This window comes from Dendrobates tinctorius, unplaced genomic scaffold (assembly GCF_039654945.1).
Source record: "Dendrobates tinctorius isolate UK_male_01 unplaced genomic scaffold, ASM3965494v1 ptg000048l, whole genome shotgun sequence".
NCBI lineage: Eukaryota > Metazoa > Chordata > Amphibia > Anura > Dendrobatidae > Dendrobates > Dendrobates tinctorius.
Genome location: NW_027361716.1, coordinates 2,692,781 through 2,764,869, shown reverse-complemented (window position 1 = coordinate 2,764,869; position 72,089 = coordinate 2,692,781). Strand labels below are relative to the sequence as shown.

Here is a 72,089-nt window from a genome sequence, read left to right as displayed (position 1 = left end):
GCCTGTGAACAGGTGCAACAGAATCTTCACCCTCTTCATGTATAGGAAGATGTGCTGCTAGTGGATTTTTGTGTTATTAACCGAGATAATAAAAGTTAGGTAAGAAGAGTCTGCTCACACTGCTGTCCATCCTATCTAATCTAACACTGGAGATACCAAGCTGCTGAGGTAAGAAGAGTCTGTTTACCTCTCCAGCATGTCTATTTGATCTAATACTGGGGATACCAGGGATGCTGAGGTAAGAAGAGGCTGTTCACACTGCTATCCATTCTATCTAATCTAACACTAGAGATACCAAGCTGTTTACCTGTCCAATATATCTATCTGATCTAATACTGGACATACCGTGTGTGTGGGGAAGAAGAGCTGAGGTAAGAAGAGGCTTCTCACACTGTTTTCCATCCTTTCTACCTAATATAATACTGGAGATACCAAGAATGCTGAAGTAGGAGGCTGTTCAACTGTCCACCATGTCTATCTAACCTTATACTGGAGATATAAGATGGTGCAGAGGTAAGAAGAGGCCACTCACATTGCTGTCTACCCTGTCTGTCTGATCTAGTGCTGTAAATAAAAGGGGAGCTGAGGTAAAAAGATGCCTTTCTGGTCTAAAACTGAAAATACTATGAGTGCCAAGGTAAGAAGTAGTTGCTCATACAGCTTTCCACCCTGTCTATCTGATCTACTGCTATAGATACCATGAATGCTGAGGTAAGAAGAGGCTGCTTACACTACTGTCCACCCTGTCTATCTAACCCAATACTGGAGATTCCAGAGATGCAGAGTAGGGATGAGCAAAAGTGCTCGATGATATCCGGTTATCACTCGAGTATCACTGTGCTTGGATGTGCTCATTCCTTGGCAAGTAATGGTTAGTGCTTGATGTAAAACTCGAATCCCCACCCGGCATCTTTGGCAAATGCTACACAGCCAATAAGCATGTGGGGATCACCTGTGAGTCGCTGTAATGCTGTATCCATCTTGGTTGTAGCATTACTGTGATTGGCTGGCCATATGACATCATCAGTTATTATAAAAGGACAGGTGCCACCTGGCTTGGCACACTGGCGCCATTGCACAGCTCTGTGACACTTCGTATTGGAGGAAGAAAGTGATTTTCAAGGCCTGTGTGCACAGTATAATAAATCAGAGGCCTGTAGTGTTGATACTGGTGCTGAAGTTAAGCAATCATACTAACAGCACTTCTAAGGGCTAATTGTTTGTAGCTCATACAATCTGCATTTAGCCTAAAATTGAATATTTTTTGATCCATCAAGTATTATGCGCTTTGAGGTCCTTTTTAGTGTTACATAACACACCCAAAAATTGTTAAAACATTTTCCTGGGCTACATTTCTCAACCATACACTATTCCGTAGTGTGAAGTAAATTTCTGTGATCTCTAAAAAAGCTAAAAAACTTATGTAGGCTTAAATTTCTTTGGGCCCCGTTAAATTTAGCGACGCACCAGCGATCCCGATAATGATACAACCCGGTCGGGATCGCTGGTGCATCGCTAAATGGTCACTAGTGAGCTGCCAAACAGGCAGATCTCACCAGCGATGCAATGATGCAGCAGCGGTCGTTACTTACCTGTCAGATGTGGCGATGATGAAGTCCTCCACCAGCGTCCACGCGTTGCTCATCGGTGCCAGCAGGAAGCCCAGCAGGAAGCCGCCACCGAGAAACGGCCCAGGACGTTCTTGCGCGATCAGCGATAGCTAGCGGGGGAGCCGGTTGGAGGTAAGTGTCACATGTAGCGATATCGCTAGCAATATCGCTGCTGCGTCACAAAATCGGTGACGCTTTAGCGATATTGCTAGCGATATCGCTATGTGTGAAGCACCCTTTAGACATACAAGGTCTGTGAACATTTGTTTGATCTCTAAAACTGAACAAAAGCTTCTAAAAGTCTTGTAGGCTTCCATTTATCAGACATACAGCTTCACATGGTCTGTAAACATTTCTGTAATCTGTAAAAAACTGCTAAAAAGCTTTAAAAAATTTTGTATGCTTCCATTTCTGAGACATATAGCGTTATGTTGTCTGTGAACATTTCCGTGATCTCTAAAAGTGAACAAATGCATTTAAAAATTTTGTATGATTCTATTTCTCAGACATACAATGTTATGCGGTCTATGAACTTTTCTGTATTCTGTAAAACTGCTAGTAAGCTTTTAAAAATGTAGCACGCTTCCATTTCTCAGACTTGCAGTGTTTTGTGGTCTCTGAATATTTCTGCAGTCTGTAAAATTGCTAAAAGCTTTTAAAATTTTTGTAGGCTTCCATTTCTCAGACGTATAGTGTTGCCTGGTGTGTGAACATTTCTGTGATGTCCAAAAGTGACCAAAAGCTTTTATAAATTTTGTAGGCTTCCGTTTCTCAGACACACAGTGTTACATGGTGTTTGAACACTTCTGTGATCTCTAAAAGTGACCAAAAGCTTTTAAAAATGTTGTAGGATTCTGTTTATTAGACATACAATGTTACGTGGTCTGTGAACATTTCTGTGATCTCTAAAAAATGAACAAAAGCTTCTAAAAATGTTCTCAGACATAGGGTTATGCTGTTTATGAACATTTCTGTGACATAAAGGGTATGTCGAGTTTGAATATTTCTGTAATCTGTAAAACTGATAAAAAACTTTTAAAAATGTTGTAGGCTTCCATACATACAGTATTATGTAGTATGTGAACATTTCTGTGATCTCTAAAAGTGAGCAAAGGCTTTTAAAAATTTTCTTGGCTGCCATTTATCAGACATGGTTTATGTGGTCTTTGAACATTTCTATGTTCTGTAAAACTGCTAGTAAGCCTTTATAAAATTTGTGTGCTTCCATTTCTCAGAGATAAAGTGTTACATAGTTACATAGGTGGAAAAAAGACCTAGGTCCATCAAGTTCAGCCTTTCTCCACCAATTGTTTTTTTTATCACTAAATTAACTATAACCCGCAATGTTATGTGGACTGATGAAATCAACCAGCTTTTTTATTAAAAGCTGTTATAGTGTCGGCCATTACTACCTCTTGTGGTAGGTTATTCAACATTCTAACTGCTCTAACTGTAAAGAACCCATTCCTATTTAGCCAGGGGCGGACACTGACAGCTTAGGGCCCCTGTGCAGGAAATGTCTGGGCCCCCCTCCTTTTAATGCGACAAAGCTACCTATACATATAGTATATATATATATATATATATATATACATACATATATGCGTTATTGTGTCTGTCTGTAGCCGAAATCGCGGGCCGCTGATTGGTCGCGGCCGCCAGGCCGCAACCAATCAGCGGCCAGCGCAGTCGGGGACAGCGCTCAATCAGCCGCAGGGATTATTCTGTTAAAAAGATTAAAAATAATTAGTATCACTGACGGCCTCCAATGTCCTTTCCACCCGCCTGGCCTCGCGGTCCCAGTAAGGCTTTGCGACTTAGACCCGCGATCACGTCACTCTCGCGAGAACGCGACGTTATCAGCTGTATAAGCCGCAAAGCATTACTGTGAACGCAGGGCCGGGAGCGAGGAAAGGACATCGGAGGCCGTTGGAAGGTGGCCATGGGTAACAAAAACAAAAACACAAACATACTCACCTTCCGGCGGCCCTCAGACTATTTTCCTTCTCTCTCCAACGCGCCCGGCATCGCGGTCCCAGTAATGCTTTGCGAAAATGGAAACGGTCTTAGGAGCGCAGGAAAGAGACTCAGGCAAGAGATGGGTTTAAACCACATCGCGTTTCGACGGAGGATCCGTCTTCATCAGGTGGAAGTTTATTAATGACATAGGGGATGGGGTATTTAAATGGGAGGCAGCCAATCACAACAGTCAAAACAGTCACATGTTATGATAGTCACATGTTACGACAAGATGACATCATATATTATAGAAAAAAAAAAGAAATAAAAACAACCTACATAAGACGTGAGATAAAACAGCATGAGGTAAACAAGTTTTAAATGTTAATAATTTTATTCATTTTATCTATATTATTTTATTGCTCCTTTTTGCACATTTTATACATTTAAAACTTGTTTACCTCATGTTGTTTTATTCACGTTTGATGTAGGTTGTTTTTATTTCTTTTTTTTTTATAATATATGATGTCATCTTGTCGTAACATGTGACTATCATAATATGTGACTGTTGAGAGAGAGAGAGAGAGAGAGAGAGAGAGATATTTTTTTTTGTCCGGCACCCAGAAAGAATTTCGGGTTAAATGAGTGTCTGGAGGATCCGCCAGAGAAAAAAACGTTGCAAGCTCCGTTTTGAAATCTTTGAGGATGGTGACGGACAGCAACTTTTGGCGGATCCGCAAAAAAAATGGATGCAACGGACGGCAATCCGTCACAATCCGCCAATAATGGAAGTCAATGGGGAAAAAAACGGATCCTCAAAAGAAAATTGCGGATCCGTTTTTTTCAAAACCTGGCGGATTGTGACTGATTGTAAAAAACTGAAGTGTGAAAGAGGCCTTATCACTGACTCTTATCCAGTAATGCTTTGCGGCTTATACCACTGATGATGTCCCCTCTCGCGAGAGTTACGTCATCTACGGTCTTTAGCGCTAAACATTACAGACACCGCGATGCCGGCCGCGTGGAGAGGAGAGCGGGGGGGCGCACCCGCATTGCTGATTGGTCACAGACAGAGGCCCGTGCCAGTGATTGGTCGCAGACACAGGGCCGCGATGCTCATTGGTGGCGGATACACGGCCGCGGCGATGATTGGTCAGAACGCTGACTGCCACTACTGGCTCATCGCAGGCGGCTAATCAGCCACGGCACTGATTGGTCCCGACGCTGAGTGTCACTAATGCTGCGTCACTCATTACACTGGCGCCAGATGCGGCGCATATTGGTCACGACGCTGAGTGTCGTTACTGCTGCGTCACTGATTAAACTGCCCAACATGACCGCATGCGCTAATTGCTCACGACGCTGAGTGCCATTACTGCTGCGTCAGAAGGCAGCAATGCTCATTGGTGGCGGCTACACGGCCGCGGCGATGATTGGTCACGACACTAAAGTAAGTGCCATTACTGCTGTCTCACTGATTAAACTGCCGCACACGGCCTCATGCGCTGATTGCTCACGACGCTAAGTGCCATTACTGCTGCGTCAGAGGGCAGCAACCCTCATTGGTGGTGGCTACATGGCTGCGGCACTGATTGGTCACGACAATGAGTGCCATTACTGCTGCATAACTCATTACAATGCCGCACACGGCCGCATCACTGAGTACCAAAGCACAGTCCTGCCTACAGCCGCTCAAGCCATCACTGCTGCCGCACTCATTAAACAGGTGTACACAGCTGCATCGCTTACTGCCGAGGTACAGCCACTCAAGCCATCACTGCTGCGTCATTCATTAAACAGACGCACACGGCCGCATTGCTTAGTGCCCAGAAACAGTACTGCTGCCAGCCGCTCAAAGCATCACTGCTGCGTCACTCATGAAACAAATGCACATGGCTGCATCGCTGAGTACAAAAGCACAGTCCAGTCTAGAGCCGCTCAAGCCATCACTGCTGCCGCACTCATTAACCCCTTTCTGCCATTAGGCGTACTATCCCGTCCATGTGCCCTGGAACTTAATTCCCAGGGACGGGATAGTACGTCATAGCGATCAGCGGCGCTCACTTTATTATCATACCACCGAACAAAAAGTGCAATAACGCGCGATCAAAAAGACGCATATAAATATCCATGGTACCGCTGAAAACGTCAGCTTGTCCCGCAAAAAATGAACTGCAATACAGCATCATCCGCAAAAAAATAAAAAAGTTATAGCTCGCAGAATCAAGTGATGCAAAAATAATTATTTTTTATATAAAATAGTTTTCATTGCATAAAACTGACAAAACATAAAAAAAGACATAAATGAGGTATCGCTGTAACCGTACTGACCCGAAGAATAAAACCGCTTTACCAATTTTACATGCGGAACGGTGTAAACGCACCCCCCAAAAGAAATTCATGAAACGCTGGTTTTTGTTCATTCTGCGTCCCAAAAATCGGAATAAAAAGCGATCAAAAAATGTCACGTGCCCGAAAATGGTACCAATAAAAACGGCAACTCGTCACGCAAAAAATAAGACCTCACATGACTCGGTGGGTCAAAATACGGAAAAATTATAGCTCTCAATATGTGGTGATGCAAAAACTATTTTTACAATAAAAAGCGTCTTTTAGCGTGTGACAGCTGCCAAACATAAAAACCGCCATAAATAGTAAATCAAACCCCCCATTATCACCCCCTTAGTTAGGGAAAAATAATAAAATAAAAAAATGTATTTATTTCCATTTTCCCATTAGGGTTAGGGTTAGGGCTAGGGTTAGGGTTAGGGCTAGGGTTTGGGTTAGGGCTAGGGCTAGGGTTAGGGTTAGGGCTAGGGCTAGGGTTAGGGCTGAGATTAGGGTTAGGGGTGTGTTGGTGTTAGGCTTGGAGTTATAATTGGGGGGTTTCCACTGTTTGGGCACATCAGGTGCTCTCCACATGCAACATGGCGTCTGATCTCAATTCCAGCCAATTCTGCGTTGAAAAAGTCAAATGGTGCTCCTTCCCTTCCAAGCTCTGCCATGCGCCCAAACAGTGTTTTACCCCCACATATAGGGTATCAGCATACTCAGGACAAATTGCAAAACAACTTTTGGGGTCCAATTTCTCCTGTTACCCTTAGGAAAATAAAAAATTGGGGGCAAAAATATAATTTTTGTGGAAAAAAAATGATTTTTTTATTTTCACGCCCAGGCGTTATAAACTTCTGTGAAGCACTTGGGGGATAAAAGTGCTCACCACACATCTAGATAAGTTACGTGGGGGGTCTAGTTTCCAAAATGGGGTCACTTGTGGGGAGTTTCAATAGTTTAGGTACATCAGGGGCTCTCCAAACGCACATGACACCCGCAGACCAATCCATGAAAGTCTGCATTCCAAAACGTCACTACTTTCCTTCCGAGCCCCGACGTGTGCCTATACAGTAGTTTTCTCCCACATATGAGGTATCAGCGTACTCAGGACAAATTGGACAACAACTTTTGGGGTCCAATTTCTCCTGTTACCCTTGGGAAAATAAAAAAATTGGAGACTAATTGATCATGTTTGTGGAAAAAATACAATTTTTTTATTTTCATGCCTGGGCATTATAAAATTCTGTGAAGCCCTTGGGGGTTCAAAGTGCTCACCACACATCTAGATAAGTTCCTTGGGGGGCCTATTTTCCAAAATGGGGTCATTTGTGGGGGGTTTCCACTGTTTAGGTACATTAGGAGCTCTCCAAAGGCAACATGACACCTGCAGACCATTCCATCAAAGTCTGCATTCCAAAACGACACTACTTCCCTTCCGAGCCCCAACGTGTGCCCATACAGTAGTTTTCTCCCACATATGTGTTGTCAGCGTACTCAGAACAAATTACACAACAACTTTTGGGGTCCAATTTCTCCTGTTGCCCTTGGGAAAATAAAAAAAATGGGGACTAAAAGATGATGTTTGTTGAAAAAATACGATATTTTTATTTTCACGCCCGGTCGTTATAAACTTCTGTGAAGCACTGGGGGGTTCAAAGTGCTCACCACACATCTAGATAAGTTCCTTAGGGGATCTAGTTTCCAAAATGGGGTCACTTGTGGGGGGTTTCCACTGTTTAGGTACATCAGGGGCTCTCCAAAAGCAACATGACACCCGCAGACCATTCCATCAAAGTCTGCATTCCAAAACGTCACTACTTCCCTTCCGAGCCCCGACATGTGCCCATACAGTAGTTTTCTCCCACATATGGGGTATCAGCGTACTCAGGACAAATTGGGCAACAACTTTTGGGGTCCAATTTCTCCTGTTACCCTTGGGAAAATAAAAAAATTGGTGACTAAATGATCATGTTTGTGGAAAAAATACGATTTTTTTTATTTTCACGCCCGGGCGTTATAAACTTCTGTGAAGCACTGGGGGGTTCAAAGTGCTCACCACACATCTAGATAAGTTCCTTGAGGGGTCAAGTGTCCAAAATGGTGTCATTTGTGGGGGGTTTCCACTGTTTTGGTACATCAGGGGTTTTCCAATCGCGACATGGTGTCCGATCTCAATTCCAGCCAAAAACGTCAAATGACGCTGCTTCCCTTCCGAGCTCTGCCATGCACCCAAATAGTCATTTACACCCACATATGGGGTATCAGCGTACTCAGGACAAATTGCTCAATAACTTTTAGGGTCCTGTTACCCTTGGAAAAATAAAAATTGGGGGTGAAAAGATCATTTTTGTGGAAAAAATATGATTTTTTAATTGTACCGCTGTACGTTATAAACTTCTGTGAAGCCCTTGTGGGTTCAAAGTTCTCACCACATATCTAGATAAGTTCCTTGGAGGGTCTAGTTTCCAAAATGGGGTCACTTGTGGGGGGTTTCCACTGTTTAGGTACATCAGGGGCTCTCCAAAAGCGACATGGCGTCCGATCTGAATTCTTGCCAATTTTACATTGAAAAAGTCAAACGGCGCTCCTTCCCCTCTGAGGTCTGCCATGCGCCGAAACAGTGGTTCCCCCCCACATATCAGGTATCAGCGTACTCAGGACAAATTGCACAATAACTTTTGCAGTCCAATTTCTCCTGCTACCCTTGGTAAAATAAAAAAAAATTGAACATGAAGTATTTTTTTTGTGAAAAAAATTTAAATGTTAATTTTTTTTAAAATATTCAAAAAGTTCCTGTGACGCACCTAAAGGGTTAATAAACTTCTTGAATGTGGTTTTGAGCACCTTAAGAGGTGCAGTTTTTAGAATGGTGTCACTTTTGAGTATTTTCTATCATATAGACCCCTCAAAGTGGCTTCAAATGTGATGTGGTCCGTAAAAATAAAATGGCGTTGCAAAAATGAGAAATCGCTGGTCAATTTTTAACCCTTATAACTTCCTAACACAAAAAAATTTGGGTTCCAAAATTATGCTGATGTAAAGTAAACATGTGGGAAATGTTATTTATTAAGTTTTTTGTGTGCCGTATCTCTGTGATTAAAGGACATAAAAATTCAAAGTTGGAAAATTGCGAAATTTTCAAAATTTTCGCCAAGTTTCCATTTTTTTCACAAATAAGCGCAAGTTATATGAATGAAATTTTACCACTAACATGAAGTACAATATGTCATGAGAAAACATTGTCAGAATCACCGGGATCCATGGAAGTGTTTCAGAGTTATAACCTCATAAAGGGACAGTGGTCAGAATTGTAAAAATTGGCCCGGTCATGAACGTGCAAACCACCCTTAGGGTTTAAGGGGTTAAATAGGCGCACACGGCCGCATCGCTTAGTGCCCAGGAACAGTACTGCTGCCAGCCACTCAAGGCATCACTGCTGCGTCACTCATTAAACAGACACACATGGCCGCATTGCTTAGTGCCCAGGATCAGTACTGCTGCCAGCCGCTCAAGGCATCACTGCTGTGTCACTCATTAAACAGAGGCACACGGCCACATTACTGAGTACAAAAGCAGAGTCCAGCCTACAGCCGCTCAAGCCATCACTGCTGCCGCACTCATTAAACAGGCGCACATGGCCGCATTGCGTAGTGCCCAGGAACAGTACTGCTGCGAGCCGCTCAAGGCATCATTGCTGCATCACTCATTAAACAGATGCAAACGGCCACATCGCTTAGTGCCCAGGAATAGTACTGCTGCCAGCCGCTGAAGGCATCACTGCTACGTCACTCATTAAACAGGTGCACACGGCCGCATTGCTGAGTACAAAAGCACAGTCCAGCCTACAGCCGCTCAAGATATCACTGCTGCCGCACTCATTAAACAGGCGCACACAGCCGCATCGCTTAGTGCCCAGGAACAGTACTGCTGCCAGCCGCTGAAGGCATCATTACTGCGTCACTCATTAAACAGACGCACACGGCCGCATCGCTTAGTGCCCAGTAACAGTACTGCTGCCAGCCGCTCAAGGCATCACTGCTGCGTCACTCATTAAACAGGTGCACACGGCCGCATCACTGAGTACAAAAGCACAGTCCAGCCTACAGCCGCTCAAGCCATCACTGCTGCCGCACTCATTAAACAGGCGCACACGTCTGCATCACTCATTAAACAGACGCAAACGGCTGCATCGCTTAGTGCCCAGGAAGAGTACTGCTGCCAGCCGCTCAAGGCATCACTGCTGCGTCACTCATTAAACAGGCGCACATGGCCGCATCGCTTACTGCCCAGGCACAGACCTGTCGACAGCCGCTAAAGCCATCAGTGTTGCGTCGCTCAAGGCATCACTGCTACGTCACTCATTAAATAGGTGCACACAGCCGCATCGCTTACTGCACAATCACAGTCCAGCCGACAGCTGCTCAATGCATCACTGCTGCGTCACTCATTAAACAGTCGCACACGGCCGCATTGCTTAGTGCCCAGGCACAGACCAGCTGACAGCTGCTCAAAGCATCACTGCTGCGTCACTCCTTAAACAGGCGCACACAGCTGCATCGCTTACTGCCCAGGCACAGTCCAGCTGCCAGCCGCTCAAGGCATCACTGCTGCATTGATCATTACACAGGCACAGTCCAGCAGACAGCCGCATCGCTGATTCGTCGCACAGCTGATTGCTCACTTATTTTTCGCCTCAACACGGCTACATTGCTTATTTCACAGTGAACGTTATGTCAGTCACAGTGCATTGAAGAAATAATTCTTTACTAAACACTATCACGATTTACGCTTACTGTCTTCCAATGGGTTGTAAGTGAAAATACGCCAATGACGATGACAAAAAAGCTGCAGGAGCAGCAAGGCAGCGACAACGTCGACACCAAGCGACACTTCAACAAACTGTCGCTAGACTAAACCAGGATGCCGAATATCACAGACAACATCGGGAACAGGAAACAACACAACAAACTGCTGCTAGACAAGTCCAGGATGCACAATCTCACACACAATGTCAAGTTAATGAATCTTCACAATCCAAAGCAGGCAGACAACAGAACAATCGACAAATGTATAAAAAACGAATACTCTACCAACTAACGCAAGCGCAGCAAAATATTCAACAACTTGCACGTTATGTAACACACAGCGAAACTACAATTATTCAACACTACTGTGGGAATATGAATGCTGTTTGCTCTAAATGCAACTCTCTGAATTTCATTAATGAAAAACCATCTGACAACCAGTTTACTCAATGCTGCCAAAAAGGAAAAGGTATGCTACCAAGACCTCAGTACTCAGATCTCTTTGAGCAATTGTTGAAAGGAATGCACCACCCCCTGGATTTGTACCGTATTGTTTTAAAATTCATGGCCAGATCTACCACCGCACTGGAACACTTCACCCAGAAATAGGACAACCACCAAAATTTGCACAATTATACATCCTTGATACTAATGAGGCTACAGAACAAAGGCTAAACGTGAAAGAAAATGAAAAGTGTCATGCTGAACTAATGAACCAAATTGCCGCACATTTACAAAAAATAAGCCCATTTGCTGCTGCATATCGCATGCTTAAAGACGTCGAAGCTGAGGAGGAACAGAGGGCTATACAAAATGGAGCTAAAATGCCTTCTATTGTCATGGCCATTAAACAAGAATGTAATCAGGATCCCCGACTTTACAACAAACCACGTGTAAGTGAGGTCGAAGTTGTTTTTAAAAACGATGACGGAGAGCCTCCTTTTCAAAGAGATATAATAGTCCATCTTAAGCCACAACAAAACAACCCTTTGGTTCCTAAAACACAACGAATTATCATTTTACACAGCAACCTTGATGCTCTTCTGTATCCATTATTCTTTCCAAGAGATGATGAAGGGTGACATGAAAACCTACACCAGCAAGGAACTCCAAGAAGAATTACACAACTGCAGTACTACAGTTTTCTTTTGTCTGTCCGAAATTACTTCAATCCTATTTTAAATGGTGGGAAACTAACACAACAGTATATAGTCGACGCATACGTTAACATTGAAGCAAATCGTCTAAATTACATACGTAAAAACCAAAAACAATTTAAAGTTGAAGACTACTGCGTTGTTCAAGAACATTTGCATAAACAATCCATTCAAAAGGGAATTCCAATTGGAAAAACAGTAATTCTTCCGTCGTCATTTGAAGGTAGCCCCCGCAACATGCAACTGCGTTATCAAGATGCAATGGCAATTGCACCAAAGTATGGAAGGCCTGACATTTTTGTGACAATTACCTGTAATCCTAAAGGGCCTGAAATTACAGAAAATCTAGAACCCTGACAACAAATTCAACACAGGCCAGACTTAGTCGCACGTGTATTTCGACTAAAACTCAGCAGCCTTTTCAAAGACATCAAAAATGGCCTTTTTGGAATTGTCGTAGCAATGGTACATGTAATAGAGTTTCAGTAAAGAGGTCTCCCACATGCGCATATACTAATTATTTTAGATGCACATTACAAGTTTCGCACGGAAGAAGAAATAGACAACATAGTGTGGGCTGAAATTCCTAACCAACAACAGTATCCAGAACTATATAATATTGTAGTCTGTCATATGGTTCATGGCCCGTGTGGTGTATCAAATCCTAAAAGTCCATGCATGGAAAACAGAAAGTGTACAAAAGGGTTTCCAAAGGAGTTGAAACAGCACAATGTTAAAGACTTAGATGGCTATCCATCCTACCGTCGACAACACATTGAGAACATTGTTCACAACAAAAAACTTATAAATAACTCATGGATAGTACCATACAACCCATACTTTTTAAAACGCTACAACTGTTATATCAACGTAGAAATATGTGCTTCAATAAAAAGCGTAAAATATCTTTTTAAGTACATCTACAAGGGACATGACAAAGCTAACGTTGAAATACAACAGACAACAGTCAATCACAATGAATGATCAACTTTTGTGGACTCCAAGATATGTAAGTGCTCCAGAAGCTGCTTGGAGAATATTTGCATTTCCAATGCATTCACAGTCCCATGCCATTATACGTTTAGCTATTCATTTACCAAACCAGCAGCAGCTTTATTTCTTTGAAGATGCTCAAGTTGAAGATATCTCCAAAACTTTAAGCACGACATCAACATTAATAGAATGGTTTTTCCTAAACCAACGTGATGAAAACTCAAGGCAGTATTTGTATCGAGAGATTCCAGAGCATTACGTTTGGAATAAAACTTGGATTCCAAGACAACGAGGACTTAGTAGAATAATTGGACGCATGTATACTGTTAGTGTGAAAGATCAAGAAAGATGTTGTCTTTGGCTGTTATTACTTCATGTCAAAGGAGCGACAAGTTATGACGATCTGAAAACAGTTAACGGAGTGTTGCATGATACATTTAAAGCTGCAGCTTTAGCTTTAGAACTTTTATTAGATGACTAGATAAAGGCACGATGCTATCGCATCGAGAGGATAGTGACACACCTCTTGCCATGATAACCCTCAATACACACACACCTCCTCAACATACACTCCTCTCACCTTTCACCATCTCCACTCACATCCACTCACTCTTTCACTCCACATACGACCCTTTCTCTCACTCCGTCTCTCATACTCACACTGTCATCGTCGCTGCTCCATGATCCCCGACATCTTCTTCCGCCGGCGCCATCCTGGATCCCGACGTTGTCCACGCCGGCGACATGTTCTTGCGGCCATGCCATCTTGAGTATTCTGAAATCCTGCGAGTGGACATTAGTGGAGATAGTGAAAGGTGAGAGGAGTGTGTGTTGAGGAGTGGTGTGTTGAGGGTTAACATGGCAAGAGGTGTGCTGTGACGTCATCAGTTACAACTGGACGGAAGTTGTTACAACCCAGAAGCTGCTTAGCGCATTTATTATAGTAGATTAAGGCCCGATGCTATCGCATCGAAAGGATAGTGACACACCTCTTGCCATGTTAACCCTCAATACACACACCTCCTCAACATACCACACCGCCTCAACACACACTCCTCTCACCTTTCACCATCTCCACTCACGTCCACTCACTCTTTCACTCCACATACGACCCTTTCTCTCACTCCGTCTCTCATACTCACACCGTCATCGTCGCTGCTCCACGATCCCCGACATCTTCTTCCGCCGGCGCCATCCTGGATCCCGACATTGTCCACGCCGGCGACATGTTCTTGCGGCCATGCCATCTTGAGTATTCTGAAATCCTGCGAGTGGACATTAGTGGAGATAGTGAAAGGTGAGAGGAGTGTGTGTTGAGGAGTTGTGTGTTGAGGGTTAACATGGCAAGAGGTGTGCTGTGACGTCACCGGTTACAACTGGACGGAAGTTGTTACAACCCGGAAGCTGCTTAGCGCATTTATTATAGTAGATTAAGGCCCGATGCTATCGCATCAGGAGGATAGTGACACACCTCTTGCCATGTGAACCCTCAACACACAGTCCTCCTCAACACACCACACCGCCTCAACACACACTCCTCTCACCTTTCACCATCTCCACTCACGTCCACTCACTCTTTCACTCCACATACGACCCTTTCTCTCACTCCGTCTCTCATACTCACACCGTCATCGTCGCTGCTCCACGATCCCCGACATCTTCCGCCGGCGCCATCCTGGATCCCGACATTGTCCACGCCGGCGACATGTTCTTGCGGCCATGCCATCTTGAGTATTCTGAAATCCTGCGAGTGGACATTAGTGGAGATAGTGAAAGGTGAGAGGAGTGTGTGTTGAGGAGTGGTGTGTTGAGGGTTAACATGGCAAGAGGTGTGCTGTGACGTCACCAGTTACAACTGGACGGAAGTTGTTACAACCCGGAAGCTGCTTAGCCCATTTATTATAGTAGATTAAGGCCCGATGCTATCGCATCGAGACGATAGTGACACACCTCTTGCCATGTTAACCCTCAATACACACACACCTCCTCAACACACCACACAGCCTCAACACACACTCCTCTCACCTTTCACCATCTCCACTCACTCTTTCACTCCACATACGACCCTTTCTCTCACTCCGTCTCTCATACTCACACCGTCATCATCGCTGCTCCACGATCCCCGACATCTTCTTCCACCGGCGCCATCCTAAATCCCGACGTTGTCCACACCGGCGACATGTTCTTGCGGCCACGCCATCTTGAGTATTCTAAAATCCTGCGACTGGACGTTAGTGGAGATAGTGAAAGGTGACAGGAGTGTGTGTTGAGGAGGAGTGGTGTGTTGAGGGTTAACATGGCAAGAGGTGTGCTGTGACATCACCAGTTACAACTGGACGGAAGTTGTTACAACCCGGAAGCTGCTTAGCGCATTTATTATAGTAGATAGATGTATCACACCTATGTTTTTATGTGGATAAGATATTTACATAGTGAGCCTCAAGAAGGACAGTATTTATGATGTATGTAAAGTGCTATTGAAATAATAGTACTCTATTAATAAATAAAAAAATAATTATTATTACCTAAGTTATGTAGGTATGTGTTAGGTATGTAGTTGAAATCTATGTATGTTTGCCTAAATTTTTTTTGTTTTTGCCTTTTTTTTTAATCTATATATACCTATACCTATGTATATTTTTATGGATTTAAATATGTCTATGACATATATGTGAAAGAGATAATTAGTGTAAGATATATCTATCTGCTTAAATTATTTATATATATAACATATATCAAGCTATGTATAGAAGTCTTAGAAGTCTATTATCTATATCTATTTAGAATGTAACTATTATTTATATATCTATATATCTATCAATTCCAGGACCAACTTAAATAGTTTAAAGTAAGACATTTTTGTAAACGACATTTCTAGTGAAGATTTTTGGGCTATTAGGTAGCAATTGTCCTTGAAGTGGTGTATCCACCACTTTGACCCTAACGTTGCTGCGTTGCTTTACTCGGGAGAATGCAACATACAATTGTCCATGGGCAAATACAGGTTCGGGCAAAAAAATTCCAACTCGATTGAGGGTCTGTCCTTGGGATTTGTTAATGGTCATAGCAAAAGCAGGTTTTAGAGGAAACTGTCGACGTTTTAATTTAAAAGGTAACCCAGTTTCTGAAGGACACAAATTGATGCGTGGAATAAACACAATGTCTCCTTCAGCTGAGCCAGTAATCACTTTAGCCTGTATGATGTTGCGGAGTAAGGCAATGACAATGAGGCGAGTGCCATTGCAGAGACCTTTCTTGGTGTTTAGGTTTCTTAATAGCATCACAATGGTGCCAATTTTAAGTTTTAAGAGATGTGATGGCATTCCTGATGGTGTCAGAGAGTTTAAAAATTCAACTGGGTAGTTTTCACATTCCTCTGCCTCATCAGCATCGACAGAATCATCACTTGTATATACAGTATAATCACCACTAATGCGATCCATTACTTTACAGTTCAGAAAATCGACGTCATCATTTTTCGGACATAGTATAGCATGTGATGCAGCAGTGTCGAGGCTTTGTTGGTCATTAACATCAATGCAAATATGGTCTCCAAAGATCTCGGTTACTATAGAGCCAGTGCAAAGCATGTCTGGAGGAATTTCAATGACATCCTCTCCAAGGTTATGTTCATTAGACAGCTCACCATTTCCAAGTTTAAGCAACCAAGTGCTGTATTCAGGATCAGTGGCGCGCATGTTGTTAATTAGCGGTAGTCTGGTAAAATGTTGCCAATGTTCTGAATATTTAATGCAGGAATCTACAATGTCTATTCTTGTTCCATGAGCGATGTCAGGAAGACATTGTCTGAAGTCTCCTCCAAGAACAATAACTTTACCTCCAAATGGTGTTTTATTTTTTTCAGCAACATTTGTTGTCATGATGTCACGTAGAAGTCTATCTATCACATTCAATGCATGTTTTTGGACCATAGTGCACTCATCAATAATAAAAAGTTTTGTACTCTGTAAATGTTTTCCTGCATTTGTATCGTTTTTAATCCTGGAAACAGATGTTTCGTTGATCGGAATAGGTATGCCATATAGAGAGTGGATTGTTCGGCCTCCTTGTATCAAGTTAGATGCTATTCCTGTAGTTGCTGCAGGTGACACAATTTCTCCTTGTCCTCTTAAATGATGTGTAAGTAGATGGTATAGGTAGGTCTTTCCACTGCCACCAGGTCCATCGAGAAAAAAGCACTTTGGTATTAAACTGCTATTTTGTAAAGCTTCAGTAATGACATCATAGGCAAAAAGTTGCTCCTGATTAAGAGTTTCTTTCATCTCTGCAGCTTTTTTTAACTCATAATCCTTATCATATTGTTTAAGGAGTTGTTTAATATTTTTTGCTGGGCGTGGTAAATTATAATCAGCAAAAGTTTTTCCATGGACTATGAGGACATCTTGGACATCTTTCATAGCATATCCTTCACAATCGATACACTCTTCAGTGTTGCTGTGGTATGTATGACAATAGTCTTGTAAAAAATGGTCCTTAAATTCATTCCACAATTCAAGTGGATTACTGGGGGGGCCAAAAATACAGATATAAGCAAACATGTCTCTAAGTTGGGAAGGCATGTTAAGAATGCAAGCATCTGTTAAAGTATGTCTCCAGATGCTATCATCGAATAATAATCCAAGTGCTAACGCAGCATCCTTAAAGGTTTCATGCATAACTCCATTGACGGTTTTAATGCTGTCAAAACTGGTAGCAGCTTTTACATGCAGTAACAACAAACGTAAATAATAGCGTTCTTGGTCTTTCACACTAACAGTATACATTCTTCCAATAACTGTGAGACCCCCACGTTTTCTTTGTTCCCATGTGCCTTGTTTCCAAACGTAGTGTTCTGGAATTTCGCGGTAGAAATAGTTATGTGCATTGTGGTCGATCTTATTAAGGTTGAAATACGCCATAAGTGTAGAATTGGAATTGAGCTTTTGATGGATGTTGTCTGCAGAGTCATTCTCATGAAAATAGAGTGGTTGAGAATTAGGCAGATGTACGGCTAGGCGAATGATGGCATGAGATTGTTTATGCATAGGAAAAGCAAATATCCGCCATGCAGCCTCAGGTGCACTAACATATCTGGTATCCGTAAATTGGTGTGTTTCATCATGTTGGATGTTATTTTGGGAAATTTCAAGGTTGGCTTTGTCATGTCCTTTGTAAACGTATTTAAATAAATATTTTACACTTTGAATGGAAGCACATATTTCTACATTAATATGGCACTTGTATTTGGTGAGTAAAAATGGGTTATATGGAACTACCCATGAATTGTCAATCGTCTTAGAATGGTGTTCATATGTTTTGCCAATGGGTCTGCGGTAAGTGGGATAGCCATCCTTTTCTTTGATGGTATATGGTTGGTTTTGTTTTGGGAAACCTTTGCTACACTTTCCAAGATCCATACAGGGAGAATTAGGATTGTGTTCTCCACAGGGACCATGAATCATGTGTTGAAGAACAATGTTATGGAGCTGAGGGTAGATTGTTTCATCAGGTATTTCAGCCCAGACTATATTGTCTATGTCCGCCTCAGTCCGTAATTTAGACAGGCTGTCAAGAATAATTAAAATATGAGCGTGTGGGAGACCACGCTTCTGAAATTCAATGACATGGACCATTGCAGTGACGTTTCCAAATAATCCACTGCTAATGTCTTTTAAGAGGGATTCCAGTTTAATTTTAAAGACACGTGCAACCAAGTCTGGTCTGTGTTCAACACGCTGCCACGGTTCTAAATGTGTAGTAATCTCATTCCACTTAGGATTACATGTCATGGTGATAAATAGATCTGGTCGACCATACTTTGTAACAATAGCCATAGCATCCTGGTAGCGCTGCTGCATGTTTCTTGGACTGCCTTCAAAAGAAGATGGTAAAATGACGGTTTTCCCAATAGGGATGCCCTTTTGAACCGATTTTTTGAGTAGATGTTCTTGAAGGAGGCAGTAATCCTCCACTTTTAAATCTTTTTGGTGTTTGCGGATGTAATGTAGGCGATTAGCTTCGATTTTGACATAAGCATCTACTAAATATTGCTGTGTTAGCTTACCACCATTGAGGAGTGGATTAAAGTAATTTCTGACAGATAACATATAGCAATAGTATTGGAGTTGAGTGATCCTCCTCGAACTTTTGCCTTGTTGTTTGAGTCCATCATGCCATCCTTGGTCTCCATAAGGGAAAAATATTGGATAGAGGAGGGCATCCAAATTGCTATGGAGAATACTAATTTGTTGTGTTTTTGGAGCTAAAGGGTTATGGGGATCAGGTTTTAAATGAATTAATATGTCTCTATTGAAAGGTGGCTCACCAATGTCATTTTGAAACACGACTGCTACTTCACTGACCGTGGGATTATTGTAGCGTCGAGGGTCTTGAGTACGATCTTGTTTAATAGCCATAGTGATGTTTGGCATGACAGTTCAGTTTTGTAGAGATTTAATTTTTTCTTGTTCTTCCACATCACGTAACATTTGATAAGCTTCCACAAAAGGATTAATAGTTTGGATTTGAAGGGCAATAATGTTCATCAATGTAGGATGACATTTTTGTTTTTCTTTACATCGTAAGCGTTGTTCGTTTGCAGTAGTGGTATCGAGAATGTAAAGTTGGGCAAATGCGCGTTGCTGGTCATCTGAGGGATGTAGTGTTCCAGTTCTATGATAGATCTGGCCATGTATGCGGAAACAGTATGGGCCATATCCAGGAGGTGGTGAAATATTTGCACCCATGGAGGCAAAAGCAAAGGAACTGTTAATACTTCGAATATTATCCATGAAATTTTTGCTAAATTCACTTTGCCCTTTCAGCAAACGTGTAAAGACATCAGGATATTGTAGTATGGGTACATGGACTTTACCCTTCTGACAGCAGAGCGTAAAGTTGTTATCAGAAGGTATCTCTGCTACAAAATGCAAAGCTTCGCAATGCTCACATACATGGGTCATGTCACCACAGCTGTGTTCGGTAATACTATTTTCATCATTAGTGAAAATGTGAGGTTGTAGTAGAAGTGCATGTCCAACCGATGGGGTGCGCCTAGTTTTGAGGCCAACGTATATTTGTCTTGGTTGCACTTTCTGCGGGCTAACTGCAGCTTGTATGTAAAGAAACTGTGCGTTGGTATTGAATGGTGGTATTGATAGGGCAGAAACAGATTGCTGATTAGTCATGTCAGTGAACGGCATATAGGATGAAGTGTGGTAGTAACTTGTTCCACATGCTGATGTGGAAGCATCCTGTTGTGAGTCTACTAATAATGATGAGGAAGAAGCGGTCTGTTGTTGGCGGTGATGGCGTGTAGAGGCTTCTTCAGCCAATATAATAGATTTAGAGTTAGGGGATTCGTGTGTGAGACGACGGCGTTTATAAGCCTTAATCTTGTCAAGTCGATGCTGTTTTTCCTCAGGAGTCTCATTAGCATGGCGGTGTTTTTGTCGTAGTGCTAAAGCTGCTTTCCTTTCACTGGCATTGGCATACTGTGCATCGGTATTGAATGGTGGTATTGATAGGGCAGAAACAGATTGCTGATTAGTTATGTCAGTGAACGGTATATGGGATGAAGTGTAGCAGTAAATTGTTCCACATGCTGATGTGGAAGCATCCTGTTGTGAGTCTAATAATAATGATGAGGAAGAGGCCGTCTGTTGTCGGCGGTGACGGCGTGCAGAGGCTTCTTCAGCCAATCTTATGGATTTAGAGTTAGGGGATTCGTGTGTGAGGCGACGGCGTTTATAAGCCTTAATCTTCTCAAGGCGATGGTGTTTTTCCTCAGGAGTCTCATTAGCACGGCGTTGTTTTTGTCGTAGTGCTAAAGCTGCTTTCCTTTCACTGGCATTGGCATACTTTTTGTTATGACTCATGTTGGCACAGGTAAAGGAGTCTATTTGGCAGTTATCTGGCAGTGAAGAAGGCGTCCTGGAGTATTGTAGCGTAAACAGATACTAATTGACCCTGTAATTGCCCAGCAGTAGTTATGAAGTGGTAGTGGCAAATTGGCCCTGTAGTTAGACACCGGCAGAGGAGCAAGGCAGCAGTAGTTATGGCGGTAGAGGCAAATTGGCCCTGTAATTAGACACCGGCAGAGGAGCAAGGCAGCAGTAGTTATGGCGGTAGAGGCAAATTGGCCCTGTAATTAGACACCGGCAGAGGAGCAAGGCAGCAGTAGTTATGGCGGTAGAGGCAAATTGGCCCTGTAATTAGACACCGGCAGAGGAGCAAGGCAGCAGTAGTTATGGCGGTAGAGGCAAATTGGCCCTGTAATTAGACACAGGCAGTGAACAGTCAGAGGAGCAAGGCAGCAGTACTTATGGCGGTATTGGCAAATTGGCCCTGTAATTAGACACCGGCAGAGGAGCAAGGCAGCAGTAGTTATGGCGGTATTGGCAAATTGGCCCTGTAATTAGACACCAGCAGAGGAGCAATGCAGCAGTAGTTATGGCGGTAGTGGCAAATTGGCCCTGTAATTAGACACCGGCAGAGGAGCAAGGCAGCAGTAGTTATGGCGGTAGAGGCAAATTGGCCCTGTAATTAGACACCGGCAGAGGAGCAAGGTAGCAGTAGTTATGGCGGTAGAGGCAAATTAGCCCTGTAATTAGACAATTAGACACCGGCAGAGGAACAAGGCAGCAGTAGTTATGGCGGTAGAGGCAAATTAGCCCTGTAATTAGACACCGGCAGAGGAGCAAGGCAGCAGTAGTTATGGCGGTAGAGGCAAATTGGCCTTGTAATTAGACACCGGCAGTAAACAGGCAGATGACCAAAGCAGCAGTAGTTATGGCGATAGAGGCAAATTGGCCCTGTAATTAGACACTGGCAGAGGACAAAGGCAGCAGTAGTTATGGCAGTATAGGCAAATTGGCCCTGTAATTAGACACCGGCAGAGGACAAAGGCAGTAGTTATGGCGGTATAGGCAAATTGGTCCTGTAATTAGACACCGGCAGAGGAGCAAGGCAGCAGTAGTTAAGGCGGTACAGGCAAATTGGTCCAGTAATTAGACACCGGCAGTAAACAGGCATAGGACCAAGGCAGCAGTAGTTATGGTGGTACAGGCAATGCCAAGCGTCCGCACAGCAAGTCGGCGTGAGGTAAATGACGCAATTTCACGAATGCAAGATGGCGTCGGCGAAATCTCGCGAGATTTCGCTGACGTCGTTAACACCTCTTGCCATGTTAACCCTCAACACACCACACCGCCTCAACACACACTCCTCTCACCTTTCACCTCCACTCATGTCCACTCACTCTTTCACTCCACATACGTTCCTTTCTCTCACTCCGTTTCTCATACTCACACCGTCATCGTCGCTGCCCCGACATCTTCCTCCGCCGCCGCGATCCAGGATCCAGACGTTCTCCAGGCCGCCGACATGTTCTTGCGGGACGCCATCTTGGATTTCGTGAAATCCCGCGATATTCAAGATAGCGTCGCCGCAACAACATGTCGCTGGCGTGGACGACTTCGGGATCCAAAAAGATGGCGTCGGCGAAATCTCGCGAGATTACGCCGACGCCATTTTGGATCCCGATGTCGCCCACGCCAGCGACATATTCTTGCGGGACGCCATCTTGGATGTCGTGAAGTCCCGCGATATTCAAGATGGTGTCGCCGCAACAACATGTCGCTGGCATGGGCGACATCGGGATCCAAAATGGCGTCGGCGTAATCTCGCGAGATTTCGCCGACGCCATCTTTTTGGATCCCGATGTCGTCCACGCCAGCGACATATTGTTGCGGCGACGCCATCTTGAATCTCGCGGGACTTCACGACATCCAAGATGGCGTCCCGCAAGAACATGTCGGCGGCCTGGAGAACGTCTGGATCCTGGATCGCGGCGGCGGAGGAAGATGTCGGGGCAGCGACGATGACGGTGTGAGTATGAGAAACAGAGTGAGAGAAAGGAACGTATGTGGAGTGAAAGAGTGAGTGGACATGAGTGGAGGTGAAAGGTGAGAGGAGTGTGTGTTGAGGCGGTGTGGTGTGTTGAGGGTTAACATGTGCGTGTGTGTGTGGTGACGTCACCGGTTACAACTGGACGGAAGTTGTTACAACCGGAAGCTGGTTAGGGCATTTATTATTATAGATACTGTGTGGACACTAACTTTAGAAGACGCAGTTACCCTACATATGCCTAAGCAACGTCGTGAATTGTTTGCCTACAGCTGCGCATTTGGGCCACCTACAAATCCGGCTCAACTTTGGACACATTTCAAAGAACATATAATCCAAGATTATTGCTTACAGCTTCATAACAAAAGTGGAAATTGTCAAAATTGTGAATCTTATGCCATGTAAGATGTCCAAAATATCTTACTACTGCATGGTAAAACGTTTTCAGATTTTAATTTGCCCCAGCCTGAAATTCAAGTTACACAAGTTCCAGAGTATGACGAAGGTTCCGAATTATTGTTGGCAACACAGAAAAGAAACTCATTAAATGCACAACAACGCATTGCATATGACACTATTGTAAGTGCTATAGAAAACAAAGCAGATCTAAGGCCTAAATGTTTCTTTATTGATGGTCCAGGAGGAAGCAGTAAAACATACCTCTATGAAGTTTTAATGCATCACGTTAGAAGTTTGGGAAAAGTGGTATTGCCATCGGCTACAACAGGTATTGCAGCAAACCTTTTACAAGGAGGTCGTACTATGCATTCATTCTTTGGGATACCAGTACCAGTGAATGAAATCTCTGTTTCCCGAATAAAACAAGACACATTTGCAGGAAAAATGTTATACAATGCAAATCTTTTGATACTTGACGAATGCACCATGGCTCCAAAATACGCTTTGACCTTAATTGACAGACTTCTGTGTGAAGCAATGACTACAAATGTTACAGAAAAATATAAAATTCCGTTTGGAGGTAAAGTTTTTGTTATTGGCGGAGATTTTAGACAATGCCTTCCAGTCATCCCAAATGGAACAAGAGCAGACGTTATAGAGTCCAGCTTAAAAATGGCCGATCTTTGGAAACAGTTTACTAAACTCCAACTAATGAACAACATGCCATCTTCTGACCCAGACTCCAGCAACTGGCTTATTAAACTTCGTAATGGTGAACTTAGTAATCCGTACAACCTTGGCGAAGACATTATTGAAATCCCAGAAGACATGTTGTGCACTGACTGCATCGTAAGTGATGTTTTTTGGACAACATGTTGAAATTGATGTGGATGATCAAAGCAGTGTTGAGAGGGCCTCTTCCTATGCAATTCTGTGTACTAAGAACGATGATGTGGCTATGCTAAATGACCGTGTAATGGACAGAATGCCTGGACTTGTACAAAAGTGATGATTCGGTGGATGTAGACAATGAATATGAACGAGAGCATTATCCTGTTGAATTTTTAAATAGTCTTACGCCATCAGGAATGCCATCCCACAGACTACAACTTAAAGTTGGAACAATCGTAATGTTACTGCACAGCTTAAATTCCAAAAATGGTCTATGTAATGGAACTCGCCTTATTGTTACTGCACTCCATTCCCACCTAATTCAAGCAATCACTCCGTCTCTCATACTCACACTGTCATCGTCGCTGCTCCATGATCCCCGACATCTTCTTCCGCCGGCGCCATCCTGGATCCCGACGTTGTCCACGCCGGCGACATGTTCTTGCGGCCATGCCATCTTGAGTATTCTGAAATCCTGCGAGTGGACATTAGTGGAGATAGTGAAAGGTGAGAGGAGTGTGTGTTGAGGAGTGGTGTGTTGAGGGTTAACATGGCAAGAGGTGTGCTGTGACGTCATCAGTTACAACTGGACGGAAGTTGTTACAACCCAGAAGCTGCTTAGCGCATTTATTATAGTAGATTAAGGCCCGATGCTATCGCATCGAGAGGATAGTGACACACCTCTTGCCATGTTAACCCTCAATACACACACCTCCTCAACACACCACACCGCCTCAACACACACTCCTCTCACCTTTCACCATCTCCACTCACGTCCACTCACTCTTTCACTCCACATACGACCCTTTCTCTCACTCCGTCTCTCATACTCACACCGTCATCGTCGCTGCTCCACGATCCCCGACATCTTCTTCCGCCGGCGCCATCCTGGATCCCGACATTGTCCACGCCGGCGACATGTTCTTGCGGCCATGCCATCTTGAGTATTCTGAAATCCTGCGAGTGGACATTAGTGGAGATAGTGAAAGGTGAGAGGAGTGTGTGTTGAGGAGTTGTGTGTTGAGGGTTAACATGGCAAGAGGTGTGCTGTGACGTCACCGGTTACAACTGGACGGAAGTTGTTACAACCCGGAAGCTGCTTAGCGCATTTATTATAGTAGATTAAGGCCCGATGCTATCGCATCAGGAGGATAGTGACACACCTCTTGCCATGTGAACCCTCAACACACAGTCCTCCTCAACACACCACACCGCCTCAACACACACTCCTCTCACCTTTCACCATCTCCACTCACGTCCACTCACTCTTTCACTCCACATACGACCCTTTCTCTCACTCCGTCTCTCATACTCACACCGTCATCGTCGCTGCTCCACGATCCCCGACATCTTCCGCCGGCGCCATCCTGGATCCCGACATTGTCCACGCCGGCGACATGTTCTTGCGGCCATGCCATCTTGAGTATTCTGAAATCCTGCGAGTGGACATTAGTGGAGATAGTGAAAGGTGAGAGGAGTGTGTGTTGAGGAGTGGTGTGTTGAGGGTTAACATGGCAAGAGGTGTGCTGTGACGTCACCAGTTACAACTGGACGGAAGTTGTTACAACCCGGAAGCTGCTTAGCCCATTTATTATAGTAGATTAAGGCCCGATGCTATCGCATCGAGACGATAGTGACACACCTCTTGCCATGTTAACCCTCAATACACACACACCTCCTCAACACACCACACAGCCTCAACACACACTCCTCTCACCTTTCACCATCTCCACTCACTCTTTCACTCCACATACGACCCTTTCTCTCACTCCGTCTCTCATACTCACACCGTCATCATCGCTGCTCCACGATCCCCGACATCTTCTTCCACCGGCGCCATCCTAAATCCCGACGTTGTCCACACCGGCGACATGTTCTTGCGGCCACGCCATCTTGAGTATTCTAAAATCCTGCGACTGGACGTTAGTGGAGATAGTGAAAGGTGACAGGAGTGTGTGTTGAGGAGGAGTGGTGTGTTGAGGGTTAACATGGCAAGAGGTGTGCTGTGACATCACCAGTTACAACTGGACGGAAGTTGTTACAACCCGGAAGCTGCTTAGCGCATTTATTATAGTAGATAGATGTATCACACCTATGTTTTTATGTGGATAAGATATTTACATAGTGAGCCTCAAGAAGGACAGTATTACTGATGTATGTAAAGTGCTATTGAAATAATAGTACTCTATTAATAAATAAAAAAATAATTATTATTACCTAAGTTATGTAGGTATGTGTTAGGTATGTAGTTGAAATCTATGTATGTTTGCCTAAATTTTTTTTGTTTTTGCCTTTTTTTTTAATCTATATATACCTATACCTATGTATATTTTTATGGATTTAAATATGTCTATGACATATATGTGAAAGAGATAATTAGTGTAAGATATATCTATCTGCTTAAAATATTTATATATATAACATATATCAAGCTATGTATAGAAGTCTTAGAAGTCTATTATCTATATCTATTTAGAATGTAACTATTATTTATATATCTATATATCTATCAATTCCAGGACCAACTTAAATAGTTTAAAGTAAGACATTTTTGTAAACGACATTTCTAGTGAAGATTTTTGGGCTATTAAGTAGCAATTGTCCTTGAAGTGGTGTATCCACCACTTTGACCCTAACGTTGCTGCGTTGCTTTACTCGGGAGAATGCAACATACAATTGTCCATGGGCAAATACAGGTTCGGGCAAAAAAATTCCAACTCGATTGAGGGTCTGTCCTTGGGATTTGTTAATGGTCATAGCAAAAGCAGGTTTTAGAGGAAACTGTCGACGTTTTAATTTAAAAGGTAACCCAGTTTCTGAAGGACACAAATCGATGCGTGGAATAAACACAATGTCTCCTTCAGCTGAGCCAGTAATCACTTTAGCCTGTATGATGTTGCGGAGTAAGGCAATGACAATGAGGCGAGTGCCATTGCAGAGACCTTTCTTGGTGTTTAGGTTTCTTAATAGCATCACAATGGTGCCAATTTTAAGTTTTAAGAGATTTGATTTCATTCCTGATGGTGTCAGAGAGTTTAAAAATTCAACTGGGTAGTTTTCACATTCCTCTGCCTCATCAGCATCGACAGAATCATCACTTGTATATACAGTATAATCACCACTAATGCGATCCATTACTTTACAGTTCAGAAAATCGACGTCATCATTTTTCGGACATAGTATAGCATGTGATGCAGCAGTGTCGAGGCTTTGTTGGTCATTAACATCAATGCAAATATGGTCTCCAAAGATCTCGGTTACTATAGAGCCAGTGCAAAGCATGTCTGGAGGAATTTCAATGACATCCTCTCCAAGGTTATGTTCATTAGACAGCTCACCATTTCCAAGTTTAAGCAACCAAGTGCTGTATTCAGGATCAGTGGAGCGCATGTTGTTAATTAGCGGTAGTCTGGTAAAATGTTGCCAATGTTCTGAATATTTAATGCAGGAATCTACAATGTCTATTCTTGTTCCATGAGCGATGACGGGAAGACATTGTCTGAAGTCTCCTCCAAGAACAATAACTTTACCTCCAAATGGTGTTTTATTTTTTCCAGCAACATTTATTGTCATGATGTCACGTAGAAGTCTGTCTATCACATTCAATGCATGTTTTTGGACCATAGTGCACTCATCAATAATAAAAAGTTTTGTACTCTGTAAATGTTTTCCTGCATTTGTATCGTTTTTAATCCTGGAAACAGATGTTTCGTTGATCGGAATAGGTATGCCATATAGAGAGTGGATTGTTCGGCCTCCTTGTATCAAGTTAGATGCTATTCCTGTAGTTGCTGCAGGTGACACAATTTCTCCTTGTCCTCTTAAATGATGTGTAAGTAGATGGTATAGGTAGGTCTTTCCACTGCCACCAGGTCCGTCGAGAAAAAAGCACTTTGGTGTTAAACTGCTATTTTGTAAAGCTTCAGTAATGACATCATAGGCAAAAAGTTGCTCCTGATTAAGAGTTTCTTTCATCTCTGCAGCTTTTTTTAACTCATAATCCTTATCATATTGTTTAAGGAGTTGTTTAATATTTTTTGCTGGGCGTGGTAAATTATAATTAGCAAAAGTTTTTCCATGGACTATGAGGACATCTTGGACATCTTTCATAGCATATCCTTCACAATCGATACACTCTTCAGTGTTGCTGTGGTATGTATGACAATAGTCTTGTAAAAAATGGTCCTTAAATTCATTCCACAATTCAAGTGGATTACTGGGGGGGCCAAAAATACAGATATAAGCAAACATGTCTCTAAGTTGGGAAGGCATGTTAAGAATGCAAGCATCTGTTAAAGTATGTCTCCAGATGCTATCATCGAATAATAATCCAAGTGCTAACGCAGCATCCTTAAAGGTTTCATGCATAACTCCATTGACGGTTTTAATGCTGTCAAAACTGGTAGCAGCTTTTACATGCAGTAACAACAAACGTAAATAATAGTGTTCTTGGTCTTTCATACTAACAGTATACATTCTTCCAATAACTGTGAGACCCCCACGTTTTCTTTGTTCCCATGTGCCTTGTTTCCAAACGTAGTGTTCTGGAATTTCGCGGTAGAAATAGTTATGTGCATTGTGGTCGATCTTATTAAGGTTGAAATACGCCATAAGTGTAGAATTGGAATTGAGCTTTTGATGGATGTTGTCTGCAGAGTCATTCTCATGAAAATAGAGTGGTTGAGAATTAGGCAGATGTACGGCTAGGCGAATGATGGCATGAGATTGTTTATGCATAGGAAAAGCAAATATCCGCCATGCAGCCTCAGGTGCACTAACATATCTGGTATCCGTAAATTGGTGTGTTTCATCATGTTGGATGTTATTTTGGGAAATTTCAAGGTTGGCTTTGTCATGTCCTTTGTAAACGTATTTAAATAAATATTTTACACTTTGAATGGAAGCACATATTTCTACATTAATATGGCACTTGTATTTGGTGAGTAAAAATGGGTTATATGGAACTACCCATGAATTGTCAATCGTCTTAGAATGGTGTTCATATGTTTTGCCAATGGGTCTGCGGTAAGTGGGATAGCCATCCTTTTCTTTGATGGTATATGGTTGGTTTTGTTTTGGGAAACCTTTGCTACACTTTCCAAGATCCATACAGGGAGAATTAGGATTGTGTTCTCCACAGGGACCATGAATCATGTGTTGAAGAACAATGTTATGGAGCTGAGGGTAGATTGTTTCATCAGGTATTTCAGCCCAGACTATATTGTCTATGTCCGCCTCAGTCCGTAATTTAGACAGGCTGTCAAGAATAATTAAAATATGAGCGTGTGGGAGACCACGCTTCTGAAATTCAATGACATGGACCATTGCAGTGACGTTTCCAAATAATCCACTGCTAATGTCTTTTAAGAGGGATTCCAGTTTAATTTTAAAGACACGTGCAACCAAGTCTGGTCTGTGTTCAACACGCTGCCACGGTTCTAAATGTGTAGTAATCTCATTCCACTTAGGATTACATGTCATGGTGATAAATAGATCTGGTCGACCATACTTTGTAACAATAGCCATAGCATCCTGGTAGCGCTGCTGCATGTTTCTTGGACTGCCTTCAAAAGAAGATGGTAAAATGACGGTTTTCCCAATAGGGATGCCCTTTTGAACCGATTTTTTGAGTAGATGTTCTTGAAGGAGGCAGTAATCCTCCACTTTTAAATCTTTTTGGTGTTTGCGGATGTAATGTAGGCGATTAGCTTCGATTTTGACATAAGCATCTACTAAATATTGCTGTGTTAGCTTACCACCATTGAGGAGTGGATTAAAGTAATTTCTGACAGATAACATATAGCAATGGTATTGGAGTTGAGTGATCCTCCTCGAACTTTTGCCTTGTTGTTTGAGTCCATCATGCCATCCTTGGTCTCCATAAGGGAAAAATATTGGATAGAGGAGGGCATCCAAATTGCTATGGAGAATACTAATTTGTTGTGTTTTTGGAGCTAAAGGGTTATGGGGATCAGGTTTTAAATGAATTAATATGTCTCTATTGAAAGGTGGCTCACCATTGTCATTTTGAAACACGACTGCTACTTCACTGACCGTGGGATTATTGTAGCGTCGAGGGTCTTGAGTACGATCTTGTTTAATAGCCATAGTGATGTTTGGCATGACAGTTCAGTTTTGTAGAGATTTAATTTTTTCTTGTTCTTCCACATCACGTAACATTTGATAAGCTTCCACAAAAGGATTAATAGTTTGGATTTGAAGGGCAATAATGTTCATCAATGTAGGATGACATTTTTGTTTTTCTTTACATCGTAAGCGTTGTTCGTTTGCAGTAGTGGTATCGAGAATGTAAAGTTGGGCAAATGCGCGTTGCTGGTCATCTGAGGGATGTAGTGTTCCAGTTCTATGATAGATCTGGCCATGTATGCGGAAACAGTATGGGCCATATCCAGGAGGTGGTGAAATATTTGCACCCATGGAGGCAAAAGCAAAGGAACTGTTAATACTTCGAATATTATCCATGAAATTTTTGCTAAATTCACTTTGCCCTTTCAGCAAACGTGTAAAGACATCAGGATATTGTAGTATGGGTACATGGACTTTACCCTTCTGACAGCAGAGCGTAAAGTTGTTATCAGAAGGTATCTCTGCTACAAAATGCAAAGCTTCGCAATGCTCACATACATGGGTCATGTCACCACAGCTGTGTTCGGTAATACTATTTTCATCATTAGTGAAAATGTGAGGTTGTAGTAGAAGTGCATGTCCAACCGATGGGGTGCGCCTAGTTTTGAGACCAACGTATATTTGTCTTGGTTGCACTTTCTGCGGGCTAACTGCAGCTTGTATGTGAAGAAACTGTGCGTTGGTATTGAATGGTGGTATTGATAGGGCAGAAACAGATTGCTGATTAGTCATGTCAGTGAACGGCATATAGGATGAAGTGTGGTAGTAACTTGTTCCACATGCTGATGTGGAAGCATCCTGTTGTGAGTCTACTAATAATGATGAGGAAGAAGCGGTCTGTTGTTGGCGGTGATGGCGTGTAGAGGCTTCTTCAGCCAATATAATAGATTTAGAGTTAGGGGATTCGTGTGTGAGACGACGGCGTTTATAAGCCTTAATCTTGTCAAGTCGATGCTGTTTTTCCTCAGGAGTCTCATTAGCATGGCGGTGTTTTTGTCGTAGTGCTAAAGCTGCTTTCCTTTCACTGGCATTGGCATACTGTGCATCGGTATTGAATGGTGGTATTGATAGGGCAGAAACAGATTGCTGATTAGTTATGTCAGTGAACGGCATATGGGATGAAGTGTAGCAGTAAATTGTTCCACATGCTGATGTGGAAGCATCCTGTTGTGAGTCTAATAATAATGATGAGGAAGAGGCCGTCTGTTGTCGGCGGTGACGGCGTGCAGAGGCTTCTTCAGCCAATCTTATGGATTTAGAGTTAGGGGATTCGTGTGTGAGGCGACGGCGTTTATAAGCCTTAATCTTCTCAAGGCGATGGTGTTTTTCCTCAGGAGTCTCATTAGCACGGCGTTGTTTTTGTCGTAGTGCTAAAGCTGCTTTCCTTTCACTGGCATTGGCATACTTTTTGTTATGACTCATGTTGGCACAGGTAAAGGAGTCTATTTGGCAGTTATCTGGCAGTGAAGAAGGCGTCCTGGAGTATTGTAGCGTAAACAGATACTAATTGACCCTGTAATTGCCCAGCAGTAGTTATGAAGTGGTAGTGGCAAATTGGCCCTGTAGTTAGACACCGGCAGAGGAGCAAGGCAGCAGTAGTTATGGCGGTAGAGGCAAATTGGCCCTGTAATTAGACACCGGCAGAGGAGCAAGGCAGCAGTAGTTATGGCGGTAGAGGCAAATTGGCCCTGTAATTAGACACCGGCAGAGGAGCAAGGCAGCAGTAGTTATGGCGGTAGAGGCAAATTGGCCCTGTAATTAGACACCGGCAGAGGAGCAAGGCAGCAGTAGTTATGGCGGTAGAGGCAAATTGGCCCTGTAATTAGACACAGGCAGTGAACAGTCAGAGGAGCAAGGCAGCAGTACTTATGGCGGTATTGGCAAATTGGCCCTGTAATTAGACACCGGCAGAGGAGCAAGGCAGCAGTAGTTATGGCGGTATTGGCAAATTGGCCCTGTAATTAGACACCAGCAGAGGAGCAATGCAGCAGTAGTTATGGCGGTAGTGGCAAATTGGCCCTGTAATTAGACACCGGCAGAGGAGCAAGGCAGCAGTAGTTATGGCGGTAGAGGCAAATTGGCCCTGTAATTAGACACCGGCAGAGGATCAAGGTAGCAGTAGTTATGGCGGTAGAGGCAAATTAGCCCTGTAATTAGACAATTAGACACCGGCAGAGGAACAAGGCAGCAGTAGTTATGGCGGTAGAGGCAAATTAGCCCTGTAATTAGACACCGGCAGAGGAGCAAGGCAGCAGTAGTTATGGCGGTAGAGGCAAATTGGCCTTGTAATTAGACACCGGCAGTAAACAGGCAGATGACCAAAGCAGCAGTAGTTATGGCGATAGAGGCAAATTGGCCCTGTAATTAGACACTGGCAGAGGACAAAGGCAGCAGTAGTTATGGCAGTATAGGCAAATTGGCCCTGTAATTAGACACCGGCAGAGGACAAAGGCAGTAGTTATGGCGGTATAGGCAAATTGGTCCTGTAATTAGACACAGGCAGAGGAGCAAGGCAGCAGTAGTTAAGGCGGTACAGGCAAATTGGTCCAGTAATTAGACACCGGCAGTAAACAGGCATAGGACCAAGGCAGCAGTAGTTATGGTGGTACAGGCAATGCCAAGCGTCCGCACAGCAAGTCGGCGTGAGGTAAATGACGCAATTTCACGAATGCAAGATGGCGTCGGCGAAATGCGAGATTTCGCTGACGTCGTTAACACCTCTTGCCATGTTAACCCTCAACACACCACACCGCCTCAACACACACTCCTCTCACCTTTCACCTCCACTCATGTCCACTCACTCTTTCACTCCACATACGTTCCTTTCTCTCACTCCGTTTCTCATACTCACACCGTCATCGTCGCTGCCCCGACATCTTCCTCCGCCGCAGCGATCCAGGATCCAGACGTTCTCCAGGCCGCCAACATGTTCTTGCGGGACGCCATCTTGGATTTCGTGAAATCCCGCGATATTCAAGATAGCGTCGCCGCAACAACATGTCGCTGGCGTGGACGACTTCGGGATCCAAAAAGATGGCGTCGGCGAAATCTCGCGAGATTACGCCGACGCCATTTTGGATCCCGATGTCTCCCACGCCAGCGACATATTCTTGCGGGACGCCATCTTGGATGTCGTGAAGTCCCGCGATATTCAAGATGGTGTCGCCGCAACAACATGTCGCTGGCATGGGCGACATCGGGATCCAAAATGGCGTCGGCGTAATCTCGCGAGATTTCGCCGACGCCATCTTTTTGGATCCCGATGTCGTCCACGCCAGCGACATATTGTTGCGGCGACGCCATCTTGAATCTCGCGGGACTTCACGACATCCAAGATGGCGTCCCGCAAGAACATGTCGGCGGCCTGGAGAACGTCTGGATCCTGGATCGCAGCGGCGGAGGAAGATGTCGGGGCAGCGACGATGACGGTGTGAGTATGAGAAACAGAGTGAGAGAAAGGAACGTATGTGGAGTGAAAGAGTGAGTGGACATGAGTGGAGGTGAAAGGTGAGAGGAGTGTGTGTTGAGGCGGTGTGGTGTGTTGAGGGTTAACATGTGCGTGTGTGTGTGGTGACGTCACCGGTTACAACTGGACGGAAGTTGTTACAACCGGAAGCTGGTTAGGGCATTTATTATTATAGATACTGTGTGGACACTAACTTTAGAAGACGCAGTTACCCTACATATGCCTAAGCAACGTCGTGAATTGTTTGCCTACAGCTGCGCATTTGGGCCACCTACAAATCCGGCTCAACTTTGGACACATTTCAAAGAACATATAATCCAAGATTATTGCTTACAGCTTTATAACAAAAGTGGAAATTGTCAAAATTGTGAATCTTATGCCATGTAAGATGTCCAAAATATCTTACTACTGCATGGTAAAACGTTTTCAGATTTTAATTTGCCCCAGCCTGAAATTCAAGTTACACAAGTTCCAGAGTATGACGAAGGTTCCGAATTATTGTTGGCAACACAGAAAAGAAACTCATTAAATGCACAACAACGCATTGCATATGACACTATTGTAAGTGCTATAGAAAACAAAGCAGATCTAAGGCCTAAATGTTTCTTTATTGATGGTCCAGGAGGAAGCAGTAAAACATACCTCTATGAAGTTTTAATGCATCACGTTAGAAGTTTGGGAAAAGTGGTATTGCCATCGGCTACAACAGGTATTGCAGCAAACCTTTTACAAGGAGGTCGTACTATGCATTCATTCTTTGGGATACCAGTACCAGTGAATGAAATCTCTGTTTCCCGAATAAAACAAGACACATTTGCAGGAAAAATGTTATACAATGCAAATCTTTTGATACTTGACGAATGCACCATGGCTCCAAAATACGCTTTGACCTTAATTGACAGACTTCTGTGTGAAGCAATGACTACAAATGTTACAGAAAAATATAAAATTCCGTTTGGAGGTAAAGTTTTTGTTATTGGCGGAGATTTTAGACAATGCCTTCCAGTCATCCCAAATGGAACAAGAGCAGACGTTATAGAGTCCAGCTTAAAAATGGCCGATCTTTGGAAACAGTTTACTAAACTCCAACTAATGAACAACATGCCATCTTCTGACCCAGACTCCAGCAACTGGCTTATTAAACTTCGTAATGGTGAACTTAGTAATCCATACAACCTTGGCGAAGACATTATTGAAATCCCAGAAGACATGTTGTGCACTGACTGCATCGTAAGTGATGTTTTTTGGACAACATGTTGAAATTGATGTGGATGATCAAAGCAGTGTTGAGAGGGCCTCTTCCTATGCAATTCTGTGTACTAAGAACGATGATGTGGCTATGCTAAATGACCGTGTAATGGACAGAATGCCTGGACTTGTACAAAAGTGATGATTCGGTGGATGTAGACAATGAATATGAACGAGAGCATTATCCTGTTGAATTTTTAAATAGTCTTACGCCATCAGGAATGCCATCCCACAGACTACAACTTAAAGTTGGAACAATCGTAATGTTACTGCACAGCTTAAATTCCAAAAATGGTCTATGTAATGGAACTCGCCTTATTGTTACTGCACTCCATTCCCACCTAATTCAAGCAAAAGTTATCACTGGAGACGACGTGTTCATTCCACTCATTTATATATGTCCTTCGGACACCGGTCTTCCATTTAGGCTTCGGCATCGACAGTTTCCAATCAAACCAGCATTTGCCATGACAATCAATAACTCACAAGGTCAAACTCTACACCGTGTTGGCATATATCTACCAGAGCCCGTTTTTGGCCATGTACAACTCTACGTTGCATTTTCCAGAGTTAAAATGAGATCCAACGTCAAGGTGCAGGTTCTTGATACTCCTTTACAAGGAAAGTTACTTGGACATAGTCAAAAAGTATTCACAAAAAATGTAGTGTACAAAAATATTTTAGGTTGATATTGTGAACACATCTATTATAGTGTCCATGTACTTCTTTTGTCTGACAATTTCGTTACATACAGTTACATAGTCATGTAATGGATTATCTATTTTAATAATTTGTTTAATAATTTTACTCAGTTATATTAAGTTCTATGAGCAATATCATTTAATAATAATATATATATTTTACATAGAAAACCCTGTGTCATTGCCTTATTCTCACATCTTCATACATAAACTACATACATATTCTAGAATACCCGATGTGTTAGAATCGGGCCACCATCTTGTAAATATATATATATATATATATATATATATGGTGGCCCGATTCTAATGCATCGGGTATTCTAGAATATGTATGTAGTTTATTTATGAAGCTTTAATAATAATGCAATAATGCACACCCAATCCTGATATGCAGGGTCCTCTCACCACCCAATCCTGATATCTAGAGAACATCTCTAGAATCTTCCCTTTTCTCACTATGAAAACAACAAAAACCCTCACTGCTGCATTGATCCACTTCTGCCTGGATTACTGCAATGCTCTATTAATTGGCCTCCCTGTCACTCGACTATCCCCTCTCCAGTCCATACTTAATGCAGTGGCCAGGATCGTCCATCTGGCTAATCGGTACTCGGACGCATCCACTCTTCGCCAGTCCTTACATTGGCTGCCCATTCATTATAGGATCCAATTCAAAGTACTTGTTCTCACCCACAAAGCTCTCCACAGTGCGGCACCCCCTTACATCTCTTCCATCATTTCTGTCTATCGGCCTAGCCGATTGTTGCGCTCTGCAAACGACTTTTGACTAACCTCTGCACTAATCCGTACCTCCCACTCCCGACTCCAAGACTTCTCCCGTGCTGCTCCTATCCTCTGGAATGCTCTACCCCAAGAAATCAGGACTATCCACAATTTGCATAGTTTTAGGCGCTCCCTCAAAACACACTTGTTCAGAGCGGCCTATCACGTTCACTAATCAAAGTCATTCTATGTGCATGTGTGCGTGTGTAGCCCATTCACTATCTCAATCCATCCTTCACTCCCTCAAGATGGCTTGACCATCATTGTAAAAGCATCATTGTAAATACACACCTGTACTTTGTATCTCCCTCATCTCATTGTAGATTGTAAGCTCTCACGAGCAGGGTCGTCTTATTTCGTCTTATTTTGCTTTAATTATTGTATTGTTAACGTTGTTACTTATGACTTGTGTTTTGAAACTGTTAAACTGTAAAGCGCTGCGGAATATGTTGGCGCTATAGAAATAAAGATTATTATTATTATTATATGCATGGTACCCTTCCCCCCTATCCTGGTATGCATGGTCCCCTCACCCCCCAATCCTGATATGCATGGTCCCCTCACCCCCCAATCATGATATGCATGGTCCTCTCACCCCCCAATCCTGGTATGCATGGTCCTCTCACCCCTCTTTCCTGGTAAGCATGGTCCTTTCACCCCCCTTTACTGGTATGCATGGTCCCCCTCACCCCACTTTCCTGGTATGCATGGTCCCGTCACCCCCCTTTCCTGGTATGCATGGTCCCCTCACCCGCCAATCCTGATATGTATGGTCCCCTCACCCCCCAATCCTGATATGCATGGTACCCCTCACCCCTCAATCCTGGTAAGCATGGTCCCCGCACCCTCCAATCCTGGAATGCATGGTCCACTTATCCCCCAATCCTGGTATGCATTGTACTCTCACCCCTCTTTCCTGGTAAGCATGGTCCCCTCATCCCCCTTTCCTGGTATGCATGGTCCCCCTCCCCCCCTTTCCTGGTATGCATGGTCCCGTCGCCCCCCTTTCCTGGTATGCATGGTCACCTCACCTCCCTTTCCTGGTATGCATGGTCACCCTCACCCCCCTTTCCTGATATGCATGGTCCCCTCACCCCCCTTTGCTGGTATGTATGGTCACCCTCACCCCCCTTTCCTGGTATGCATGGTCCCCTCACCTCCCTTTCCTGGTATGCATGGTACCCCTCCCCCCTTTGCTGGTATGCATGGTCCCCCTCCCCCTTAGCTGGTATGCATGTGTAGAAGGAGGAGTCCCCGCTGTGTAACCGGGCCGGAACCAAGGGGGCCATCACCAAGGTTCCTAGAGAGACTGTTTCCGGGGGACACAATTGGGGGTCGGACCGCAGAGACTTCTAGAAAGTTTGGGGGAGGAGATACTATAAAAGGGGCTGAGGACGCCAGCAGGAGTCAGTCAATGCAGCAGGAGAGGAGAAGCGAGGAAGCTAGAGGGCGCCAGAGAGCCAGAGCGAGAGCCAGAACCAGAGCAAGAAGAGCAGAGAAGCGATGGGCGAGGCTGAAGGGAGACTCACCGCTAACTGAATGGAGATGGCACCGAACCGTCCAACGGAGAGACACCGCCGGCTTCGCCCTGAGAGTGTGGCCTGTCCACCACCGCCTGACTCCACCCCACGGGTGCGGCCCGCCCGCGGCAGCCGACGACCGACTCCACCCGTGGGTGCGGCCCGTCCACTGCCGACCGCATCCACCGCTCCGATCCAGCCCGCAGTTGTGGCCTGTCTGCTGCCGCCTGCGGCCCCCACAGCTCGGCTCCGGCCCACGGCTGCGGCCTACGCCGTCCAGACCCCAGGCAACGCCGTTCCACCTCCACCGGGAGGTGCGATGCAGTGGAACTCTTCAGGGGCCTGCTGTGCCCCCACTTCGCTGGGGCATAGGAACGCCCGAATTCTCCGCCAAATCCTTGTCAGCTGGGCGCAGAGGCTGATACGCCGAAGCATCATCGACCATCTCTCTGCCGGATGTCAGAGAGGATAAGTAACACGTTGTAGTTAACATTCTGGACCCATAGTCGGCCATACCGCGGCCCTATAGTGACCGATCTTTGCTGGGTTAGTCGTGTTTGTGTCACCAGTGTATTCTTGTTTTGATCCCTGTGAGGATAACTGCTGCTAGCTTGTTTGGTTGCTCGAGAGAGCCCCCATAGGCATCTATATTTATATAAAAGTTACATCTTAAAGTTCATCCCGTCTCCCGTCTCGTCACTGCATCCCACGTACCTGCGATTACTACATTTGGTGTAGTCGGCAGGATGAAGTCTCCGAGCACGAGCGGAGATGGTGTGGCCCAGGGGGGAAATGGTGGGCCCCGGCCCAGCCTATCCTTGGGGGTTATGCTGAGCAATCTACCCAGGATCTCCGGCAGCAATACTATGCTGTGGAACTGGACAGAGCGAATGCGAGGGCTATTTAGGATGCATCCGCTGACCCCTGACCTAGAGGCAGAAGTGGCCCTAATGGTGTTGGACGGGGAGGCCCGGGATTCCGTAATGTTGAGGCCCCCGGGGCAGCAAAATACCTTCATCAGGGTGTTACAGATCTTAGAGGAGACCCATGGGGACCCGACTGATGTGGGAGAACTGAGAACCCAGATGTTTAGTCGCATGCAGAAGTACGGGTTGAAGGTAAAGCCCCAGAAATGCCACCTGTTCCTTACACAGATCAAATACCTGGGACATACCGTCTCTGCCGAAGGAGTTAGACCATCCATGGAAAAGGTCGCCGCGATCCAAGGGTGGCCTACTCTCGAGACGGTAAAAGATGTACGAGCCTTCCTGGGGTTGGCTGGATATTACCGTCGCTTTGTAAAGAACTTTGCACATCGAGCATGAGCCCTGCAAGACCTGCTGAAGGGGGCCCCTGCTGGAGAGAATGGATGGAAGATTCAGTGGCGAGAACCATAGGAAGAGGCCTTCCGAGATCTCAAAGCTGCACTCTTGGAAGCCCCGGTGTTAGCTTATGCGGATTTCTCGAAGCCATTCATACTGCACACTGATGGGAGCCTACCTGGGCTAGGAGCTGTATTGTCGCAAGTCCAAGATTGCTGGGAAAGAGTGATCGCTTACGGCAGTCGATCACTCCACGACTCCGAATGTAATCCTGACAATTACAGCTCCTTTAAGCTTGAGCTCCTCGCAGTAATGTGGGCCATGACGGAGCGGTTCGCAGAGTACCTGTCGGGCTCCGAGGTGGTGGTACGAACCGACAACAATCCACTGGCCCACCTCGAAAATGACAAATTATGGGCCATGGAGCAACATTGGGTGGCCCGGATGGCCAAGTTCAAGTACAAGATCATCTATAAAAGGGGAGCAGAGAATGTAAATGCTGATGCCCTCTCCAGGATTCGACGTACAACCCCAGGGCACAGTCGAGACGATGAACTGGAAGGAGAAGAGATGCCGTTCACTCTGACCCCCGCCGGAGTCACTGCCACAACCCGAGAACAATCCCACATAGGACTCACTAGAGGCATGCTAGAACAATCCCAGGACAAGTGGCTTCAGCAGCAACAAAAAGATGGAGAGATTGGGGCCCTGTGCCAATGGGTGGCCACTGACAAAATACCTAACAACACTCAGAGACATACTTTGACTCAGGACTCTTTGTTAATGCTACGCCAATGGGAGAAATTGATAATCAAAGGAGGACTATTGTACCGCAAGGTGGTATCGCGGACAACATCAGCAATAGCTTGGCAAGTAGTCGTACCAGGAGCACAACTTAATGAGCTAGCTCTAGAGGCCCATGAAAAAGGGGCTCATTTTGGGGCTCAAAAGTCTTTTCAGTGGTTACAAAAAATAGCTTACCATCCTTGCTTGCAGACCGCAGTGGAAAAACCTTGCCCTGTGTGCCGCCTATGCGAGTTAACTAAACCACCCCCACAACGGGCCCCAGTGCAGACCATAGAAACAGCACCCCTCAAATTCTTGATGATTGACTATTTGCCCATTGGCCTCACACACCAGGGGTATGAACATTGTCTCGTCATGTTGGACCATTTCACCAATTTCGCCGTGGTAACTCCTACTCGAGATCAAACTGCGGAGTCGACCGCCTACGCGATTTGTAAATACTTTATCCAAGTGTACGGCTGCCCCCAACGGATACATTCAGATCAGGGTGCGTGCTTCCTGGGAAAAGTTATGGAAGAACTACACCGTCTGTATGGTATCGGTAAATCCCAGACCACTTCCTACCACCCACAAGGGAATGGGGCCTGCAAACGATTTAATCAGATGCTAATCCAAATGTTACGCACCCTGGAGAGCGACCGGAAGGCCCGCTGGCCTGAGTACATCCCTGAACTGGTGTGGGTTTATAACAACCGGGTACATCGAGTCACCGGTTACACCTCTTACTCGCTGCTATTTGGCCAGGAAGGCAAGGGGATCACGGAGGTGGAATTAAATCTGGAAGAGCAACAACCGTGGACAGGGGTCTCATCGTGGTTCCGGAACCACCGGCATCGGCTACAAACCCTGCATTGAATCGTCCACACAAAACTCCAGGACCTGGAACATCCATCTGCCTCAACCCATCGACCTCCGGGCCGGGGATCGGGTACTCGTACGAGATCAGCGCCCTTAGAACAAGCTGGAACCCCGCTGGGAAGAGAGTCCATATCGAGTGTTGCGGCGAGTAAGCCCTGACAGGCCAGTGTACGAAAAACAACCTGAGAAATATGGGAATCTCCCTACCCATACCGTGCACCATAATATGTTATGGCCCTGTACTTCCACCGACCCCTTACGACCCGAGACCGCGCCTCAGGTCTCAGAACCTCTGTAAGCAGTATGGGAGGAGGACGACGAAGAAGACCTCCCAGTAGCACAAACGAACAATTCAAAGAGTAATATCCCAGTGGACCTAGGCGGTGGAAGGCCCGACCGACCAGCCACCTTCCACCACCCCAGAAGACTCCACCACAGTCGAACCAAGACGCTCCGAGCCGCCAACAGCTGGCAAACCCCTCGAACGCTACGAGCAGGATCAGTTCATATGGCAAAGGAAACTTTCATCTCCAGACAACAACCCAGGCCTCCCCAAGCCCTCGCCCGAGGACTGGCGAGCATACAGGATGGGGGAGTGTAGGAGGAGGAGTCCCTGCTGTGTATCCGGGCTGGAACCAAGGGGTCAATCACCAAGATTCCTAGGGAGACTGTTTCCGGCGGACACAATTGGGGGAAGGGCCGCAGAGACTTCTAGAAAGGTTGGGGGAGGAGCTACTATAAAAGGGGCTGAGGACGCCAGCAGGAGTCAGTCGACGCAGCAGGAAAGGAGAAGCGAGGAAGCTAGAGGGCGCCAGAGAGCCAGAGTGAGAGCCAGAACCAGAGCAAGGAGAGCAGAGCAGCAACAGGCAAGACTGAAGGGAGAGTCACCGCTAACAGAAGGGAGGCGGCATCGAGCCGTCCAATAGAGAGACACCACCCGGCTCCGCCCCATGGGTGTGGCCTTCCACTGCAGCCCGCGGCTGCCACCGCCCGACCACCCCGCGGGTGCGGCCAGACCGCTCCCGCCCATGGCAGCTGACGACCAACTCCACCCCAGGGTGTGGCCTGACCGCTCCCACCCGCGGCAGTCGATGCCCGACAACACCCCGCGGGTGCGGCCCATCCGCTGCTGCCTGCGGCTGTTGCCGCTCCACTCCAGCCCGCAGTTGCGGCCTGTCTGCTGCCGCCTGTGGCCCCTGCAGCTTGGCTCCGGCCCGCGGCTGCGGCCTACACCGTCAGGACCCCGGGCAATGCCGTCCCACCTCCACCGGGAGGTGCGATGCAGAGGAACTCTTCAGGGGCCTGCTGTGCCCCCACTTCTCCAGGGCGTAGGAACGCCCCAAGTCTCCGCCAAATCCTCGTCGACAGGGCCCAGCGGCTGATACGCCGAAGCATCATCGACCATCTCTCTGCCGGACATCGGAGAGGATAAGTGACACGTTGTAGTTAACATTCTGGACCCGTAGTTGGCCATACCGTGGCCCTATAGTGACCAGTCTTTGCTGGGTTAGTCGTGTTGTCACCAGTGTATTCTTGTTTTGATCCCTGTGAGGATAACTGCTGCTAGCTTGTTTGGTTGCTCGAGAGAGCCCCCATAGGCATCTATATTTATATAAAAGTTACATCTTAAAGTTCATCCCGTCTCCCGTCTCGTCACTGCATCCCACGTACCTGCGATTACTACATTTGGTGTAGTCGGCAGGATGAAGTCTCCGAGCACGAGCGGAGATGGTGTGGCCCAGGGGGGAAATGGTGGGCCCCGGCCCAGCCTATCCTTGGGGGCTATGCTGAGCAATCTACCCAGGTCCCCCTCACCCCCGTTTCCTGGTATGCATGGTCACCCTTAGCCCCTTTCCTGGTATGCATAAAAAGTGACTACACTATATACTGAGGGATGGCACTATACATAATAAGCGAGTACACTATATAGTGCACTTTATACTAAGGGTATAAAGGGTATACTATAAAGGGTGTACTATGAGTACACTTTATACTAAGGAACTGTGTTAGACATAAAAAGCGATAATAATGTCATCCTCTACCTTCCCTGTTCCTAAATCCATTATAAACCCCCCTTCCTCCCATCCCAATCAACCACACCCCTCATTGTCATCCTCCCCCCCGCATCCCACTATTGTCCTCTCCACCACCCCATGATTGCCCTCTTCACCACCTCCATCATTGCTTTCTCCCCACCACCCCATTATTTCCCATTCCACCACCTCCATCATTGCCTCCTCCCCACCATCCCATCATTGTCCTTTCCACTATCTTTTGCCTGCTCCCCCACCACCCCATAATAACCCATTCCACCACCTTCATCATTTCCTCCTCCCCCACCACCCCATCATTGTCCTTTCCACCACCATCATCATTTTCTTCTCCCCACCACCCCCATCATTGCCCATTCCACGACCTCCATCATTTCTTACTCCCCCACCGTCCCCATCATTGCCCTTTCCACCACCATTATATTTTCCCCACCACCCCATCATTGTCCATTACACTGCCTCCATCATTTCCTCCTCCCTCACCACCCCCATTATTGCTCATTCCATCACCTCCATCATTTCCTCCTTCCCCACGACCTTCATTATTGCCCTTTCCACCACCCCATCATTACTTTCTTCCCCACCACCCCTATCATTGCCCTCACCATCAACCCAATCATTGCATTCTGCTTCATCACCCCCATCATTGCCCTCTCCATCAACCCAATCATTGCCTTCTGTCCCATCACCCCCATCATTGCCTTCTGCCCCATCACCCCCATCATTGCCCTCTCCTCCACCTACACACACACCAGCACCACTCACCTATCTTCATCCACACACCCACTTGCCCTGTCCTCCACCTACACACACAGACACACACAGCACCATTCACCTCGCTGCAAACATACACACACAACACACACACCTCACCGCTGCTCACGGTATCTTGCAGCCAGAGCATTGCCAGCAGCTTCCTTCGTGTCTCACACAGCTGCGGCACTGAATGATGATGTCATTCAGCCACTGCTGTGTGAGACAGGAAGCACGGGCAGGAAGCAGAACGGATAACTGCAGCTCCACTCCGCTGCCATTTTCTCTTGCAGGCAGTGGAGGGCAGCAGATCTGCAGAGATCTCGGGGCCGGATACACAGGCCAGATTGCACTCATTATTAGCCTCCTTCAGGGCCCCCCCTCTACCTCAAGGCCCCGATGCAACCGCACTGGTTGAACCGGCGGTATGTCCGCCCCTGTATTTAGGTGTCTTATACCCATAATGAGTGCCCCCTGGTCCTTAGTATGGTACTTGGAAGGAATAAGTCATGCTAAGTCCTTTGTACAGACCACACATATACATACAAACATACATATAAATGAGATCCCCTCTGAGGCCTCTTTTTTCCAAGCTAAGCAAGCCCAAATTTTTGATCCTCTCATCATATGAGAGGCCTTTCGTCCCTTGTAATAATCTAGTGATCTAGTAGGTCGCCTTTGAACTGACTCTAAGTTCTGAATGTTTATTTTTAAATGTAGGGCCCAAAGTTGGATCCCATATTTTAGATGTGGCCTCACAAGTGATTTATAAAAGGGTAACAATACGTTGGGATCGCAGGATTTTATCTCTCTTTTTATACACAGTAAAATCTTGTTTGCTTTTGCATCTGCTGCTTGACCTTGAGTACTGCTGCTCAGCTTACTTGTAACCAGAATTCCCAAGTCCTTCTCCTGTTCTGTAATCTTAATTATGGTCCCATTTAATGTTTATGCAGCAATAAGATTACTCTGTGACAGGTGCATTACTTTACATTTATCTACATTAATCTGGGCAGCATGGTAGCTCAGTGGTTATCTACTCTGTCCCCTTTTTAGCACCCTGCCCCAGATCCTAGTTTAAAAGCTCCTCCATCCATCTGAATTTTTTTCCCCTAAGCACAGATGCACCCTCACCATTTAGTTGCAACCCATCCCTACCGTAGACCCTGTAGCCGACAGAGAAGATGGCAGAGTTCTCCATGAACCCAAACCCTTCCTTCCTGCACCAATTTCTAAGCCACTTATTTATCTCCCTAAGCTCTTGCTGTCTTTCTAGAGATGCTTGTGGCATCGGCAGTATTTCTGAAAACACCACCTTGGAGGTTCTGGCCTTCAGCTTCTCTCCTAGTTCCCTGTAATCGTTTTTAAGGACCTTACATCTCACTCTAACTTTGTCATTGGTACCGATCCGTACCGTGAGTGCTGGGTTTTTCTCAGCCCCACCCAGCAATCTATCTATCCAATCCACAGTATGCCAAACCTAAGCACCCTGCAGACAACACACTGTCCGGCATTCACAATGACTCTGTTGGCCTAATTATAGAGTCGGCTACCATCAACACCTGTCTGTCCTTTGCTGTAATCCTATGTCCCTTATTCCTACAGCAGTTTTTTCCTGCTGTAGTGATTACTGTGACCTGTAAAATTGCTAAAAAGCTTTAAATTTTTTTTGTGTGCATTAATTTTTCAGACATACAGTGTTACGTAGTCTGGTCTGTGAACAAGGCATTACTGGGAACGCTTAGGCCGGGAATGCAGCGCAGGACGTCGGAAGGTAAATATACCCCGATTTTTCATTTTTTATTCTTTTTTTACAGGGGTATGGTACCCAGGGCCTGGAGGACAGTCTCCTCTCTTCCACAACGTGGGTACAAACCGCACATGAGACGCTTAACTTCCCACATGGTGGGCATAGCCACATGCGGGAAGTAAGCAATTCTCATGCATTCCTATGGGTGTGGAAACATGGCAATTCTTTGCGATTCCGCACAAAAGAATGATCATGCTGTGATTTTTTCCACGATGCGTTTCCGCCGCGGAAAAAAGCGCAGCATTAGCACAGCATGTGCGGAATGCCATAGGAATGCATGGGGGGGCGTTCTGTACACGATTTTTAAACGTTTTCGCGCCGAAAATCGCTGCAAAAACGCTTAAAAATCGCATCGTGGGCACACAGCCTAAAAACTTTGTAAGCTTCCATTTCTCAGACATACAGTGTTACGTGGTGTCTGAACATTTCTGTGATCTCTAAAAGCGACCAAAAGCTTTTAAAAACTTTTTAGGCTTCCATTTCTCAGACTTGGAGTTACATGGTCTGTGAAGATTTCTGTAATCTGTAAAACTGCTAAAAAGCTTTAAAAATCTTGTAGACTTTCATTTCACAGACACACAGTCAGAAGTGGTGTTTGAACATTTCTGTGATATCTTAAAGTGAATAAAAGCTTTTAAATATGTTGTAGACTTTCATTTCTCAGACATACAGTGTTATGTGGTCTGTGAACATTTCGGTAACCTGTAAAAGAGATAGAAAGCTTTTAAAAACTTTTTAGGCTTCCATTTCTCAGTCGTACAGTGTTATGTGGTGTTTGAACATTTCTGTGATCTCTAAAAGTGACAAAAAGCTTTAAAAAACTTTTTAGGCTTCCATTTCTCAGATGTAGTGTTACGTGATCTGTGCACATTTCTGTAATCTGTAAAACTGCTAAAAAGCTTCTAAAAATATTGTAGGCTTTGATTTCTCCGGCTTACAGCCTTATGTGGTGTTTGAACATTTCTGTGATCTGTAAAATTGCTAAAAAGCTTTTGAAAATGTTGTAGGCTTCCATTTCTCAGACAGTGTTACATTTTTTTTTAACATTTCTGTGATCTCTAAAAGTGAACAAAAGCTTTTAAAAATGTTGTAGGCTTCCATTCACCATACATACAGTGATATGTAGTCTATGAACATTTCTGTGATCTCTAAAAGTGAACAAAAGCTTTTAAAAAATGTTTATACTTCCATTGCTCAGACATACAGTGTTACATGGTCTGTGAACATTTCTGTGGTCTGTAAAACCACTAAGCTTGTAAAAATTTTGTAGGCTTCAATTTCTCAGCCATACAGTCTGAAAAAAGTATTGAGACATTTTCCTGGATTGAATTTGATTGTCATCCATACACTTTTCGTTCAGTTACATTATGGTGTAGAAAACTCACAAAAACTGCTTTGGTTGCTGCTGGTGCCCATTTTTTTCTTTTATTAAAAATAAACTTGGTTTCAAAAGATCTAGCAATTTAAAAAATGTGTAAGGCGTGCATTAATGGATGTGGAAGTGAAAGTGTTGATGATGGTGCACACAGATGCTGAGGACATGGGTCAGGTGTGACTACTACTGTTCCTGGAGCACAAAAAACACACCCATCCATGACACATAGGTTCCTGTCCCACTTTGCACGGAGGCACGGTACACCACTTCTGAAGCCAGAGCAGTGCAAACAGGTAATTGTTTGGATAGCATATTATGCTTCCAGCAGGCTTGGTGGCACCACACAGTCTTCCACATGGTCCAGTCTCACCAGCCTAAAGTCTTAATTTCATAATGCTCACAGTGATCCTTCCTCACACCATGTTGAATCCCAGGAGACTAGTGATCCCACACTAGGACACTCTGAAGAGCTTTTTACAACATAATTTCTTGATTGCTTACTCTCAACCTGCATACTCCAAGACTCCTTGCACATTCTGACTTACCATCATCAGGCACGTTCAAATCTTTGTCCTAGCCCAGCGTTCAGTTGCCATCCATCCATAGGCCCAAATGCTAAACGGATAAATTTCCAGGCTGATTGTTGTAGAAGTATTGCCATTTAGGCTGGTAGACACAGAGAATTCTCGTCGACTCATGGTGGCCGCTGTCCCTCTGTATTTGGCCCCCTGCCTCCACTTTTTCTCCCACTGTGGCTTCTCCACCTTGTACCAGCACATGTCCAGGAACATCACCCATGCCCTTAGCTACACACTTTTTGGCATTGTTCACTTAACAATTGCACTTGTATCTCAGAGCACGTCGTCCACATTAGCCAGAAAATGGAAGCTCTGCAGCACTACCTCAGTGGAGCGGCAACAGGCTGTGCTTAAGCTAATTTGTCTAGGAGACAAGTCCCACACCACAGCAGAGTTACTTAAAGGAATAACAGACCAGACAGATCTCTGTTTTTTGCGGCGGAACCTCCAACCAGGCATTGTCATGTGTGATAATGGGCGTAACCCGGTGAAGCTTGACAAGCTCACATACGTACCATGCTTTGCTCATGTGCTCAACTTGGCAGCTCTGTGATTTCTGAAAACATACCCAGATTTTTCAGAGCTTCTGGTTAAGGTACACCACAGTAGTGCAAATTTCTGCAAGGTGGCTACAGCTGCTGCTGCACTGGTAGTGCTGCAGCAGCTTGAGTCACTTGAAAATGTGTTGGAATTTCACATTGCACATGCTGGCAATGCTTTGTGAGCAGAAGAGACCATGCCTGTTGGTATTCTGGTCAGCCTCCACACATAACAACTGAAGATTGGGCATGGATGTCTGAGATGTGTTTGATTCTCCAAGACTTTGAGGACTTCGCAAAGATGGTGTGAAAAATGAGGATGAATGAACTCATGGAGATTAACATCCAACACTGCGGAGACACCATCACATGTTTCTCAACGCAGTGATTCTAGAGCAATCATTCAAAGAATATATAAGCCAGCTCACCGACTTCCATAGGAGCACGGATCACCATCCCACAATGGTAGATGCAACGAAGAAAGGAAAAAATTATCCAGCTCCACACGATATTCAATTTAACGATTTATTCCAATGAAGATAGAATACGAGTCAGCTCCAGGGTTGCATAGCTCACACAGGAGCGGCATTTAGCGACGCGTTTCGATCGCTGAGTGCGATCTTTATCAAAGCTACTACATCAAAATCACGCACAGGTTAAAAAGGAGCAGAGACCAATCCAAAATCCAATACAGATCACATGATTGGAAGGTCCTGTTCCATTGAAACAATACAAGCAAACAACGAATTTGTGAAATATATCTCAAAAATACATATAAAATATGCAAAGAAAACATTGTATGAATGTAAAGAACACCCATAATGGAAAAAATTCACAATTTTATCAAAGACAATAAAACTATATGTTTAAATTTGTGGATCATGTGACCACAAAAGCTGATCTGATCAGCGCAAAACTCAATTAGCGGTATCACATGTATTTATCACGAAACATGAAAAATATCATACACAAAATATATACATACAAAATAAAACACACTATGATATAAACATGCTCTGAAATATTAATAATGAAACATGATTTCATTCTTTTTGTTTAATCCATCAGGAAATCTCGTCCCCAGGTTAAAAATCCAGAAAGCCTCCCGGGTGAGCAGAGTTCTTCTAATGTCACCACCCCTAGAAGATTTCCTGATTTTTTCGATACCTGTCACCTGCAGGGAAGCAACATTGCGAGAATGGAAGTTAATAAAATGTCTGGCTGCAGAAGAAATATTGCGGACTCCACTTGTGACATTGATTATATCGTATAAATGTTCAGCTATCCTAGTCTTTAATTTTCTAGATGTACAACCTATATAGGATTTAATACAAGTAGTGCAATCAATTTTATACACCACAAAATCAGTATTACAATTAATAAAATTGTTAATTTTAAACGATGTAGATTTGTCATTATTATAAAAAAAATTAGTTTTTATCATGTGTTTACACGTCCTACAATTATTACCTCCGCATTTATAATTGCCTCTATTATCCAACCAAGTACCCCTATTATTTCTAGATGAGAACAAACTTGGTGATAAAATATTACCTAAAGTGGGAGCTGCAACTATATTACATCCCTCTCCCAAAACAGCAGCCAAAATAGGATCCTCATATAATAGAGGTAAAAATTTATTAATAATCTTTTTAATTTCAACAAATTGTGGGCTAAATTGAAAACATATGAACGGATTTTTGGACATAGCAGATTTTTTATTCTTACTATCAACTAGAACACAACTATCTTCTGTAACTAAATCCAAAGCTCTGTTCAACATCCAATTAGGATAATTCCTATTTCTCAATTTATTGCAAGACCTACCAAGTTCCTGCTGCAAACTATTATTATTTTTACAATTCCTTTTAATTCTTGTAAGCTCACCCACAGGAATCGACTTTACTGTATGTCTCGGATGACTACTATTAGCATGCAGGATAGTATTTCCTGCCATTGGTTTGGAATAGGTACGGGTAGATATAAGCTGACCTGGAACACCCTGCAAAAATAAATCTAAAAATGAAATATCATTTTTATTGTGCACAAAAGTAAATTTTAAATTGTAATCATTAGAATTAATATATTCCACAAAGTCTGGTATGGCAGACACATCTCCTCTCCAAATAATTAAAGTATCATCAATGTATCTACCATACCAGACAATGTAATGAGCAAATTCATTAGACAAAGAATACAGAAAATTATGTTCCCAAAAGGCCATAACGATGTTTGCCAATGATGGTGAAAATTTTGCACCCATCGCTACGCCCTTGCATTGTAAATAACAAACGTGATCAAACGAGAAATAATTATGAGTCAAAAGATAAGAAGTAACCTGTAACATATAATTAATTAAATCAGAAGAATAATTACTATATTCCACAAGATGGAATTCCAAAGCTTCTAGAGCAATGTTGTGGGGTATATTTGTGTAAAGAGCTGTAACATCACAGGTCAGCCATGAATAATCTGGTAACCACCTTTTCTGTGTCAAAATATCAAGAACATCACCAGTATCTTTAATAAAACCAGGAATCAAACGAACTAGAGGTTGCAGTAAAGAATCCAGCCACTCACCCAGATGCTCATTGATGGAACCAATTCCCGAGACTATAGGTCTCATAGACGGGAAATCCTCATTTTTATGAATCTTGGGTAAACCATGTAAATTAGGCAAAACCGGATTAGACACCTCCAAAAAATCTACCTGTTTCTTGGTTAACACCCCCAATGACAAACCCTCCTGAAGAATTTTATTAACTTTAATTTTATACGAAGAGGTAGGATTATTTGACAATTTTTTATAGACAGAAGAATCAGAAAGCATTTCTTGAATCTTAACCTGATAATCACAGGAATTCATTACCACCACTACTCCACCTTTGTCCGACATTTTGATAATAATATCCGTCATGTCCTTCAATTCTTGTATTGCCTTTCTTTCTTTAGTAGACAAATTAACTCTCCTACTTAGATCATTTTTCTTATTATGTAGAATCTTTAATTCATGTTCAATGACATCTTGAAAGCGATCCATACACTCTGAACGCGACTGAATTGGATAAAAAAATGGATTTTTCGTTTTTAATGCAACAGATTGATTAATAGAAACATTCTGAACAGTATTTGTTTTTGACAATTCTTATTAAGAATAATATAAGAGAAATCTTAAGATATAAGAGAAATCTGTTCCTGAAAATCCAAATCATGATATTCATTGAAAGAAACCACATCAGAATCTTCCGAAACATCAGGGGAACCAGTCCAAAAGTGCTTCCTAATAGTCAAATTACGAATAAATTTATTAACATCAAGCAATGTTGAAAAAAGATTAAAATCTTTATCAGGGACAAAATTCAATCCATATGCCAAAACTTTGATATGATCAATAGACAAAGTCCTGGATGAAATATTAAGCACATTATCAAAAACATTTATTTCCTTCTGTAATTCTTCCTGCGGCGAGTCATCATACCAAAGTTGTTTTCTATGTTTGCGCCCACCGCGCCTTTTGCGTTTTTTGACCTATTAGAATTGACTGAACTGCTGGAAGACGCTTCTGATGTGTCCAAATTATTTTCAGTAGAGTCTCCTTCAGATGAAAAACTGACACGCTGTCTAGAATATGTTTTTTTATAATTGCCTCGCCTCAAAATGGATTTAGGTGATTTGGACACATCACGGGTGTTCCAATCAAATACTTTATTCTGGGAGTAGTCCTCAAGATCTCTCTGAAATTTACGTTTTTTTCGTTGCATAATTTCATCCTCCAACACATTCATATTATCCTGAATGTTCTTGATCCAACCTTCATATTTAATCAAAGAATCTGAAGCATTAAAGGATTGTTTGATATCAGAAATTTCTTTTTGTATATCAGTTAATTTGGTCTCTTCATATTGTATGATCAAACGCATCAAAGTGAGTGAGCAATTACTTAAAACTGCATTCCACTCATCCACAAATTTATCACAAAAAAACGTAGTACATCTTTTCTTAATTCTTAATCCACGAGGGACCATATCTTTAGAAACATAATTCTGCAACGTAGTCAGATCCCACCAAGTCTTCATCTCCTGTGTCATCAGCTTGTCTAGCTGCACATAAGAAGCCGACACACCAGAGGGCACATTCACATCCACAGGTGCATGAGAAAAAACCTGAGCGGCTTTTTTCATTCTGTCCGCTGATGGATCAGACATGTTTCAAAATTAAACACAATCGTGAGATTGATAAAAATGCCGTCCTGATATAATGAGAGCAAAGATAAATGCATGTGATACCGCTAATTGATTTTTGCGCTGATCAGATCAGCTTTTGTGGTCACATGATCCACAAATTTATACATATAGTTTTATTGTCTTTGATAAAATTGTGAATTTTTTCCATTATAGGTGTTCTTTACATTCATACAATGTTTTCTTTGCATATTTTATATGTATTTTTGAGATATATTTCACAAATTCGTTGTTTGCTTGTATTGTTTCAATGGAACAGGACCTTCCAATCATGTGATCTGTATTGGATTTTGGATTGGTCTCTGCTCCTTTTTAACCTGTGCGTGATTTTGATGTAGTAGCTTTGATAAAGATCGCACTCAGCGATCGAAACGCGTCGCTAAATGCCGCTCCTGTGTGAGCTATGCAACCCTGGAGCTGACTCGTATTCTATCTTCATTGGAATAAATCGTTAAATTGAATATCGTGTGGAGCTGGATAATTTTTTCCTTTCTTTATTCTAGAGCAATGCCGCCATCCCTTATGGGAAATATGTAAAAATATGCAAAACACAAGCCGTGGAGACACCATCACATGTTTCTCAACGCTAGCAATGACTAGCCAGGTCTTTCCCCGGGAAGGAACAACCACGGGAAGGGCAGTCTCCAATGAAGGAAACCACCTATGCCAAAACATGGTATCCATCCACAGACAGCTGTTTCGGGGTATTGCCCCTCATCAGTGTGGAGTAGGAAACTGGCCAGTAGGAGCAATGCCTAGTAGAAGATTGTGAAAAATGAGGATGAATGAACTCATGGAGATCAACATCCAACACTGCGGAGACACCATCACATGTTTCTCAACGCAGTGATTCTAGAGCAATGCCCCCATCCCTTATGGGAAATATGTAAAAATATGCCTTGTAGGTGTTGTGCAGCTCTGCCGCTAGCATCTTTTCTGAGTGGGTTTTTAGTGTCACCGGGGGGTCTTAACAGACAGGCACTTTCTCATGTCCGAGAATGCAGACAGGCTCACTCTTATAAAGATGAACAAAGCCTTGATTAGACCTCACTTTTCCACACCACCAGATGACAGCAGCACATAAAGTGTTTGTAACACTCAAAACTTTAATGAGGCCCACCAATTATTCCCTTTCAGGGGTCTATGGATGACTCTCCTCATAATTTCTGTTTGGCTTTGCACTTTCTGCATATCCTTTATAAATGCATAAGTACATAAACTGCACATTAAAAATATTTTAGTTCAAAAATTGTTTTATGAATTCAATGAGTCATCCACACCATTTAACATGGTTATTTTTTCATTACAGTGGAATGTAAAACTTACAAAAAGCTTAGAAAAAATAGTTCTGAATTAGATTACTCATCTATACAGTATTACATGTTTTCTATCACAGGTTGGTGTTATATAACACTAAAAGAAAAATATTTAAAAATTTTAAAAATTTTGCATTTAAATTTCTTAGTCTTACAGTATTACATGTTCTTGGGTAGATTTAATTGGTATATAACCCTCAAAAAACCATAGGTTATTGCGTTGGCTAGAGTACATTTCCTTGGTATATAAAACAGCAAAAGAACAAAAAGGTTTACCCGTCCAGGCCTCCAGACAAATGCAGTGGACCCATATAATTAAGATGGAAACACAGGTGCAAGAATACCGATAAAACAACCGCTCACAGCCTAAACCCGTAAACGTGGAGACCTTTGGCGCAGGTTACGGGCTCACGTATTTTGGCCAAAATATCAGCTAATACTTCACATTTTTTTAATGTGTTTTTTGCACTTTTTATTTAGGGTGCAGTTGGGCCCATTTGGTCTTGTAAACTGCGGTGTCTGTTCACATGGCATGCATTTTGATAGCGCTGGGCCAGCCCGCCTGAGCTAATAGAAAGGTGTCACTACTAGGCTGGCCTGGATGCTGTGCATGGCCATAGTGTGAACAGCGCCGCATACAAGTTTTTTATTGTGCATCAACATACCAGGCAGCCGCCCCCTTCATATATTGGTAGGCTGTGAGCGGTTGTTTTATCGGTATTCTTGCACCTGTGTTTCCATCTTAATTATATGGGTCCACAGCATCCTGATAGTGCATTTGTCTGGAGGCCTGGACTGGTAAACCTTTTTGCTCTTTTGCTGTTTTCTATTATTGGAATTATCTATTATTATTAGTCCTCTTTCTGTGCTGTTTCAATTCCTTGGTATATAACCCTCAAAAAACTTGTTCAAAACTTATTGGTATTATATTGCACATCCATAGGGTATTACATCTTTTTGGGTAAATTTTTTGCTATGTAAATGTCAAAAAATTGTATACAATTTTATCGGTAACATTTTGTTTATCCATTGACTATTCCGTGGTCTAGAGTACATTTTGTTGGTATATAAACGTTATGATCTTCCCACCTCTGTACTGTACAGCCATGGCTCACCACAATCAGGCAGTGTTTAAATTAATATATCTTGGAGATTGCAGTCACACAGCTCAAGAGTTGTGGACAGGTATCCAGGCCAAGTTAGAGCAATGGCTGCCTCCACTGAACCTGAAGCCGTGTGTGATAATGGTGAAAACCTGTTGGCTGCCCTACGCCGTGGCAACCTCACACATGTGTCTTGCATGGATCACATCCTAAATTTGATGGTACAGCAATCTCTCTTCCACTATTCCGACCTGGATGCGCTGCTGCAGTAAGCATAGTTGCTGTGTGCTCACTTCCGACGGTCGCACCCTGCAGGTCATCGACATGCATCGCTGCAGAGGTCTTTCAGCCTATCAGTTAACTGTTTAATTAGCGATGTTCTTACACATTGGAATTCCACTCTGCACATGTTACAGCATCTGTGGCAGCAGTGATGAGCCCTGATGCAGTATGTCCTTTAGCATAGCATGAGCCAACGCAGTCTGGACGTGGTGGAAATTACACTTGTGGAGTGGGCACAGGTGAAGGACCTCTGCAACCTTCTGCACAGTTTTGAAATGGCTACTAATATGGCTAACACTGACGAAACCGTCATCAGCATCATTATTCCAGTCATCAACATGCTGAAGCACACTTAGTTGGAGGCAGAGGAGGATGCGCAAGGGATAACAATATCTCTAATTTCTGGACTGCCATCTTACAGATGGGTGCCATGGGTGGGTGGCTTACAGCGATCAAGGGGGGCTCATGGTACCATGCAAAACTATTAGTGAAGATGCAGGAACCAAGGAATAAATTGATTATGAGGTGATGAACATGCAACAGTCAGGAGATGAAAATGATAATGATCAGCTCTCTGTTGTCCATTTTTGATGGGGGGAGATGGTGGAAGCAAACTGTCAGGGTTACCCCGCAACCAACACAGCATGGACTTGGACCTCACGGACACATAAATGCTCTCTTGCTGCACTATCTTCAATATGATGCCTGTATTCTTAGGGTTAGAAATAGTGCTAACTACTGGGTTGCCACTTTTTTGGATCCAAGGTACAAGAGTAAAAATTTAGCCAGATGCTTCCCTCCTGGAAAGGGATGCATGCCTGCTGTAGTATTGAAATATGCTTGTAGACAGTCTTAAGAGTGGTTTTCCCCAAGATAGCAATGATGCACTCAGTGAGCATCCCAGTTGTAGACGTCCATCCTCGGGAACGTAAAGACGTTATCACAAAAACATTAGCAGCAGCAGCAGTATAAGTGGAATAAGCAATGTCATGTAACACATTTTTTAGACCAGCCAATGCACTAGCAGAACAGAGTACAAGTCTGACATGTTGTGAATGACTGGAGAGGATGGTGCAGGAGTATCTGGAGTTCAATGTCAACGCCATCAGGGGCTTTGGACCCTTTTACATTTTGTTCTTCAAAATGGAAAAGTGTCCTGAGCTCACCTGTCTTTTTTCTGGAATTTGTTTGTCAGGTTGTCATACCCAGCAGCCAGCGTTCTCTCAGAACGTTTGTTCAGCGCTGCTGGTGGTGTCCTGATGGATAAGCACATCCGGCTCTCCACTGAAAGTGTAGACCACCGAACTTTCATCAAAATGAACAAATCATGGATCTCCAAAGACTTTTGCAACCCAGTCGTAGATTGGGTAGACTAGGCGATGGTGTTGTTTTTAGTCTCATCTATTGATCTTGCGTTATTGCAGTCTGTGCCACCTTTGTGGTGTCTTCTGTGCCTGCTGTTGCTACTGCTCCTGAGGTCACAAACAATTTTTTGAAATGGGGAGAATTGGGTTTCCATCAGGTGAGTTGCCTGTGGTGGAAGGCGTGTCAGAGGCCTATTATACTTTTTCTACTCTGTGCAAATCAATGCCACTTTAGTGCTCTGTAACAATATTTATTTTTATAGTGGAGACTCCAAGTTGGGTCTCTATCTGGTGGGTTGCCTGTGTAAGTAGGGCTCAAAGGCAGGCAGGCCTGTACTTACTTTCAGTCAACTATCTGTATTACTTTCCTAACATTTTTCTTCTAATAGTACTGAATGAAGCTGATGCTTGTGCCATCTGAATGTGGCGGGAATAAAAAAAAATTGGAGGTGTTGCATTCTGAGCTAAGAAGGCTTATATCGCTCCTTTAGCCACCAGGTCCTCATTGAAACTTCAATTCCAAGCCCTAAATGCTGGGCCAGGTCCTGATTCCTCATGCATGGGCCATGGCTGATTGCTTCTGTGCCATTATAAAAGATTTGACTGTAGGTCAATTGATTTGTCAACTACCTGTGCTACTATACTTACATTTTTCTACCTATAGCACGGCATGAAACTGATGTTTGTGCCATCTGAGTGTGGCTGGAATAAAAAAAAAATTGGAGGTGTTGCATGAGGTATCAGGTCTCCCAGCTAAGAAGACTTACACCGTTCACTTATCCACCAGGTCCTCATTGAAACTTTAATTCCAATCTGTAAATATTGGGCCAGGCCCGGATACCTCATGTATGGCCGATGGCTGACTGCTACTGTGCCATTTGCAAATTTTTACTGTTGGTCAATTGATGCCACTTTTCAAGGTGTCTATCCTTAGGCTGTATGCCCACGATGCGATTTTTAAGCATTTTTGCCTCGATTTTCAGTGCGAAAATGCTGCGAAAACATTTAAAAATCTTGTACAGAACGCACCCCATGCATTCCTATGGCATTCCGCACATGCTGTGCTAATGCTGCGCTTTTTTCCGCGGCGGAATCGCATAGGCGGAAAAAAATCGCAGCATGCTCATTCTTTTGTGCGGAATCGCAAAGAATTGCCGCGATTCCGCACCCATAGGAATGCATGAGAATCGCTTACTTCCCGCATGTGGCTATGCCCACCATGCGGGAAGTTAAGCGTCTCATGTGCGGTTGGTACCCACGGTGTGGAGGAGAGGAGACTGTCCTCCAGGCCCTGGGTACCATACCCCTGTAAAAAAAAGAATAAAAAATAAAAAATCGGGGTATATTTGCCTTCCGGCGTCCCGCGCTGCCTTCCCGGGCCACAGCGTTCCCAGTAATGCCTTGCGGCAAGGTCCTGTGATGATGTAGTCTCGCGTTACTCTAGCGGTCTCGTGAGATTGCTATAGCAACGCGAGACCAACGTCATCACAGGTCTCGCAAGGCATCGCTGGGAACAGGAGCGTCGCTGAGACTGCGCGGGACGTCGGAAGGTAAATATACCCCGATTTTTTTATTTTTTTATCAATTTTTACATTCTTTCTTTTACTATTGATGCCGCATAGGCGGCCTCAATAGTAAAAACCTGGTCACACTTGTCAAACACTATGTTTGACGAGTGTGACCAACCTGTCAATCACTTTCCATGCAATGCTTCAAATCGCTTGTAAAGTGCTTGAATATCGCATGTGAAAATCGTGGCAAAATCACGAACATAATCGGGGAAAAAAACGCGCGGTTTCTGGGAAGGAGTCCGGTTTTCAGTGTCCGGATTTAAACGCAACGTGGGCACATAGCCTTAATGTTAGCTGTTTGGGAAGCTTTTTGTCACCCCATAAAATGTTGTGCATACGTTTGGTTTGGCCTACCTTTGACTCTAACGGGGTTCAGGTATGTTCGTCGAACATATTTGGCGAACGTCTAATTGTTCGGCGAATCAAACCGAACCTTTAAAAAGGTTCGCTGATCTCTACTTAGCAGCACCAACTGCCATCTCCTATCCCAGCCATGAAACGTTCTACATTCACTGAATATAGATTTTACCTCTGAATGGAGAATTTTGAAAATGAAACATCAATCATGGAGGAGAAAGAAGCAGATTTCTCTGATCAGATATATTACGAAGTTGCTTATTTTCATGTGTACTGTTGATTTGCAAAATAAAAATTAAATTGACGGTTACACTTTAATTGCAATTCCATTGTCTTAATTATCTTATTGTATCTTATTATTAGATTACAATCGAATTGTGAGAGTGAATTTGCAAACTCTATATAGATATTGCCTTCCTACGGAAAACCGTGTCACCCTGGTATTCTCAGACAAACAGAATCTACTGGGCAAACCTAGTAGCCCGGGAAAGATCATTTTGAGTCCAAGACTGGTTCTCTTTAGAATAAAATAGTAGCCAGACTGGTTAACCACGATAACATCCAGTCATTATTTCAATGCCTGCTCATCGCCAGTCTCCAGCATAGCAGCCACACATGGATATATAGCCTTGCATAGGCATATTTATGTAAATATCTTTAATTAACATAGTCTACATTCTTCACACAAACTGTCTGCACTAGCTTCCCCTCCCAAAAGATGGAAATAGCTCACTGCAGAACATTAATTGGCAGTAAATAGAGAAGAATAGGACCCAACTCCTACTGAATGCAAAGATAGTGAGTTGGAAAGATGTTTCTCTAAACTGCCTGCTGCAGGCCGTGTCACTCTAGTCCTGCAGCCCACACATTTCTCATTTTCTAGCCAAGTGCTACAGAAAGCAGACTGAATCACATTGACTTCCCCAACACTCTATAGCATGCCCAAAGCGAAAATATTAGTTTAGAATTTGCAAATACAATGAAACAGAATTCTGCAAGATTACATAACAAAATGCACGTGGAAATACCTGATGTGAGGTGCTGGTGTCGCTGAGAAGGCAAAGAGAAGAAAATAATATATTTAAACAATTGACATGGACATACATAGAAATCATGAGGCCCCATAGCAGAAATTCTAATTGGGCCATTCCCCCACCCTCACCCTGCAAGAAAGAAAAAATTGGGTCAGAGAAGAGCAAATCTAACAACGTTCCAACCTTTACAGAGTAATTTTCCTTATGCTGAAGTCCTAGATTCCTCTTTCACTACCCCCATAAAGTATAATGCCACCAAAAGTGCCCCCCAAACACAGTATGATGCCCCCATGGTTAATTTCTGTATATTAGCCTTCACATGCACAGTATAATGACTCTACTGTATACCACCTCAACTCCCAAGGCAAAGTATGGTGACCCCCCAACAGTATGATCCTCCAAATATGACCCCCACATAGCCCTCCATGCAGTATCATGGGCCTACATACAGTATAATGACCCCACACTTCTCCACGCTGTATAACGATGTATAACGACCAGTACTAGCTCTCCAAATAGAATAATGGCCCCCACATTGCATGATGGACCCCGCACAAACCTTCATACTGTATCATTTTCTGCATACAGTATAATTGCCCCCACAAAAATGTAATGCTCTTCAAATATTATAATGCCACATGGGTTTTTTTGCCTTCCTCTGGATCAACATGTTAGGGCAAGTTAGGATAGGATATGGGTTGAACTAGATGGACTTAAAGTCTCCCTTCAACCTTAATAACTATGTTACTATGTTATAATTTCCCTTCAAATATTATAATGCCCCCACATAGCCTTCCATTTAGCATAATGGGCCCCATTTAGTTCTCCATATAGTATAATGGGCCCCATTTTGTCCTCCATATAGTATAATGCACACTCCATGGTCCTTCATAGAATATAATGCACTCCCCATGGTCCTTCATAGAATATAATGCACTCCCCATGGTCCTCCATAGAATATAATCCACTCCCCATGGTCCTCCATAGAATATAATGCACCCCCATGGTCCTCTATACTCTATTATGGCCACTAGTAACTGATTTAAAAGAATTAATACAATACTCACCTCTTCTCGTTCCACCTGATGCTTCAATTTCCTGAGCATGCACAACTCAGAACAGCAGGCGCGCTGTAATGACATCATTATGCTGTTCTGATATGTAAAACGCCGAGGAAGAATCATGGGGGAGAAAGCGTCTGCTGATCATTTCCCATTTGTAGAAGCCATCCTCTTTTTAACTTCAGCTTTTTAAAAGATGGTGTTATGTTTGCAACAAGAATTTGTTGAAATTTCATTAAATCCATTCTTCCCTCTACCAAATGTTCCCTTTGCCATTGGCTGCAACACAACCCCAAAGCAAGATTGATCCACCCCCATGCTTAATGGTTGGCAAGATGTTCTCTTCCTGAAATTCTGTGCAATTTTTATTCCACACATACCTTTAGACATTGTAGCCAAAGAGTTCAATTTTAATCTCATTGGTCCACAGGACTTATTTCCAAAATGCATCAGTTTGTTTAGATATTCTTTTGCATACTACTGATGCTGAATTTTACGGTGAGGATGCAGGAGAGGTTTTCTTCTCATTACACTTCTATGAAGGCAATATTTGTGCAGGTGTCTATGAACAGTAGAACAATGTACCACAACTCCACAGTCTGCTAAATCTTTATGAATGTCTTTTGCAGTCAAGTATGGGTTCTGATTTGACTTATAGCAATCCTATGAGCAGCTCTCACTGACATTTTACTTGGTCTTTCAGACTTCATCATGATCTCCACTGTTCCTGTTAACTGTCATTTCATAATTACATCTTAAACTGAGGAAAAGGGCAACTTGAAAACTTTTTGTTATCTTCTTAAAGCCTTCTCTTGCTTTGTGGGTCTCTATCATTTTCATTTTCAGAGGGCTAGGCAGCTGCTTAAAAGAACCCATGGCTGCTGTTTTTTGGCACAAGGTTGGAGGAGGCTGGGTTTTTACAAAGCTGGGAAATTTGCATTACCTTGCCTTTCCAAACCATTATATTAAACCATCCATAACCCCAAGAGGCTAATTAACATCTTAAACCTTATCTGCGTACGGAAATCTCAAAGGATTCCTAAACTTTTGAATCAGCCCATTTTCCCTTTTGTAATTTTTAGAATGGAAATCTTACAATAAATATATATTTTTTGCCTAAAACACAAAGGAAAGGTGTCATCTTGAACTTTAGGCCTTTTAGAGATCATTTCATCTTCAACTTACTTGTTCACAACAACAGTAATTTTGACCAGGGGTGCCAAAACATACAGTATACATGCCACTGTATACATAGAATAGGTTTTTACAAAGGAGAATCAGAAGGTCAGAAAAATAAGATGGGGCCTTGTGATACCATCAGGGTGCACTAGACAGATATGTAATAATCAGCATTCGTCAGTCGTAATGTGTAAGGCTAGTTTCACACTTGCTTTTTTTTGCAGCGCGTTTTTCCCGCAAAAAAACGCATTGAAAAAACGCATACATAAGCATACAACTGCTGCGTTTTTTTCAAGCATTTTTATGAGCATGCATGAAAAAAACGCAGCATTTTTATGCGTTTGTATGCGTTTTTAGCGCGTTTTTACCGCGTTTGCGTTTTTTTCCAACATTTTTAGGTGGCCCCTCACACTACCCAAACCATGACTTTACTAACCCTAACCCTGACCCTAACCCTAACCCTAACCCTGACCCTAACCCTAACCCTGACCCTAACCCTTAACCAAATCATACTTAACCCTAACCCAAACCCTAAACCCTAACTAACCCTAACCCTAACCCTAACCCTGACCCTAACCCTAACCCTAACCCTAACCCTGACCCTAACCCTAACCCTAACCCTTAACCAAACCATACTTAACCCTAATCCTGACCCTAACCCTGACCCTAACCCTAACCCTGACCCTAACCCTTAACAAAACCATACTAACCCTAACCCTAACCCTTAACAAAACCATACTTAACCCTAACCCTGACCCTAACCCTAACCCTGACCCTGACCCTAACCCTTAACCAAACCATACTTAACCCTAATCCTGACCCTAACCCTGACCCTAACCCTAACCCTAACCCTGACCCTAACCCTTAACAAAACCATACTAACCCTAACCCTAATCCTTAACAAAACCATACTTAACCCTAATCCTGACCCTAACCCTGACCCTAACCCTAACCATAACCCTAACCCTGACCCTAACCCTAACCCTAACCCTGACCCTAACCCTTAACAAAACCATACTTAACCCTAATCCTGACCCTAACCATGACCCTAATCCTTAACAAAACCATACTTAACCCTAATCCTGACCCTAACCCTGACCCTAACCCTAACCCTAACCCTGACCCTAACCCTAACCCTGACCCTAACCCTTAACAAAACCATACTTAACCCTAATCCTGACCCTAACCATGACCCTAATCCTTAACAAAACCATACTTAACCCTAACCCTGACCCAAACCCCAACCCTAACCCTGACCCTGACCATAACCCTAACCCTAAACCCCTTAACTAACCCTAACTCTAACCCAAACCCCTAAATTCCATGGTTTAAAAAAAAAAACGCATATGCAAAAAAACGCATACATGAGCATGCCAGTGCGCACATATGCGCATCCATAGGCTATAATGGCCATTTTTAGCGCAAAACGTGCGCATATGTGCGCATGCGCTTTTTTGCAGGGCCAAAAAATGCAACATGCTGCGTCTGGAAAATCCCAACGCACACCCCAAAAAAACGCAGCGCATGAAAATCGCATACATGCGCTTACCAGCGCGCAGGTATGCGCACCCATGTTAAATATAGGGGAAAAAACGCATGCGCAGGTGTGCGTTTTTTTCCAGCTCTAAAAAACGCAAATGTGAAACCAGCCTAAGCCACAGAAATATATCACACGGGGTTTTATAGAGACATGATCAATACGCAGGTAGGCATGTGGGTATTACACAAGTTATCACATGACATGTCCGATCGATCAGAATACAAGTCAGTTATGCACAGGTAAAACCTCGATCCATCTCACTGTAGATAGAGATATAGATCCATATTAGCTAGTCTCATATGTCACTTGTACATAGGGGAAGTTTTATCATTATGTATGAACTACATAAGTCCTCACACTCCAAATTGTTTTCTGACCTTAGTTTCTGCTTTACCATGTTGGTTGGCTTGGTAAATTGAAAGGGAAATGTCTTCCCCACTCATCAACACCTGGCCCTATTGTAAATCACATTGGCCCTTCATAGGTAATTTTAACAAGTCCACATTTATTGCTGACCTCTTAGTTACCACAGATCTATCTTTTGGCTAGCCTGTACAGCCATTCCCATATTGAGTCAGGGTACTTCTAATTACAGATTAGTACTAATTAAGATTAGTATACTCCTCTCAGTTCAGATACATAGATAATTAAGGACTAATTCAAAGGTATAATTAATGTACCCTGAATCACAGTATACATGTATTCAGATTAGTATATTCATCTGAATGTGTTTCCTCTCCATGATTCATTGGTAGAAGGTTCTTTAGGGAAAGTACAGAAACTTCGACAGAAATTACAGAGCACTCCAATCAGCTTCTTCCAACAGGCTCACACATGGTCTCATTAGTGAGTGGTATCATGCATTTTGAAAAAGTGCACGGAATGATGTATCATCTTTTCTTTCAATAAAGAGCAGTAGACCTGTTGTGAACTCATGATGCCATCAATGAAATGTAGCTCCCCGACACCAGCAAGATTTATGCAACATGCAACACATAAGAACACTGCCATCACCATGTTTCTCTCTAAGCAACATGCATTTTCTAAATTCTTTTTCCTAAATGCATAATGCCTACAGTGAGACATGGTGGAGGCAGTGTCCCTATGTGGGGCTGCATGAGTCCTGCTGGTGTATGGGGTGCAACATTTCATTGATGGTATCATGAATTCACAGATGTACTGTTCTTCGTTGAAAGAGAATATACTGGCATCAATCTGTGCTTTTGGTAGGTGAGTACTTTGCCAATATGACAATGATCCAAAACACACATCTGTTGCATTTTTGAAGAAGAGTAGGGTGAATATGATTCAGCGGCCAAGTATCTCCTGATCTGAACCCACCTGAACACCTATGGGGAATTCTGAAGAGACAAGCTGTCATAACCCTCCATCCAGCATCCAAGATCTTGAAGAGGTCGTTCTTGTAGAATGAAAAAAATAGAAGTTGCAATATGTTGCCAACTTGTTCATTACATGCCTAGAAGACTTGGTGCTGTCCTTAGAAATCATGGAGGTTGTACAAAATACTATATGGAATAGTTTTTGATGTGAGCTGCATTCATTTTTGCAAAAACTAATTTGAGTAAAATTGAATATTTTGTAATGAAATTTATATTGCTAACCTTACTTCATGTTATAAGTTAAACATTATCTATGAAACTCTGTCTTGCAAAACTTTGGTAATTGTTCTTGTATTGAGTGATATATTTTATTTTTCAAAGTGGGTGTACTCATTTATGGTGAGCATTGTACATGTGTGTGTATATGGGTCTGTGAGTATGATCGTGTATAGGAATGGGGGATTAGATGGGATACTGAAAAATCTGCTGTCAAGAGATTGTGTGACTGAGGTATCCAACATAGAAAGTTAGTACATATATTTCTATATGGTTGAATGTATGCATATGTACTGTATGTTAATGTATGTGTACAGCACTAAGGAAAATATTTAGTCAGAAGTGGAAAAATTCTGCAAAGTTAAAATTATTTCAAAATTGGAAGTGATAGTTTATTTTTATCAGCTGTAAGGTAGCAGTCCGACACCTAATGGTTGGGAGATAAACTTGAAATAATGCTTTAGTACATATGGGACAGAAAGGGGTTAATCGGCCACGACAGATCAGTTGTGAGTATCTGATCAGTTGGCAGAGACTGCTGCTCATCATATCTCCATCCCTGAGTGTATGGAGGTGTGCAGATCTCCTGGATTGGATACCTTTGTTAAGACTAAGAAGTTGAACTCTAAGCCAGACAGATAAACCTGCAGTATTGTACGGACTTTATGCTTTATGTTGTACTTTGAGGCAGACAAGGGCTGTATTTGAGTTTCCTGTGATGTGGTTAATGAAGATTGCAATAAACCAGTCGGACTTTAAATAGAAATGGTTCCTGTAATACCTCAGATCTCTCCCAAGTGAGTAGAATTGTTACACAGTTAACAAAATAGCAAACTAATTCAAACCATTTTTTAGTGAGACCATGAATTGCCTTTAAAACAGTATAAAATCATCAATTCCTCTAAGTACACTTGCTGTCACGATGTGACTTGCCCAGTGTGACCCGACCCGACGATCGGTCGGTCACAAAACCAACAAAGACAAACAAGGGGACACCGGGGAAGCAATTACAATGGTGGGCCCTGCAATCGGGACCGGGGAAGTGGACACCTCCTGCACTCTCCTAAGGATGTGCCCTGAACTCTCCTGATGTTCCCTATACAGGGTCTTTCAACCTGTCGCCGAACAGGATACCTTGGTCCCTCACTTGCCCTGCACATATCCCTTACTAGGGAACTGGCAAGTGCGGACACTGGTCCCACCGCTGTACTAATAAAACACCAAGGAAAATAACAGACAGGGAAACACAAACATCACTTAGTTTGCTCTGCTGTCATGCACCGGACAGCAGAGTAAGGCTTCTGAACTAAGCTTTCAGCAGAACCACAACTGCTCCTGATAAGCTGAACCACCACTGCACCAGGTAGCTCCATGTTGTGAGCTCATTTTCTCGTTCACCTTTGATGTCCGATGAACTCTCTCTGCTGGTGAAAGGAGGTGGTGAAACTGATTTGGATGGGAGAAACCTGTCACCTGAACAGGTGGATTGCGATTGGACATCCGGAATCTCTGAGTGGATATAAGGCAGCCGACGCCCTGTAGGGTTGCTGGTGATTTCTCTGCTCTGAGCTCTGGCCTCCAGTACAGTTCCTGTCTTCTAAAGCTAAGTTTAGCTCTGTTATTGTTCCATGAGATTTTGTCTGATTTGCTTAGTTTTGTGTTCTGCCAGGCCCGGCTGGGGCTCTGCTGAATTTCCATTTTATGTCCCTGATCGGTTAAATCTCTTTTGCTCTGTCTTCAGAATATATCGGAGTGCTGATATAGGGATTTTGAAGTCTAGTGACTTCAGGGCCGTTTTTCCTATCAGACGTGTTGGGACATTTTTGGTAGGGTTTTTGCGGATTGCAGCCAGCATCTTTTCTGTCCTTTCCTATCTAGTTAGTTGGGCCCCATCGTTTGCTCTGCCTGTCTTTCTGTCTGTGTTTGTGTTTTCATCTGTTTTCACCGACAATACATGTTGGGGGCTGTCTATTGCTTTGGTGTCTGCTCTGGGGCAGTTTAGATTTCCCTTTTCTTTCTTTAGGCTTCTTTAGTTCTCCGGCTGTGAAGAGGAGTCAAGGACCACCGTAGGAATGCTCCACGGCTACTGTTAGTTGTTGTGAATAGGATCAGGGGTCTGCAATCTGCTAGCTACCAACCTCTCCGGTTTTCTGGACTTAGCTTGCATTTTTGTTTTTTCCTCCTCCAGTGACTCATTCATAATAGCTCCAGTCTTCACCACGGTTGGTATCAAAAGGAAGTGTATCACCAACAGTGAGCTGCAGCACCAGGTAGCCTTATAAAGGGAGGTGGGAGTGGCACCCAACTGCATAGATAATTAATCACAATGCAATAACACCAGCGGCCACCGGGGGGAAAAACCCACCAGCAGACTGACTAAAGTTGTAGTAACACCAGTGGCCACTGGGGGGAAAAACAGACATTAACCCCTGATGGCCAGAAAGGAAAAAAGGTTAAATGTGAGCAGTCCAAAACTGACACAGATCCAGAACTGGATCGTGACACTTGCACACAGGTTTTGAAGGAACTTGGAAGCGAGATTGTTCCCATCATTTTGGAGAACTAACCACAGATCTTTTGTAGATGTCACTAACTCAAATCCTTCTATCTCTTCATGTAATCTCATACATATGCAATGATGTTAAGATCAGGGCTCCGTGGGGTGATATAATCACTTCAAGACTCTTTTTTCTTCTTTTCAATGAAGAGAATTCTTGCTGACATTGGCAACATGTTTGGCGTCGTTGTCCTGTTGCAAAATACATTTAGAGCCAATCAGACGCTTTTCTGATGGTATTGCTGGATGGATACGCATATGCCTATATCCAATAGAGCTTGTAAGCACTGCTTGAGATTGGTAAAGCTCACTGTTAGCTTCTGTACCACTCTGCTCCTCCAGTGCTGCAGAAGCAAAGTTCTATCTGCAACATCTGAGAAAGTACAGTTTTGGACAGATGCTTGATGATGTCATCATCATTGTTCAAAACTGTGAATCAAGCAGGAGTGTCCTGCCTCCAGAAAGCGATGAGGCCAATGAATGGTGTGCTTCTGTTCAACAATATGAGAGAAGCCCCCTTTAAGACTCTCTTTACATCATATAATTATCATTATAGCCTTTTTATTTAGTGCTAAATTTTATGATCTTTTGCAAGTGTGCGTGGGTCACAGTATTCTCTGGGAGTGTGTTTTTATGCTGCTCTGCATAATTACCCTGCAAGTCCAAAAAAAGTAAGACTAAATAAAAAGGCTCAGACCTATGGAATCTGATGATGGATAAAAAAGCAAAAGCAAAAAAAAATAATTAGGAGCAATATTTTTCAGGTCCAGGAACAGATTGTACATCTACATGTATAAGCGGATTGCAAGTAGCAAGGGTCCCGGGAAGTTTAGAGGGTGCCCCCCCAGGACCTGATGTGTCACATGACATGTAACATGATTTCCTAGATAGATTATCTGATAGGTCATGTGATTAACATTTAGGTGTTCTGGTGCACATCTATAGATGCTAGGGCTAAGTGAACGTACTTGGTGATATCACTCGAGTATGTGGGTGCTCAGGTATTCTCGTTACTAGGCCAGTATTGGTCGGTGCTCGATTTAAAACTCAAATCCCTGCCCCGCATCTTTGGCACCTGTTACACAGCCACTAAGAAAGCGGGTATTGCCTGCATATCACTGTAATGCCGTAGCCATCTTGTTAGAGGCACTACTGTGATTGGCTGGCCGTATTACATCATCAGGGGTATAAAAGGACAGGAGCTAACATGCTGGGCTCACTCAAACCATTGCACAGGACAGGGACAGTTTGTAATGGAGGGAGAGAATGTTTGTCCAGCCCTGTATATGTACAGTTTAACTAATCTGAGTCCTCTAGCGTTGATACTGGTGCTAAATCATCATACTAAGGCCGGGATCACATATGCGAGGAGTACGGCCAAGTCTCACATGTTCATATCCAGCACTGACCTTGGCACTCAGATCGGAGCGTGCGGCCGCATAGCAATACTTGGAGCCGAATGCTCCGCTCCTGAGTGCCGGCGGCAGTGCCGGGTATTAACATGCGAGACTCGGCTGTATTCTCTCTCATGTGTGATCCAGCCCTTACAGCCCTTCTAAGGGCTAAAATTGTGCTTTGCTGTTGGTATCAGATACATTGTGCATTTTAGCCTAGGAACCATTGCAGGAGCAGGGAATGTAGTAGAATAAAGGCTCAAGGCACGGTTGAGTGCTTCACAATCCAATGCTATATATACAAGTGGTTATCGCTAAATTAGAATTTCATCAAAAAGTTAATTTATTTGAGTTCTTCAATAGAAAAAGTGAAACTCATATATTATTATTCTTTATTATTAGGGTGTGTGCACACGCTGCGGATTCTGCTGCGGTGTACAGTACCATTATTCCCTATGGGAATAAAAAACCGCAGTGCAGACGGTGCGGATTTTTCCGCACGGTTTTTCTGCGGTTTTGAAACCGCAGAAAGAGTTGACATGTCAATTCTTTCTGCGGATTCCGCTGCGGTTTGCCATCTCCTCCATTGAGGAGATGAAAAACCGCAGGGCAAAACCGCAGAGCAATCCGCAGGTAAAACCGCAGGGCTTTTGACCTGCAGATTTACCTGTTTTACAAAATCCGCGCGGCCAAATCCGCACTACAATCTGCAGCATGTGCACGTACCCTTAGTGCGCCATTTATTCCATGGCGCTTTACATGTGAAAAGGGGCATACATAATGAAAAACAAATACAGTAATCTTAAACAATACATGTCACGACTCGCACAGGAGGAGAGAGGGCTCACAATCTACAAGGGATGGGTGAGGATACAATAGGCAAGGTGAGTCTTAGGCTATGGGCACACGCTGCGGTTTTGGCCCTGCGGAACCGCAGCAGTTCCACAGACATGGTACAGTACCATGTAACCCTATGGGTTTTCAAAACCGCAGTGCTCACGCTGCGTTTTTTTCCTTGCGGTTTTGCTGCGGTTTTTTTTCCGCAGCATGTCAATTGTTTCTGCAGATTCCACTGCGGTTTCACACTTTTAACATAGTAGAGGTGTGAAACCGCAGGCCAAACCGCAGCAAAACCGCAGGTCACTTTACCTGCGGTTTTACCTGCGGTTCCGCAGGTGAATCTGCAGTGTGTGCACATAGCCTTAAGGTTTCTTTTCAGGTTTCCACGGTAGGCAAGAGTCTGAGGTGCTGGGGTAGAGAGGTACAGAGTAGGGGGGATGCGCAGGAGAAAGCTTGTATGTGATTATGGGAAGAGGAGATAAGTGGGGAGTAGAGGAGGAGATCTCGTGATGATTGAAGCTTGCATGTACGTAAGTACTGGGAGACAAGGTCACAGATGTACGGAGGAGACAGGTTGTGGATGGCTTTGTATGCCATGGATAGGGTTTTGAACTGGAGATTCTGGGTAACAGGGAGCCAGTGAAGGGATTGACAGGAGAGGCTGGGGAATAGCGGGGGGACAGATAGATTAGTCGGGTAGCAGAGTTTAGGATAGATTTGAGGGGTGTGAGAGTGTTAGAGGGGAGGCAATAAAGTAGGAGGTTGCAGTAGTCAAGGCGGGAGATGAGGGAGGCATGCACTAGAGTTTTTGCAGATTCTAGATTGACGAAGGTACGGATCCAGGAAACATTTTTGAGTTGAAGTTGGCAGGAAGTGGAAAGGGCTTGAATATGTGGTTTGAAGGTGAGATCAGAGTCAAGGATTACCCCGAGGCAGCGAGCTTGTGGGACTGGGGAGAGTGAGCAGCCATTTACTTTAATGGAGTGGTCGAGTGAGACGGGGGAAAGATGACGAACTCTGTTTTGTCAAAATTAAGTTTTAGAAATCTAGAGGAGAAGGATGAAATAGCGGACACATATTCTGAAATTTTGGTTAGTAGGGAGGTGATATCTGGTCCAGAGAGGTAGATCTGTGTGTCATCAGCATAGAGGTGATACTGCAAGCCGTGAGATTCTATGAGCTGTCCCAGGCTGTAAGTGTAAATGGAGAAGAGCAGGAGTCCTAGGACTGAACCTTGCAGGACGGGGTGAGGTGAGGAGGTGGTGTGTGAGTGGGAGACACTGAATGTCGGGTCTGGTAGGTATGACGTGATCCAAGATAGGGCCAAGTCAGTGATGCCAAGAGATGAGAAGGTATGTAGCAATAGGGAGTGATCGACTGTGCAAAGGCAGAGGACAGGTCCAGGAGGAGGAGGACAGAGTAGTGTGGCTTGGCTTTGGCAGTTAGTAGGTCATTGGTGACTTTTGTTAGGGCAGTTTCAGTGGAGTGATGCAGTCGGAAGCCAGATTGTAAGCGATTGAAGAGGGAGCAGGAAATAAGGTGGGAGGACAGTTCGAAATGGACATGTTGTTCCAGGAGTTTTGAGGCATAGGGGAGAAGTGATATGGGATGATAGCTGGATACAGAGGATGGGTCAAGAGAGTGCTTTTTATGGATGGGTGTGATTGAGGCATGTTTGAAGCATGAGGGGAAAATACCAGTTTTTAGTGATAGGTTGAAGAGATGGGTTAGTGTTGGGATGAAGACAGTGGTGTTGTGAATTCCCTTGCTTGGACTTCTGAGCTGGAGCTCCCTCTGGTGGTTACTGGGAGTAGTGGAGCTGGCCAGTCTGATGGAAGTTTGCCACCTGATGACGATGATTGGGAATCTGGAAGTATTGACTGGGAGCATATAAGTGAGCAGGCTTCCCTTAGTGGTTGCTGGTGATTTCCTCCTTGTGCATTTTGAGCTCTTCAGTCTCCTGCCTGATCTGCATGGTTCAGTTAAGTGGTTCTTTTGCTAATCCTTTACATCTAATCTGGTTGTGCCTTTGTTTTGCTTTCTGCTTTATTGGGAGGGTTCAGCATACTCCCTGCTGGGGGCAGTGCTGGGCTCCGCTCCATATGTTACAGCTTGTGCTAGTTTGTTCAGTCCCCTGTCATATTGGTATCTTTTGCTTTGCTTCCAGTTCACACCAGAGTTTTGATCTAGCAGGGGTGAAGTCGTGTGGACTCAGATTTTTTGTATATCAGATGTGTTGGATTTTTTAGGGTTTTTGAGTGATTGCAGACAGTATCTTTTCTGTCCTGTCCTATCTAGACAATTTGGGCCCCATCATTTGCTTAGTCTATTTTTTGCCTGTGTTTGTGCTCCATCTTGTCTCACCAACAATATATGTTTGGGGGCTGCCTATTCCTTTGGGGATCTGCTCCGGGGCAGTTTAGATTTCACCTTTCTACTTTAGGCTTAGGTAGTTCTCCGGCTGTGCCGAGGCGTCTAGGGCATCGTAGGAACGCTCCACGGCTACTGCTAGTTGTGTTGTTAGGATCAGGGGTCTGCAATCCGCTGAGTTACCAACCTCTCTGGTTTCCTGGTGGCTTAGCCTGTTTCTGCCATCCTCCTTGGTGACTCATTCATAAC

At 43.7% G+C, this 72,089-nt stretch overlaps 3 protein-coding genes and 1 pseudogene across 3 annotated transcripts; 2 read left to right on the top strand and 2 right to left on the bottom strand.

The window, feature by feature from the left end:
• The first annotated feature begins 11,475 nt into the window (after positions 1 to 11,475).
• Positions 11,476 to 13,339, top strand: LOC141090266 (uncharacterized; annotated as a pseudogene).
• A 2,331-nt stretch (positions 13,340 to 15,670) lies between these two features.
• LOC141090265 (uncharacterized) lies at positions 15,671 to 23,082 on the bottom strand. Its single transcript, XM_073576361.1, has 3 exons — positions 23,058 to 23,082; positions 17,514 to 19,042; positions 15,671 to 16,253 (listed from the first exon to the last, which is right to left on the bottom strand). The coding sequence occupies exons 1-3, from the start codon at positions 23,080 to 23,082 to the stop codon at positions 15,702 to 15,704; spliced, it is 2,106 nt and encodes a 701-aa protein (XP_073432462.1). The 3' UTR covers positions 15,671 to 15,701.
• Positions 23,083 to 23,158: 76 nt separating this feature from the next.
• On the top strand, positions 23,159 to 24,042 carry LOC141090264 (ATP-dependent DNA helicase pif1-like). The gene is made up of 2 exons (XM_073576360.1): positions 23,159 to 23,165; positions 23,213 to 24,042. Exons 1-2 carry the CDS (start codon positions 23,159 to 23,161, stop codon positions 24,040 to 24,042), a joined length of 837 nt encoding a protein of 278 aa, XP_073432461.1.
• Positions 24,043 to 24,266: 224 nt separating this feature from the next.
• Positions 24,267 to 52,220, bottom strand: LOC141090263 (uncharacterized). The gene is made up of 5 exons (XM_073576359.1): positions 51,494 to 52,220; positions 50,596 to 51,159; positions 28,402 to 29,930; positions 26,677 to 27,141; positions 24,267 to 24,272 (listed from the first exon to the last, which is right to left on the bottom strand). Exons 1-5 carry the CDS (start codon positions 52,218 to 52,220, stop codon positions 24,267 to 24,269), a joined length of 3,291 nt encoding a protein of 1,096 aa, XP_073432460.1.
• Positions 52,221 to 72,089: the final 19,869 nt, after the last annotated feature.

Coding starts and splice junctions, on each gene's coding strand:
- LOC141090265 (XM_073576361.1), bottom strand. CDS start 23,082: ATGTGTCCAAAGTTGAGCCGGATTT. Junction 19,043..23,057: donor TCCAAAGTTGAGCCGGATTT/GTAGGTGGCCCA, acceptor TCCCTTATGGAG/ACCAAGGATGGCATGATGGA. Junction 16,254..17,513: donor TGCATGAAACCTTTAAGGAT/GCTGCGTTAGCA, acceptor AGTGATGATTCT/GTCGATGCTGATGAGGCAGA.
- LOC141090263 (XM_073576359.1), bottom strand. CDS start 52,220: ATGTCTGATCCATCAGCGGACAGAATGAAAAAAGCCGCTCAGGTTTTT. Junction 51,160..51,493: donor AAACATAGAAAACAACTTTG/GTATGATGACTC, acceptor ATTCTTAATAAG/AATTGTCAAAAACAAATACT. Junction 27,142..28,401: donor TGCATGAAACCTTTAAGGAT/GCTGCGTTAGCA, acceptor AGTGATGATTCT/GTCGATGCTGATGAGGCAGA.